The sequence below is a fragment of the Periplaneta americana genome, chromosome 12 (assembly GCF_040183065.1).
Source record: "Periplaneta americana isolate PAMFEO1 chromosome 12, P.americana_PAMFEO1_priV1, whole genome shotgun sequence".
NCBI classification, from domain to species: Eukaryota; Metazoa; Arthropoda; class Insecta; order Blattodea; family Blattidae; genus Periplaneta; species Periplaneta americana.
In genome coordinates this window covers 105,450,580-105,522,668 of record NC_091128.1, presented here as the reverse complement: position 1 = coordinate 105,522,668, position 72,089 = coordinate 105,450,580, and the positions used below count along the sequence as shown (strand labels likewise).

At 35.8% G+C, this 72,089-nt stretch overlaps 1 protein-coding gene across 1 annotated transcript; it reads right to left on the bottom strand.

Moving 5' to 3' along the window:
- Positions 1 to 22,799: 22,799 nt before the first annotated feature.
- LOC138710063 (protein pangolin, isoforms A/H/I/S-like) lies at positions 22,800 to 56,455 on the bottom strand. Its single transcript, XM_069840707.1, has 3 exons — positions 55,957 to 56,455; positions 55,491 to 55,569; positions 22,800 to 23,006 (listed from the first exon to the last, which is right to left on the bottom strand). Exons 1-3 carry the CDS (start codon positions 56,104 to 56,106, stop codon positions 22,888 to 22,890), a joined length of 348 nt encoding a protein of 115 aa, XP_069696808.1. The 5' UTR covers positions 56,107 to 56,455; the 3' UTR covers positions 22,800 to 22,887.
- Positions 56,456 to 72,089: the final 15,634 nt, after the last annotated feature.

The following is a 72,089-nucleotide window of genomic DNA, read 5'->3' as shown; positions in this document are numbered from 1 at the left end:
AAATTAAGATTTATTTAACGACGCTCGCAACTGCTGAGGTTATATCAGCGTCGCCGGTGTGCCGGAATTTTGTCCCGCAGGAGTTCTTTTACATGCCACTAAATCTAGTGACATACGCCCGTAGCATTTAAGGACACTTAAATGCCATCGACCTGGGTCGGGATCGAACCCGCAACTCGAGCACAGAAGGCCAGCGCTATACCAATTGCGCCACTCAGGGCAACGATAGAATTGTTAAAAACGTCTAAATAAACTAGACGAAAATCATAAGCGAGATATTATACATAGAAAAGGAATGATAGGGTGTTCCAAAATAAATGTAACACGGAAATAATATATGGGGAGAGCGAAATTAAATAATACATAATACTGTAGGTGGCATAACAGATAAACTACTAAAATCTATACCGGGCGTTTCAGAATACAACAGAATAAATTTATCTGGTTATAGACAGGTGGTAAACAAGCAATTTCAGATAGGGAACCCAGTGTCTCCGACGGAACACATCTGAGTTATCAGATGTCAAAATTAAACAACCGTATTTTCAAAATTTAGCTTTCACAGAATATGTAAAATTGCTGGCAAATAATGAGACAGTACGCCATTGTAGTACTTTTTGTTTCACTCTTATTCATTTTCATTATTGGACCTATTTTAGTACCTACTGAAGTTTGAACGTTCGACTTTATCCTTTAACATAAACCGTCTACAGTGTTTATCGATTATGCCACAGAGACATAGCAATTTTGTACCGCTATGCCACATGCAAGTTCAATCAGTGACGTACCGGCCCAAAAATATTTCACGCCATTACTGCAACTCTGAACCCGCAGACACCTATCTCAAATACTTACCAATGACCCTTCCACAACTCGTTAAATTTCTTATGTTGAATTCTGACACATCCAATATTATTTCTAAATGGAAGTGAATAAAATACACAGAGCCTAGAGAAAAGCAAAGATGGGGAAATAAAATGTTTCACTAGGGCCTCGCAGATGTATAAAAAAATAATTCAGTGACTATTTTAGTGTTAAATTTCAAAACTTCACCTCCGACTAAAGATAATCAAATTTCGGCCACTGGCGCCCTCTAGACATAGCAAGCGGGGCTTGCGCTCCGAGGCTGCGCTCGGGCGTGGGTTCGAAGCCGCTTGAACTGGTTTACCGAGGTTTTCCACAACTGTAAAACGAATGTCTCCTAATCCCATGGCGAGTCCTAATACTCATCTCACCAAAATGTAATTTTTTTAAAGATTTCCAGCACCGCTAGATAATCGCGGTTCATACAGCGTCGTTAAATAACAGATTCGGCAAAGTTCAGACTGGATTAGACTCAGTTGGCTAAAGAAGGTATCTGAATGACACCAATAAATAGCACACTTCCATTTATTTATTTATGTTTTTTTTATGAAGATAAAAGAAACTTTCGAAACGCCATGTACTCCGTATTTTAACAAGTCCAAAACAAATACTTCTGATTATTATGTTAAATTCACCAGACGTCCTCGTTTTGTCTCCGTTTCCCGGACAAAATTCGTCCCAGAAATGTTCTCGGATTTAATAATCCCCCAGATTTCCAGTGTTAATTATTATAATTTTGTGAAAATGATGTTGAACATATCAGTGCCTGGCGTATTCATTCACAAGATAAAATATCTTGTAATGTACTGTAGATTACTTGATCTTCTTCAAAAAGAGAAAAATTTGAAGAAACAGTCATGTAGATCGCCTTGACCTGCAAGAAGATACTGTAATTTATTTGTTGAAATTTGTTGCTTAAAGAAATATGTGACTTCAGAGAAAATATCAAAGTGGAATGAAGAAAATGCTACTCTTTGCTCAAAATGGAGTAACGTTTTAAAATTGTTCTCTGAGAAAATGATTCCCTCTGCACAACTCCAAAAGTTGACTGAACTATTTCTGTGTCTGCCTGGAAGTATACTTCAGTTGAGAGAATTTTTTATTTTATGAACATGATGCGAACATTCCAGAAATCCAAGCTTCTTATCTTACCCAACTTCAACATGACCTGTCATAAATTTTCTGCAAAATTGGAATCAAGAGAAGACCTGTTTAAAAAAACATTCTTCTGAAAAATACCGGTAGTTCAAGGACTGTAGTAGGCAAGTAGAATGAATTGTTTAGTGTGTAAATAGAATGAATATTATAATTTTTAAGGGTATATGTAGGTGAACGACCACAAATATTATCAGAAAATGCAGGCTCTAATTTTCTAAAATTTTATAAGGAAGTGAACTCACAATTGGACGAAAATTACGAGGTACCACAACAAGACTTATTAGAACTTAAATATCTGATAAAAGTATAAAAAAGGTTACTAATAATATTTTTTAGAATTCACTTTTTACTTTAAATTAAATTTTCCAAAATTTGAACATTTTCACACATATTATTTCATAACTCCACAACCATTAGAGATAGAATTCTGAAATTTTGTACATTGATTTAACATGCATTTATGCAAAATGTAGACTGCAATAATGCCCATTTCTTTGAAAATATAAAAATTAGGTAAAGAAACATTAATATTTAATAATATAACATAAACATTACGTAAATTTTAATATATTTTATACAGGACAAATAAAAAATTAACTTATTAAAGTAAACAACTCTACATGTCTAAGAGTAGTTTACTTTTCAGAAATAATTGTTTATTATATGCAGGAAAAATATTAAAACAATATAACAATGTTATGGTTACCAAATGATGTAACTGTAGAATTTTTTTTTCGTACTTTGATAAAACCGGTTTGAAAAATATTATTAGCAACCTTCTTTTATACTTTTATAAAATATTTAAGTTTTAATAAGTCTTGTTGTGGTACCTTGTAATTTTTATCCAATTGTGAATTCATTTTCTTATAAAATTTTAGAAATTTAGAGCCTGCGTTTTCTGATAATATTTGTGGTCGTTCGCGTACATATAATTAAAGTGTGTCAAAACAATGATGAATGGCAAATTAACAGAATTGTTAAAAGTAGTTTTTTTCACGTATCAATATTTGTCCCCGGAAACTAAGAAAAAATCTGGTAATCATATTATGTTAATATTTTAAATATCAACGCATCTGAAGCAACATTGTAAGCTCCTAAACGTTGTGGCAGCGTAAACACGTACTTAAATGCAAGTAGCTATAACAATACAAATTCCGAGACGTAATAGATCTCCGCTGCCATGAGCAGCCAGTAACAAGTAGTATTTTGGCACGCAGCGAGAGAGCTTCAGGCCGCTCCTTATCAGAGCACACTGCTCCACTGTTTGGTAGTAAATACGCGGAATGAGCGCACGACTCGGGACAGTCAAGGTCGCCGCAAGAACAAAAGCCGCTTGTTATCACACCTAGGTTAGAATGGCAATTCACTTTGCTACATTAACAGGTGGTCTGGACGCAATTGATGCGTCCGGCTTTCAGTAAATCGTCCACATGTGCTTCGTGACTGCCAACTCTTTACAGAACCGTACCGATCAAGTATATAATTTCATAGGAAGTATGTAAAATTTATTATTGATACAATGTCTAACATTCTACAATGACAGAAAAATACCTCTTTACATTTGATCGCGTATTTAGTGCATTAATTTCTTCCAAGTACTTTTAACGATGTTGTATTAACTGCGCAGTAATCTAGTATCTATTTATTTATTTATTCATTCTGGTGTAGTTAAGGCCATTAGGCCTTCTCTTCCACAACACCAGAAATACAAATACAAGTGTCCGTGGCATTGTAAGGACGAGAAGAGCCAGGAATTCGGCATGTCCACCGCTATGGAGTAACTGTTAGTATATCTTGAATAATTTCAAGGGAAAAATTGTTTCGGGACCCTTCGCTTAACGCAAGAATGCTCTATCGACTGAGCTAACCCAGGAACCATACACGACATCGTCACAATTCTTCCCTTTATATCCACACAACTCAAAATGGGCTGACAAGACGCCAGAACCCAAATTTGAGTGCACACAATTCTGTGTGACATAAATTGTGGCTTTCTATTAACGTATCTACAGTAACGAATATATTATGCAAATCTAGCTTTCAGGTAGAAGCTCCCTGTGAAGCAGGCTTGAATAATTTCAAGGGAAAAATTTTTTCGGGGCCGGGTATCGATCCCGGGACCCTTCGCTTAGCGCACGAATGCTCTATCGACTGGGTTACCCCGAACCATATACGACATCGTCACCGGGATCGATACCCGGCCCCGAAACAATTTTTCTCTTGAAATTATTCAAGCCTGCTTCACAGGGAGCTTCTACCTGAAAGCTAGATTTGCATGTTAGTATATCTGATCGTGAAACAAGCGAGCCTGGGTTTAAATCCTGGTTGCGAGGTTTTTTCCGAGGTTTTCCCTTATCTACAGAAGCAGAATAGCTGAGTTACTTTCGGCGTTGGACCTCGAACTCATTTCACCATCATAACTACAATTTCCCTCGTGGGAAGCTCGTGGGATCGGGGTTGAGGGACAGAGGTGATGCCTACGTGGGATTCTGTAGGCTGTAGGGAAGTTCGGGGGCTACCCGTAAGGGAATTTGTAGTGCGGGAGCCTTAGGGCATGCACATCATTCCATTCCGGGTAGTACAATGGGCCCACCCAAGCGGCCTACGTATGAGGACAGTCCTCAGCCATTGCCCCTCCCCTCAAGGAGGACTGATAGATAGAGAGGAATTTGTTTTGGGCAGGAACGGGAAACTGTTGCTTTTCAGAGCGATGCGCCGTTAATTCCCCGTCATCCCCAACCAGCAACTTCTTTGGAGCGAATTGAAATAAACACATCAGCGTTATATTCTAATACTGCATTTCAGTGATGTGGTAGTATTACATCCCGGTTAGTTTTCGCAAGGAATGGAAAGATGAAATACTTTGTGTATATACATTGTACATCTACCTTTGACTTAACATATATTTGAATAACAAGATGCATTTCATGAAAGGTTTCTTGGATTTAAGTACTATGCCCTTTTTTTAGCGACTGTAATTCAACCCGGCAGAAGGTCCGGAATCCCTAAGTTAGAACTAATACAAGTACAAAATAATATATTAATTGGGTGTTGCGGTAAGATAAGATTTGATTTATACAGACCTTTATCAGACAAGGTTTTCCATGAACTGCGTTCATTGGCATGGCGTTTACTTTGTACATTTGACTTCACCTATCCATGCGAGCAGTAACAAAAGCGTGTCGCATGCTAACAGAACATTGGGCTTTGAGAAAACGTATGTTGTCAACTGGTGATGAGGAAGAAACTAATACCAGAAATCTTCAGTACGCCATTAAAATCAATTGTAATTTATTTACAAATACAACAGAAAAATCTTATTTCTTTATTTTTAACAATAACTCAAACGCTATTAGTTTTTGTGAGATGAAAGTTGTGCAATAATAATTTAGTTAATGTTAGATACCGGTACTAGATAATAGTTCGTATTATGTTCTCAATGTATATTTCATAGTTCAGTAATTTACGTTACATAATGGAAATAAAATGGCACATGTAATATCTGTAATACCGATATAAAGCAAGCCCACCACTGGCATAAGATAACAGATACGCATACAAGTGAATCAATGTTTACTCCGGTTGTGGTCAAGGTCTACGGAGTTGTATAGAATTAACAAACTTTCCCTCCGCTGTGAGTTTGTCGTCCCTGATCATGAAATTTCCTTACATTCGCCTTACATTAGCGATTAGCTAGGGAAAAATCCAATGAGACAATTAATCCAAGCGAGATTCGAACTCACGCCCGAGCGCAGCTCAGAGCACAAGGGGTCAGGTTCACCACGCCTATGACCGTCTACGTAATTCCTGTAGAGCTCTTCCACCATATTACCATCATCGTCGTAGCAGTCGTCTTTCGAGACACATACCAACACAGAATTACAAGTAATGAGACGGACTGTTTCTTGTCTGAATAAAATGTTAGACTTCTTCCTGGCGCACAATATTAAACATGATGTTTCACTCTTTTACTGTGAATTATATAAAAGATCATGAATATCGTCACAGTGATTTCGAGAAAATCGCAAATTGTAGCAGTTAGGGTACGTACTGTGATACAACATATACTCTATTTTGTATTCCTGTTTTCCTAAGGGCTTTCAATATACTAATATTATTTTTAAAGCAAAAGTCATGCTTCATGTGTATACCTTTCGGATAAAATGGCACGTAAATATTTAAATATAATGTTCAACAATTGGAAATAAAAAGCGATACATAAACACAGACAAAATGACTCGTAGATATTGAACAGCTTAGGAGAAAAAGATAGTACACAAACGAGTTATACAACATTCCAATATTTGTATTTCGTATAATGAGAATGTAAAACTATTATCTTGAAAAATGAACGCTTATGAACCCTGAACTTCTATTCTAACATAATACTGTATTCTACATGTCACGTTCCATACGAAGTTCATGTACGTTTTACTAAATCATGTCCCTCTTAATTGGATTTTTAGTCCGACTAAAAATAGTCAAAAACATAATTGTTATGATTAAATATCCAGTACTAGTAATATTCTACAGCATTCACAAGGATTAGAACGTACAGAAAATTTATTGAATACTTAAATTCGAAAATTCCAGATATGAATATCCCTTACGAAGTTTCACACAATTCGGACACCTAGTTAGCTAAGACGCTTGTTATAGGACCACCACGAGCTACCAAATAAGGAAACTAACCGAGAAACAAGACGAAATAGTGGCAGTCTCAAGTCAAACTGCTTGACACAAAATAAAATTTCTATATTGGGCATACAGCATCAGTTAACCGTTACTTCAGTTTATCCACCAGCCTGTCGTCGCCGTCAATGAAAGCAAAAGTAGATTTGACAACACTGTATAAACAAACAAAAAAAACTACCTGTCTTTACTACAGAATGTCTTTCCTCTTTTCGTCTCCAACTGCACAATTCCACCTGACTATAGATGGTTCACTGCTGAAGGTTACCAAGGCTGAAGCAGGGGCCAAAATAAATGAGATGGAAGAGAAAAAAAGATAGAGACGGTAGGGAGGTAACCATGAAGATTGTAGAATAGGCATGACGGAGGACTGGCAGGACAACAAACCCTCTTTTCAACTTGAAGCCTTCCCCTGCCCACCCCTCCTTGAACCTCATCCATCGTGCTGTCTGTCTATCGAGGCTTGCTTCCTCACCAAATACCACGCCGGACCCCAGCTTGCCTGCTGAGGGAAGTCGAAGTGTAGGAGGAGTGAGATGACAACCATGTAACACCCGCATTCTTCTCAAGCGAGTAAGTCATCGTCCTGTTTCCTTGGACACGGAACACATGCAACTAATATGAATCGCATGTTTTTGTTTCCGAAACTTCGGTACGAGCCTGCATTCGTTTCATATAATACGCCATGTCAAATGTTTACGCCTTTTATATTTGGTATGGTAGGTAAATGACTTAGCAACCCTTATAGCTGTTAACACATTTTTCATCCGTCTTTTTTATTTATTTCATAATTCATGTATGTGTGTCTACACGATGCTAAAATTGTCACAACGAATTTGTAAATTACATTCATGATATTATATAGCCTACGTATTATAGACTATGTTAGAGACCACACAGATTTATAGCGGTGAAATAGAACGTAAGTGAACAGGAAGAACGTTGGTATAATGTATGACGCTAAATACTGGAATGTGACGTAGGCCTATTTGAGAACGAAGATCGCTCAAAATGGAACATTGGATAAATCAATTAAAGAACGAATTACTGAAGACAAAAGCGTTTGCTTCATAGTGAATAGTACACTGTGAGACTGAATAACATTGAACATATAATTCAATAATGAACATTTTGACATGACGTAACGTATGCCAAGACAAAAAAAAAAGTCGAGGGGAAAAACCGTACAGAAATGGATTTCTGGAGAAGAACAGCGGGAAAATCAGGAATGAAATAAATCAGAAACCTATAAAGACTATCATACAATATAAGCGATATAAGAAGTAGGCGCGTGTATTTAAGAACTGACTATTAAAACGAATTTTTAATTTAAATATCCACCATGAAGAGGAAACGAGGGAGACCTGGTGAGAAGGAATAAGACGTGTCAAATGATCTACCCAAAAAAAAAAAAGTACACATTATTCATCGGAAGGCGTACTACGTTATATAACCCATCATACTTAAGTTACTTTGTACTGAATTTAACATATGGAATCAGGGCCTTGCAGGAACGGTTTAATCCATGAACTCCCCATTAGAAGTTAGGAAAAAAAATCGCAATTAATAAATAATGAATACAAATAATTTTCCATTCTTTATATTATGTCCGGTTTCGCAAGCCAGCTATAACGGTTCGCTCTAACCACACGTTACCTCCGTAGTAGTGGTTGGATAAACAACTCTGCTGACGCATGTGCATGTGAGGCCAGCAGTTACTAGCTGGTAAGCCTTGGCCCTCCATGGATTTTCACGCAACTGATTTGTTTTTTACTTTTATGTTAATTAAAAACAAGATTAATATTAATATGCTTTCTGAAAACGTTAATCTCCGCAATTTCATATGTTATGAACGGATCTGTGTGAGACTCACTTCAATTCAACTTTCTTAGTTTCGAGTTACGGCATGGTTATAGCCAATCCTATGTCCCATCAATTTTGTTGAAAAACTGAGCTAGTATAGCCTATACAATTTGTTGACAAAGACTGCAAAGTTAGTGTAATAGTAGTTTAACAACTTATAATACCATTCAAGTGTTTATGTTTATAAACAACGTTCGATAACTTACGGAGATACGGAGATCTTAACGACTATTCTGTTAACAACACTATCTAGCATTGTTCTGCTATCAAAAGGTACATTCTATTGACAAGAACAATATTTGTAAATACTACGTTATGTAGTATCCTCCGCGTGAATGAAAGTGGTTACATATGGTGACTTCATTCTATCGTAAGAAAGGTATCTTACATGTCAAAAAATGTAACACTGTCTATTTACAATGTGAAACACTGTCAGTATGATCTGTTATGGAAACGTTTTGTCAATGGACGTGTGCTAAACGAGTCACCTTTTCTGAAAATACATGTACGACTACGAGATACTGAGTAATTTCAAATATGAGTGAGAGATGCTAATAAATTTAAAAAGTTCTACAACTGATTTCGCAGAGGGGATCATTGATTGCATTGAAGCAACTAGTATAGACCTTCCATCAATCTTTCGAGGAGATTTCACCTTCATTCGCTGATAAAGGTCGTCCCTGACGGATAATGCTCTTCTGATGCCAGTTCCAGACTCCGCACCTTTGGAATATCCTCTGAGCAATAAAAACATTGGTGTCTTGCACCAAAAAAATACACGCCAGCGTATAATTCGCTATTATTCAACAAATATATTGTTTCTGCAACTTCTATACTTCAAGCGCAAATTACTAACAAAACCAAGTTTTAAACTGACTGAAACCCTAAAATATTTCAGTTCCATCAAACAATATGACCAGGGTTAAGAACGAAATCATTAGTAAGCAATACAATTTATTGCTGGAAGGACAACATTTATTGCACAGAGCAGTCCGAGATATTTATACTAGGGAGGTAAGGGAGTCATAAAACATTCTTTGGCATAAGATATCCCTTAAGAGGAGAAGAAAGTATCCTTTTTAAAAGAAAAATTTATTGTATGAAGAAAATATTTAAATGAGGTGTTATATTGTTATATTGATTGTAATCTTTTCTTTCCTGGATTGGTCAATGTTTGTGGGAATTGCAAACTTCCCAACGTCTGCTTTCCAGTTCAGAGCTTCAAGTTCAAATTCCAGCGAGATCAAGTGAAAGAAAAGTCAATGCAGGCTGACTTCTCTTGGTACACTTCATTTTATATGCCATAATTTCATAATTTTTTTTATTTATTATCACTTCATTATAACAGTCTACTAATACTAATTAGACAGCGTACAGTTATGACGGCCAGCCCTGTATTGTATAATTCGTAAAAACGACAAATTGTTCGACCTAGCACTCATTCCAATCTGTAATAATTAAGAGTTTCATACTATACTAGCTTTCAATAAATAAAAGTACAATATTCATAAAGGTATATAGCCCTGCATATACAGGAATATAGTAAAATTGTTAATCCGTGGCGAGAAAGCCCATAAAGGACAAGATAGACCAGCGAGCTGCTGGCTTCACGTTCACATGCCTCAGCAGAGATGAAAGGAGGTATCGCATGGCCAACACGATTATCCCTCCAGATGTTATAGCTAGTTTCCTTAACCGGATTTCGCTGTCTATCGCTTCCCAAATTAATTACAATGCTTGGTGGGTACCGGTCCCATACACTGGCAAAATTTCAAACCATAATTCCTTCTTCAAGAGAACCTGCACTAACGCGCATTCCGTAATGCAGGTCGAAGGTATCTTGTGATTACAAGTTGCATAGATCGTGGAGGAAGACAAAGAAATTGTTTTTAATCTTCATACTATATGTGTGAATAGGATAGCATCTTTCATGTAGAGATTCAATATTTTTTGCAATGATAATCTTCTTTATACTCGACCATGTCGAAATGTAGTAATTATACACCTGGTAGCAGTCCTTTAACGCATGTCATTAAAGTACACCTACTCATTAAAGTACAGGTGTTCAGCCAATGACAACTCAGCTTACAGGTGTTCAGCCAATGACAAGTCAGCTTTGTATCGTTATAAAACCGCAAGTATCGATTATTCTCGGATATGCAATCGAAAGAGAATTAGCGAAAAGTCACGGAGGCTGGAAATCCAATACTGTCGCAGAAGGTTATGTTCTGTTACTATAATAATTAGCGTTAATTGTAAATAATATTCAAATAAATCCAATTTGTCATCTCGTTTTTCAATGTCGAATTCAATAATCAAGGTTATATCAAGTTTAACGGGATTACATCAAGGTCAATGACATTATTGTTCCTCGGAAAAAATCAATACTTTCGCGTCTGCGACATCTCACAATACACAACCTAGAACAAGGTCACTTCCGATCTTGTCAGATACAAATAAAATGTATACATCTGAATAATTTCAAGTTAGAAATATGGTCGAGCATAAAAAGTCGTATGAAACTCGCCTATAATGGTAATTAAGAAGCTCGTATGAAAATTATGAAACTCGCTTGCGCTCGTTTTATAAACATCATACTCGCTTCTTAATTACTATCATTATAGGCTCGTTGCATAATGTACTATTAAAAACTTGCATACTGTTACTATTAAGATTAATAAAATCAACACTACTGTTGTCCACCGTTGTGGAATAACGCTTAGCATGTTTGACCTTGAAACGAGCGGGTCCGGGTTCCAAACCTGGTTGGGACAAATTATCTGATTGAGATTTTTTCTGGGGTTTTCCCTCAAGCCATTAACAGCTGGGTAACTTTCCGCGCTGGATCCTGGATTCATGTCCCTGGCAGTATCACCTTCATTTCATTCAGACGCTAGATAACCATCGCAGTTGATAAAGCACCGTAAAATAAACCAATAAAAATACTACTCTAAAAATTTCGTATATGGCTGCCTACATGAACTGCGAACAAAGAAAAAAATCGAATAAAGAAACCGGACATAGAGAAATCATGATCCCCGAACCTGTATATCGTACATACTTTTTTATGTTTATTTCTCGTTCCGGAAATGAAATGTAAAATATGTGTCCACTATTCATTAGCCAAACCCTTCACTTAGCACTCTCCCTCTCATGCACGTACGAGTCAATAAAGACGTTGCGCTTGCCTGCGTTTACTACTAGCCTTGCAAACAGCATGACCATGTTCCGGGGCTTGAACTGAGGCTGCTTCAATTGCTATTTCTTTCGCTGAACATCACTGACAAGCATCATTAAACTCTATAATACAGATTGGCGAAGTTAGTTACGCTCGTCGTTCAAAAAGTGAAATAAATCCGACTTTTTACTTAAATAATACTTTATATAAAATTCTTTGCTCCAAACTAAATCATATCTGCAGTGTACAATATTTTAAACTGCACAGTGAAATAACGTAATACAGTTCAAAATATTTAAATACTATTATAGTCACAATCATGCCATGGTATGAAAGAAAAATTTCACAACCTCGAGCGGAAATCGAACCTGCGAATGAATTTTTCTTTCATACCATGGCATGATTGTGACTATAATAGTATTTAAATTCATTAGTATGTCACATCAACGGACGTATATACGTCACCAAACATCGTAAAATGAAGAGCAAAATATTTATTGCCTCTATTTCATAAAATGCAGGTCTACGTTCACAGCAGTAACTAGATTTTGATAATGCACAACTAAGATAGTTTATTATTATTATTATTATTATTATTATTATTATTATTATTATTATTATTATTATTACCTATATAACATCTGTGAGCAGTATGGACGAAGATAAATGCAAACAAGACAAAGACCATGGTTATCGGAAGAAAAATAAAAAAAGGTAAACCTGCGAAATCGGAATGAGGCAGAAGTGGACAGCTTCAAATGCTTGGTCTACTATAAGCAGTAACATGAGCTACTGCCAGGAAGTAAAAAGGAGTATAGCAATGGCAAAGGAAGGTTTTAATAAAAAAAGGAGCATCTTCTGCGGACCTCTGGAAAAAGAACTAAGGAAGAGACTAGCGAAGCACTTTGTGTGGAGTGTGACATTGTATGGGGACAGAAACATGAACATTACAACGAAGTGGAGAGAAACGACTGGAAGCATTTGGAATGTGGATATGGAGAAGTATGGCATATGCGAAACGGATATAGTTATAGAATAAGAAATAAAGCTGTCCTAGAAAGAGTGAGTGTAGAAAGAATGATGTTGAAACTGATCAGGAAAAGAAAAATAAATTAGCTGGATCACTGACTAAGAAGAAAATGTGTACTGGAGAATGCACTGGAAGAAATGGAGAACGAGAAAAAAGTTCGAGACAGAAGATATCAGACGATAGACAATATAGCCTACATGGATCTATGCGGAGACTAAGAGGAAGACAGAAATTGGAAATATTTGAGAATACCGAGTTTGCCCTTGGACAGAAAACTATGAATGATTTATTGTTGTTATTATTATTATTATTATTATTATTATTATTATTATTATTATTATTATTACTTATGGCTTTTAAGGAACTCGAAGGTTCATTGTCGCTCTCACATAAGCCCGCCATCGGTCCCTATCCTGAGTAAGATTAATCCAGTCTCTACAATCATATCCCACTCCTTCAAATCCATTTTAATATTATCCTCCCATTTACGTCATGGCCTTCCCAGAGGTCTTCTTCCCTCCGGCCTCCCAACTAACACTCTATATGCATTTCTGGATCCTCCCTTACGTGCTACATGCCCTGTCCATCTCAAACATCTGGATTTAGTGCTCCTAATTATGCCAGGTGAAGAATACAATGCGTGCAGTTATTATTATTATTATTATTATTATTATTATTATTATTATTATTACTATTATTATTAATCTTTCCGTATCACTGGGGCTTTAACACCTAAATATAATACCTTAATTCTTTGCCAATGTTACTCATTCATAAACATTGCGCCTTGTAGCTATTTGCTCTAAGGCCGCGGTTTAAGACAAATCTCCACTTTGTTATTGTAAATCAAATTGGGATTCGCTGGATTTGTGTATAGAAACGTTACTACTCAAGCAGCCACAGCGGAAGACAAGTATGACGCTAGTACTATAGTCGTCTTACATACGTACGTATGTATGTAGTCTACGTACGAGGGAGAATCAAAAAGTAACCTTAATAATTGTTGTATTAATTGAATATATACAATAAGACTACAAACACTTCATCACGTTTCAACATAGTATAACAGGAATACTTGCATTGAACGTAGTAGGGACTATGTTGAAAAGTGACGAAGTGTTTGTAGTCTTATTGTACATATTAAATTAATAAAACAATTATTAAGGTTACTTTTTGACTCTCCCTCATATGTGTGGACAGTAAATGCATGCAAGTGTAATTAGGAAAGATATCTTTGTAAATTAGCTCTGGCTTTGTGAAATGTATAAGATCTCCCCATTTCGAAACTAATAAATTATTTCTAGTTTGTATATCAATGTGCCTCAACGAGCCGTAGCAGTCGACGAAATAAAGGACGGAACTCGGTGATATAATGGGCTGCTCCGTGATGAAATATTAAATTACTGAAGGATCATTCTAATTCAAGCAATCGTGGTGCGTGAGGGTTTCGAGAATAAAACGTTCTGCACACGGTTTCATTTTTCCATGAACGTCTCTGCCGTGACACTTGACTGGAGACTAAACCCCACTGTCCTTTCAGTCTAGAAACCTTCCCAAACAATCACAAGAATAAAAAAATAAATATAAAGCCACAGAGACAGAGCTGAATGAGAGGGTGGAAAATTAATACCGTTCTGTGGCAGTTGAAATAAATACTACACTTCCTCGCCAAACAATCTATGTCACTCGGAGTTGAAGGCAGTCTCTAAATACAGGGTTCCTCCCTTATACTGAATAAATAAATCGTCTGCAAAAATGTCACAAGTGCGTTCTTAAGTCTACAGATCACAATTAAGAGATATTGATCTGGAAATTGTGAACGTTCCTTATGGTAATACTCGCTCGATGATTCACTACATAAGGAAAATTATTGGCTTCTCTCAGTCTGTAAGTAGAAATGGTAGTTTTTTTCGCATTAGCGGAAATTGTGAAATACCTCCGAAATACGCGTACTATAGCCCCCGGTTTTATTTGCCGGTGGTCCTTTCTGTTTAAATATGGACACGACAAACACGATACCAGTACAAGAGCGAAGTGGCATGTTACATTTTCGTAGAAGGCAGACACTATCAAAGAGTCGATTTTGAGAATGCACGGCAAGTTCAGTCTCGCCAACTGCGCAACAAAGTTCATTACAGTCGAACTTCTAATTCCAAATCGTGAATAATTCGAACTTTTCGTGCGGTCTCTTGACACTGCTATACAACGCAATGTTAAAATCGTCTATAATTCGATTTGTTTGGATAATTCGAAAGTTCCAAAATTATTAAAATCAGCTAGCGCTATAGCTCGAGTAGATTGTCACCATGTATTCAAATGAAGAGGAGCCAGAACATTCCGAGAAACCACTGCCTAAAATCGCCCAGGCCAAGGATGACATCCAGGAATTAAGCTGCTACGTTGAACAACAAAATTTGAGTGAAACAACTTTCCAATTGCTCAATACACTCGAAGAATTTTGCAGGAATCGAAGATTAAATTCTAAAAAAACCAAACTAAAGTATCAAGCTTTTTAAAAAAGTTCTGAATGTCCTGTAATTAGGCAATGTTGTACAAAATCTTGAATAAATAGTTTTGTTCTTATTATATTGGATTGATTTTTATACAAGAGATTCCGGTATGATTCCTATGGAGGATTCATCAATTTGGTTGATTGGTTTGACCGTTGGTATATTTCAATCAAAAATGCCTCTGGCGGAGAAAGAAGAAAATAATTGAAACTTCTCTAATTCGAAATCTTGAATAATTATTTTTTTAAATAGTCCCTTGAACTTCGAATTAACGAAGTTCGACAGTATTTTGCAATGTTATTAGCTATTTCTTAAATCACTTATTTTATTTTTCTCGCTCTTTACCCTCCTGCTTAACAGTAAACAGAAGTTGACATACTATGGTTTGAAAAACTACGTCCCACAGAATGCAAATTCTATTATTCCACGAATTGCAAGAATGTTCCATCATAATTCTTGAAACAAGTAAACATACCAGATACCAATGCAAAATTATCAGACAAAAAAAAATACACAGATTTGAAATAAAACAACAAATGTCCTCCTCTACTAATGTCTGAGTAACCATTCTATTTGTTAACTAAGGCAAGCAAAATGCGTCATCCTTGCACTATTTAACTACAAATCCGTATTTACCATGAGCTCTGTGTTGTGATACCGCTGAATAGTTTTATTTATTATTATTATTATTATTATTATTATTATTATTATTATTATTATTATTATTATTATTATTATTGAGTATACCTCAACAAGTAAAAATCATATTTAGGGGCTATACAAAAACAGATATACAGAACAGAACAGATAGTTCCCTCTCTACCAATAGAAATACACTAATAGCACGACGAAAATACAATTTTCATGTTTGGTCTACTGGCCTAGATGATAAAGAAAGGTAACGGATTACAGAAAAACAGTTATCAAGCACGCGTGTTCCATCGGTTTAGCAAAAGAACTACTGTACTAGCCTATCCCTTAGCTGATGAAAAGCGAAGGACCAGGGAGAGCAGTGCCAAGTTCGTATGTTCAAACAGTCTAGCAAGAAGGCTACTCGAGCGCAGGTTTTAAGCCCATTTACCAAGTTTTGTGATTCACGGTTTGTACTGCACCAAATCCCTCTTTTCAGTACTTATCCCTGAACTATTTTCTACGAGAGGTTTCCTTGAGAATTTATGTTAATTGAGCAGTAACAGTAGCATTGAAGTCCGTGAAATTACTGGAGCACATTTCATTATCAATATAGGAACATTCCAATCTAGTTACAAGACTACTGACCTAGCTGATGAGGAAAAGCGAAGGATCAGGGAGAGCATAGTTTAATTTGTGCGCTCCAATTGCCAAGCAAACAGGTTACTGAAGTGCAGGTGTTAAGTCCCTTTTTTGGAAGTTCAGAAAGAACACTTCATAAAAATTACAATAACCAAGTGTTTACAGTACTTCGATTTCTTCTACTACCTATTCTTATTTCATCACTTTTATATTGTCGTCACATCATTATCACATCCAACTCTTAACAGCCCCCTATATTTTAAAGACATGTTAAATAAGTACGAACACAAAACGACCTATTCTTGTTTCCCTTAGAGATCCACGCTGCAGAGCCGCAGCTCATATTCATTATCTTCAACCACGGACGTGATATAACGACCTAAATAACCGTAATCATTGGCCGAATAGCTTATCTGTAGACTAACCAGGGAAAGATAAGAAAATTATCGTAATATCATATAAAGGCAACGCTGCAATTAGGTGATGACGTCGAAAGTTACGAAAATGTTAATTAAAATCAACGTAACGTACGGTACAACACAAATACGAAAACCACGACTCTAGAAAACTTATGGAAAGAGAATAATAATGCATAAAATAATAATTACACAAGAATAAAGTCGGATTATCGCACGTAAGGACTATTGCAAATTAATTATACTAAAACCTAGTAAATCCATAATGAAAAATGGTACATGCATACACACATATTGTTCGTCCGAGTGTTTATGTCACACAGTAGTCGAAACGGGAGAAATTACGTGACAGTTACTTACTTAACGGGGCCCTTTTCTTTAAATTATTTTGAACAGTTGTATAATATTACATAGACTTCCAATTCCGTCCAGCAAATATTTGTCAGGAAAGAGCCTTACAGGCCAGCCACTAGCCTTTAGGCTATGTGTACACAGGCGACAAATTGTTGAACGACATTTTTGTCGTTACGGTGTGTTCAATAGTCTTGAATGAGCGTGTGTATACACAGGCAACGACGCGACAAAACTGTGTCTGAACTGTTTGAAAGAGTTGTGGAGGGTCTAAAACAGTGCGACGACTTGTGTGACTGACTAGGATGCGCGTAATGTGATCAGATGGAACCGTGTACACCGGCAACATTTCTGTCGACAGGCCTACGATCTCTGCTTACTTCTCTATAGTTTTTTCTTTGACATGGATATGCATTTTTCAATATTTTTCAACAGGTGTAATTTAAAATCCCGCGGCACATTAATATAATCTAAACCAGTGATTACAAATCAGGGGGATTTTTTTAGGGTTTTGAGGGGAAATGACGACAAGATACAAATAAATCCCATAAATGTGTCATCACTATCATCACTGAGAAAATCGGCATATTCAAAATCTTCAGACAAAATAAAAATAGTAAAAGTTCTTTCAGTTCATAAAACGTTGACAGTACGCGACCACGAGATAACCACCTATTTCTGAATAAATAAGCTGCTGAGTGTATTTAGAATCCATTGCAGAGCGAAGATAAGAAAATAATCTTGTCTTTAGTGGGCTTATTGTTATGTAATTAACCATTACTGTAATACTGTAAAGTCAGGAACTAGTGACTTCGAAAGAACTGATTTCTTATGGAGAAAACAATGTGTAAATATTATTTCAAAGTTAATTTGCTTTCCTAAAGGCTAATTCACACGGGGATAGTTTACAGGAGTCAAGTGCTTGGAGCAAGTCGACTTTCCTTCAACTTTCCACATGTGATATGGTCGAGACAGTCAAGTTGTGGCTTGGCGGTCAAGCAGAATTTGAGTTGACGACCAGTCAACTTTTGTGTCCACTTTCCCGTCACGTGACCAACTTGACTCCACCACTTCCCGCGTGTGAATGCGAACTTGTAGCAACTTGGCAAGTAGAAAGTTTGTAGTTTTAGGCCTATTGTCGAAGTAAATTAATAATTATTAATAATGAGCGCCCCTAAGTGGAATTCCAACGATATCAAAGTTTTTGGAAGTGTATGAGAAGTATGAACTTGTATGGAATATATGTGACAAAGAATACATAAATAAAAACAAGCGGGAATTATTATTGCAGAAACTAGTCAGTGAACTCATGGAACAAGGTTTCGAAAACAAAGACGTAGAAGTGGTTCGAAAAAGTTAAAAACCCTTAAAACAGGACTCATTCTGAGATGCTTCCTGTATTCTGCAGGACCTTCTTCAGCTAATTCATTCAACAAGGTGTTAGATGCACCGTGCATAATTATTCTACGAATCCATTTCTTAACCCATGTTCTCTTTTCCTTTTTTTTTTTCAAGAATATTTTGTAATTCATACAATAACAAGGCGCCAATTAGCTGCACACATGCTTGAATATGTGCTGATGGCATCTTCAGTTTCACGAAACTAAAAATGCCAGTTCACTATTGATTTTTATTAACTATAACAGAATACAAGAATTCAAACACCACTAAGAATACAACACATTCAGCGCGCGCTTTTATACAGGGACATCATTTTATTTTTACTAACATTTTTAATATTAACCTGGCTATACCTTTGGATCAACGCCGTTTCCTACCCCCTTCCACAATTGGAGTTCGATGATACTGGCGTAATATACAAACAAATCACTTTACTACGTATAGGAGGGAAGAAAAGTAGTTCATCCATTTACGTAAACTAGGAAATATCGCGCTTTTGAGTTTGATCATTTTCATTAGGTTTTTGTTTAATCAAAATACAGTATAGTATTAACAATAAGTGTTTTTACTCATGAACTGAGCTGTCCATGTGGACGTATTCATTATGTAGTGTATATTAAGTCTACAGCACATTAGCGTACAATATAGAGAATGAAGTTAAATTGAAAAATAATCATAATATGGATATTTAAACACATTTTTGAAAATGGTGGCCGTTCATTTCGATACAGGCTTCAGTTCTAATGTGCATATTATCGCACTACAGACTATTGTACCTAATCCCAATTACCAGTTTTGTCCTTCGTAACTAGTAACTCATGTTGAAATAATTCTGTACCTAGTCTATAAAAGAGTACTTTACGTACTGTAAATTCAATCTTCACTTCTGCCCGATCCGAAAAGATAAAATTACTCAGACATACTATCTACTGTCCGTCCAAGTGGTTATGTCGTAGGGTCGTAGAGAGGGAGGAAATCACGTGAGTTAATTACTTAACGAGGCCCTTTTATTTAAGTTGTTTTAAACAGTTGTATAATATAACGTAGACGTCCAATTCCTAACAGAAATTAATGTTCTCACAAAAGAGCTAAGACGACAGCCCAGCCACTAGCTGGCGAATAAAAACAGGTGGGCGAAACCGGGATATAACGTAGGCAATTAGACGACAGTACCTGTGCGAAAATGATTCAATATTGAAAGCTCTTTCGTCACTGGAAAACGCGAACATATTTTTGGAACGTACTGTTTACTATGATCGTAAGGCTACTATGACTGTATATGTGGTCTTGGATCTGTGTGCAGGACGGTTGAACTTCATTAGTAGAAGGGGTGGGAGTGAAGTACATTCAAAAACTCGGGTACAATAAAAATTGAAGTAAAAATAAAATGATGTCCCTGTACAAGCATGGTTTCAAGTTTAATGTCTCCGTGTGATCACAAATATAACATCAAGTTTAGAGGCTGCAAGCACTTGACTCCTGTAAACTATCCCCGTGTGACTCGGGTTTTAGGCTAAAAATTCTTTCACTTTTACTTTTCCGAACTTTAGATATAAGAAACCGACACTTCAATCTAGCCCTATTGTAATTTAGTGGCCTTATATTACGAATATCGCTAATTCCTAAGCGTCACACATCCTTTCCATTCTCCCGATCACTTCTGTAATGAAATTTAAATGCCCCGCGGCCTCCGCAACTTCATCCTACTCGCTCAGTACCTAAACTTATCACAAATTAATATCGCTCACGAGCACACGCATTCATACACACATGCATACACACACGCACCTCATGGCCGTGTACTCGTGCTCTGGGTATCGATGTTAGCCATGACTTACTTGTGTAATTCTTGGAGAGGAAGAGTCACGTCAGACATATTTATTCCACGGTTGTCTAACTGGAGGTCCGTAAGTCGCGGGCGTCTTCTAAAAGATACCGTAAGTTTTCTACCAGATTTGCTTGCTAACATTCTTGTTTGTAATTTTGAAAAAAAGAAAAAAGAAAAAAAAAAGACATGAAGACTGGTAATCGGCAATCAGCAACAGCCGTAAAAGTACCGAAGTTACATTCATTTTCATTCATAGTGTTCTGCCCAAGGGCAGATCTTTCACTGCAAACCCAGCATTCCTCAGTCTTTCCTATTTTCTGCCTTCCTCTTCGTTTCCTCATATGATTCATATATCTTAATGTATTCTATCATCTGATATCTTCTTCTGCCCCGAACTCTTCTCCCGTTCACCATTCCTTCCAGTGCATCCTTCAGAAGGCAGTTTCTTCTTAACCAGTGACCCAGCCAATTCATTTTCCTCTTTCTGATTAGTTTCAGCATCATTCTTTCTTCATCCACTCTTTCCAACACAGCTTCGTTTCTTATTCTGTCTGTCCACTTCACACGTTCCATTCTTCTCCATATCCACATTTCAAATGCTTCTAGTCGCTTCTCTTCACTTTGCCGTAATGTCCATGTTTCTGCACCATACAATGCTATACTGCACACAAAGTATTTCACTAGTCTCTTTCTTAATTCTTTCTCCAGAGGTCCGCAGAAGATACTCTTTTTCTATTAAAAACTTCCTTTGCAATTGATATTCTCCTTGTGACTCCTTGGCAGCAGCTCAGGTTACTCCTTAGAGTACACCCCAAGTATTTGAAGCTGTCCACTTGCTCTACTGCCTCATTTAGAATTCACAAGTTTACCTTCTTTACTTTTCTTCCTATGACAATGGTCTTCGTCTTTTATTAAACAACTTAAATATGCCTGGCGTTTCTAAATATCACAATATGCCTCTCTAAAAAGCATACGCCTGTGATTTACGCACAGATTTAAAGGCAGAATATTTTGTAATTTATTTGAAGCCTTTGAAGTTCTAAGATTTTTACCTCAAGAAGTTTTCAACACGATGCATATTCTATAAATAATTTATTAAGTTCTCTAACAAACGTCTCTGAAGAAATACGTAGGCTATTCATTTGATACTAATTTGTATAAGAAATATTTCAGAAAAAATATCATCTTCAGCGTTTTCGAGAAAATTATCAATTTTTTCTTCTTCAAAATAATATACCAAAGTTTTTCTTCGATGACATTTGAAAGGCACACGCGAAAAAGGAACTTATCAACATTTTCTATATTTTACAGAAGCGCTTTTTAATCAGTATAATTAGCCCATTCTTCGCCTGTACAGAAAGATTTCAAATGTGTTTTATGTGTTACAAAGAGCTCCCTTTTCATAGTTTGCCTTGAACAAAAGAAAGTACTCATGATAATGTCCAGATGGGTCCAGTATCTCAATATCTAGGAAAAATGCAATGAGCCACTTTTTCCCGTTTGCCCTTCTATAGTATTTCATGTACAGTAGTGGCAAAAAAAAAAACCGGACCGACCCTTGTAGCTGATTTCATAGCCTTGTTCACTCCAGAGCACCATAGACTGATAACTAAGACTCGTGGTTCGAATCCTGACTGGGAAGGAAACTTTTTTTTTTTTGTTCCTTATTAAAATTTATTCCCAATACTTTTCGATTGCTGGTAAAATTCATTTTCTGGGAATAATAAGTTAATTAAGTAGTAAAATATCGATATCGCTGCAATCGAAAATATTGGGAATAAATTTGAATAAGGAAAAAAAATTCCTTCCCTGGCAGGATTCGAACCACGGAAGTCTTAGTTACCAATCTCCAATCTATCATGCTCTGGAGTGAACAAGGCTCCACATTACTCTCGGGTTCGTAATGAATAAGAACAAAAATATTTCGACCAGTTTCGAATAAAAGTTCTCTAAACAGGCAAGCAGATAAATTGATCGTCGACATCCACTTAAGGTGCAGTACGAGATGAAAAAAAGCTTTCAATTATGACACTACTGAACAGTCAGTTTCCAGCTTTATACTAGTCTTCAGGGACAAGATCATGAACAAGTAGTAAAGTGTGAGATTAAACGAAAGTATCTCGAGAAATTTTGCACAGTATGTTATGATGATCATCACTAGGAAAGCTACTTAAATACAGTAGCCTTAAGTCTACCGGTACGCTAAAAAAATTTCTGTATGTGTTTTTTTTAATTTGAGAAAGTGATTTATTCCAGTGTACAATCATGAAATATATAAAACTGGAAAGCTTAAATAGAAAAATGATTCCTGCCACTTAAGAAAATTATATACTACTCACCATTGAGACGGGGATGGGCCCAGCTGTGCCGTTGGGGTACGGGTACGGTGAAACCAGGTAGCCCATGTTGAAGGATGACGTGTGAGGCGTCGGGTCCACTTTCCCTGGGGGAAAAAACGAAAAAGTAGGAAATAAGTTCAAAACTAACAACAAATAACATAAATTAAGCAGTGTCTATTTAATACTATACTGTATTTCGTTTTATGTTTGTTCAAAGTACTGAATTACGTTAGAAACTAATAAAATAACTATTTATGTAAAAGTAATTTATAAAATATATAGCACAATTAGAAAACATGTAAAATATAGTCTACTATATAAAGTAAGCCTACTTGACGTTCATAAAACAATAACACACCCAGTTCTGATCGATAGTCGCAAAATGAAAAAAGAAAACCGGATCCAAGGAAATAAAATTTCGAACATCTGTGGCAGAAGGTTACACCTTCAAGACTACCGGAGTAATCTTTTTCGGAGAGAACAAAGTGACATATAAATGATAAAAAAATAATTACTGTGTAATTATATCGTATGATTAGAATAAAAGAACGTAGGCTAAATTCCTAACCTGAAGCCTCATTACACGTCAGAAGAAAAACGAAAAATAGAAGATAAATAAAAAGACAATTCTACTCCTAACAGTTATGGAATTAGTCGATTGGTTCAACCGGTGATGCTTTTTATATTTATTGTTATTATTATTATTATTATTATTACTTTTTTTAATTAAGAAGAAGAGCACCAGAATGCCATGGCAATGTATAAGAAAAAGATAATTTGACAGCTGAATTTTCAAAAATTGAAACATCTATTGCCAACTATCCAAAAATCTTACTTGTTCATATACAATTAAAACGTGTGTTTCTTCGTTAGGAAACACATTAGAAATATCAAACTGCAGGCATTTCGAAACTACTTCATGGATATGAACCATTAATACGGAGAAAAACTATTAACAATAGCAGAGTTAAAAATTAATCATACATACTAAGTATATTGACAGTGATTATTATTATTATTATTATTATTATTATTATTATTATTATTATTATTATTATTATTATTAGCAATACTACTATTACTATTATTTTTTCATAGAAAACCTTATTTTTGTTACAGTTGACAGCGAAGAGGTTACCAAAAGATTGTGTACGTACAAGCAGTGTTTCAACATAATACGAGTATATTAAGTACAGCTGGAGTAAAGCTACTGTGTTACGTTCGTTGAGGTAATTAAACGATCATCCCAATGTTTGGGCGGATGTTGCTGGTAAAACCAACTAGACGCCACCTTGTACTGAGGAAACTTCCCACGTACTAAACAGTTGCACGTCAACTCTCGACAAGATAGCAGCGCAAAGTCTTTATGATGGTTTGTGAACATATCCCCAATAAAACGTACATGTTTATAGTTGTTCTTTTGCACCTCTTGAACTAGTACCTTATTTGCTTGCACGTCTTTTAACTCAAAACTAATTTGTACGGCATACTGTTTTCAATCTTCATCATGAATGTAAGTAGATTTTCACAACTTTGTATTTTCTAATCTTTGGTTTAAAGTTAAACGAAATGTGAGGAAATGTAAGACCATTACGGCCCCTTACATCAAGACATAAAGACTCCTAAATCAAAGAGGTTCAATCGTAAATCATTCTGGAAAGGACTCCTCATTCACGGGGACAGAGTTCGACAAAGCTATGTAAAAACAAGTTTTCCGAGTAGGCCTACCTATATTTCTGCGTCCATAAACATTCTCATTTCATCATTGCTCTATTTCGCCATACCATCGTCTTATCGACTCTGAATTGCTTCTGCATCTACAGTGACATATTTACCAGTTTCCTAAGTCAAACCTCAAGTCTGTCATGTGACTATCTGAAAATGAGGTGTGTCCTTGAATGTTTCAAATGCACAAGAATAAATATGTAGGCCTACATGCATTTACAACTTTTTTCTAGGCTGAAACACTTCTTTGCCTAGGGTTTTATTTTAAGGCTCTGACTGAAAATATTCTGAACGTTTACTTCTTATTTAGGGTAGTAAGCCTATGTACAGAAGGAAATAAAATTCAAGATAAAAACAATAAAATCGCAAGGTATCATCAACAGATAGAAATGTCGTTATAAAACTAATAAGAAACAACGAAATACGAGGTTGAATCAAAAAGTAACTTTAATATATAAATAAAAAATGAGACTCACATAGTAGATCGTAGTAGGCCTATTACACATATACAGGATGTTTCCGAGGGGGTGTTACAAACTTTCAGGGATGATGGTGAAGGGCACATGTACCAATTTGAGATAAGGAACCATGGTCCGGAAATGACCGAGTCGAAAGTTATAAGCAAAAATAGTTGTGTGGGAATGAAATTGTTATTTTGTCACCACGTGCCCTCCTTCCCTTAACCTTTGGAACAGTCTTGGAAAGATGGCATGGGCCGGATGTCTCCTACGTGGGTACTTGTCCCGAGACAATCTGTGAGCGTGTCTACTGTTCCCATTGGCTCATCCGTATTGAAAATCAGGTCTGCTTATTCCGCTCTCGTGTACTCCTCCATTTCACTAGGATTGACCGACTGGACACTGCAACTTCTACATATACACTGCTGTTTGCAGACGTGCATATCAGGACTGACCATGTTCGTTACACATTACGCTATCTGCATTGCTTTAGTGTAGTTTTCTGTCCCCATCCCTCAGACAGTGCACTGAATGGAATACTGTAAGTAGACAACGTAAACAACGTCAGATGAATACAGTATGTGTAAGATGTACATATAAATACACATAAATAAGGTGTACAGAGGAATAAAATTATTTAATTTCCACAGAACTATTTTTGCTTGTAACTTTCGATTCTGTCATTTCCGGACCAGGGTTCCTTATCTCAAATTGATACATGTGCCCTTCGCCATCATTCCTGAAAGTTAGTATCACCATTCGGAAACATCCTGTATACTGTATAACATTTGTATAACAGGAACACGTGTATTGAACGTAGTGGGGATTATGTTGAAAAGTGATTGTTATAGTCTTATTGTACATATTCAATTAATAAAACGGTCAGCACGTCTGGCCGAGAAACCAGGTGGCCCGGGTTCGAATGCCGGTCGGGGAAAGTTACCTGGTTGAGGTTTTTTCCGGGGTTTTCTCTCAATCCAATAGGAGCAAATGCTGGATAACTTTCGGTACTGGACCCCGGACTCATTTCACCGGCATTATCACTTCATTTCATTCAGACGTTAAATAACCTAGATGTTGATACAGCGTCGTAAAATAACCCAAAAAATTAATAAAACAATTACAGTATTAAGGTTACTTTTTGACTCTCCCTCGTATAAAACAATAATCTAAAAATATCGAAAAAGAACTCGAATAAAATAATAAAATCCATTAAATGTTTCAAAACAATGCGTCCGTTCGAAATGTTGCACTCGTGTTCGCACTTAACTCAAGTGGCAAAAAGGATCTTCTCCGCACTCTACGCAGCGAATTTGGAGCCGTAACCGTACTTCACGCTGTTTTCGGATTAATGTCCGCACTCTACTCTAACTGCTTCTTCCTCAGAGTTCTTGTCTGAAGCTACTTTAGCGTTCGATTTTTGCTATCATCGTATTAAGGTTGGATTTGCGGTTGTTGTATATTGTTTTATTTAATGTAAGAGTACGAAAATATGAAATGTGCAATCCCTATCTTATAATATGTTCGCTGCGTTTTTTATTCGAGTGTGTGGAACATGTAAATCTTGATGATGACACCGCACCTAGTTTTCAGGTTGGGTCTTTAGATCCGTCCAATCCTCAATGAAGATTTTTTACCACTACTAGATATTCACAATTAGCGTGACCCTTTGATCATGTTGTCAGCACTTCGCAAGACCTCTTAGAGCAACACAGAACACAAGACAAGGAATATACACAATTCCCTGCCAGGAATCGGAATCGGGTCAACACTGAATTTGTTGCCAGAATCACTACTAGTCAGTATACTTAGCCTATTTTTATTACTACTACTACTACTACTACTACTACTACTACTACTACTACTACTACTACTACTACTACTACTACTACTACTACTACTACTATTATTATTATTATTATTATTATTATTATGCGAAATTCATCTACAAGCATTTCACTACGGTACTGAATAACGACAAAATTGAAGGGGCGGGGGATCACAACGCTATGGCTTCTCGTTATTAAACTACTTTACACTATCTCGGCCAAAATTTAACGGATAATATTCTGATTCTCATTATTATAAATTGTACGGATTAGGCCTTCTGGTTTCTTCCGTTTCACAAAGTTTTGTTCAATCTTAAAATAAAATTGTTCTCTCCAGGGTTTTCTAAGACTATCAACATTTAGTTTTCTAATAGGTAAACGTAACTTAACCCTAATCTATCTTAACAGTAGCACATTATTACTATTATTATTATTATTATTATTATTATTATTATTATTATTATTATTATTACTGTTTAGTCAATTGTCCGAAGACAGGTATGAACCTCACAAGTGATGCCAAGAAAGCACCACTAGGCCAGGAGATAATGGGGTAGGGTGGCCAATTTCTTTCCCCCTCCATTGCATACATAGGTGACTAAAGTCGCGTCGCTGTTATTTCCGGCGTGACTCCTCCTTGCTTACGCCTTAGGAAGTGAAGACTCTGTAAAGTCTAAGTAGGTAGTATCGTTCGCCACTTTTGTTCTTTCGTTGCCGAGCTACCAGACGAGGAATCTATTTGCCGCAACGTTAAACATTATCATGTCGTAGCTCCTATGATACTAAATCAAACGCACTGTAATTGAGCAAATAACTGTGCGGCAAATAACGTCCTCGTGCGCTTTCTGCGAACGCCAACGAAAGAGCCAAAATGACAGGCGATTATATTATTTATCGAGCCTTAGGAAGTGCATAACGTCATCAGTAGCGAATGATAAGACGCACACGTTTAAATGAAGCCGATCTGCAACATGAGTAGCTGCCAGAAATAAGAGCGACGGGACTATAGTAACATATTACAGTAATCAGTCTTCAGATGCATACAAACAATTACTCTTCTTCTGATACCTATCGTGAAGTGAGATGTACTGCCAGATAATAGATGTACTGTGTACATATCAGCCAGAACCTCAATCAGAGGATTTATTATTATTATTATTATTATTATTATTATTATCATCATCATCATCTTCACCGCCACCACCGTCTCATAATTAATTTCGTTGTATGGCAAAATTTTAACAGTTATTATTGGTTGCAACTAATCACAAAAATACAAAAACAATTTCTGCATGTAGACCTACATACAAATTATTCTGAGTCTACAATGAATAAAGATATTCGGTTGAAAGATAATTACATACAAAATAGCATACATTTCATCGAATAAATTTTCAGTAAGGAGTACGAAAATCAAGTCGTACATTATACCTGGGTACATGCTATGGATTAACTAAAATCAATCAACCAACCATATTGTAATAAAACTAAACGTTTACATAATATATGCAACATAAAAGTATCTTAAAATGAAACTAAATATTGCATGCGTATAATGTTCACTCAGAAAATAATAAGGTCGCTCGTTGGAAGTCTGTGTGCGTCTTTGTGCAAATGCGCAGAACTTAAAATATACAATAACCCCTTCAGAAAACGAACATGATCTTATCGAGCATTTTCAGCGGCTGGCATGCAAGCCGCTAATAAGTGCCAACATATGCGACAGAACAAGGAAGGGAAGACGTTGTACACGTGACACGTCTGATAAAAACTATGGCATGCTAAAAATCTTATTGTCATAAATACAACATTTCAACAGGAAATATTAGGATTTTTAAAAGACATCTCTCACCAAATAAAACGCTGTTTGCGTATTGCCTCATTTCTATAATATTTTACATTTGTCCGAGATCGTGCGTATTTGCTTGGTTTCCGCACAAAACCAATCCGCGGAAAGTCTAAACTTCCACATTCAGTATTCCCAACCTAACACAACATAACAATTTCTCTCTTCTTACCGCTTAAGTGACATATTGATTTTACTGCTTTAGGCTATTAACATATTATTTTTAGAGACGTCCAATATAGTAACAATTATAAATTGGAAACTTACCACTGCAATTTCACCTAAATTGCACTGTTAATTATTGTTTTTAAATATTTTCAAAAATTAAGTAAACTCTACAACTCCATTAAAGTTACTGCATTCGTGATGCAAGTAAGATTAAGGAAGCAGTGAAAAAATCAACAAGATTCCAGACTCATCATAGACTGGGGGAAAAAAAAGACAGACGTATATCACGGCCTGCTGGAGTATAGTAAACACAGAAAACATTTTAAAGCAACAATGTTGAAGATAGATATTTTTGTTTTGCAAATTTGCCGTCATTGAACAGAAACCAAGATGGAGATTTCATTGCAACTAATTAGAAATTCCTCTTTCAGGTATGTAATAAACGATCTTCATACAAAATAATGTACGATACACGAGCGGTATGTTTTCTTTCAATTCTCGGAAATTAAAAAAGCTCAACTACGTCTCGCTTTTTCAAACTTTTCCTCGAACATGAAAACTTCAACATACCGCTCTTGTAACGCATATTACTATTTTATACCAAGAGCAGAAAATTAACAGTTCTTCTGTCCATCATTGCTGGATTCAAATCTACCAATATTTGAAAATGAGTTGAAATTGTTTTTCTTTGAGGATCTCATATCTTGTCGCTCACGTCCTTTGCCCATATAAAGTTTTCTCTAACTCACAAGTAACGGACACAGTAGGATTCCAGAAACGAGAAGTCAGTATCACAGGGACCAACAGAGCAACCCACGACAAATCAACAAAACACAGACTTTAATGCTCTAGAGCAGGGCCGCCCAAACTAAGGCCCGCCATGATCATTTCAGTGGCCCGCCATGATCTGAATACTAATTCGTTAATTTTAAACAACTTTATAAAGTTAAATTTCTTGCCGCATAATATGTTTTGAGCATGACTCGAAAGTTTCAAGGCTATAACCGTTACTTCCTGGAAAATGAAGACTATCATAAAAAAAGAAAAAAGAGACGATGTTTAGATTGATGGATTAATAATAATTTAATATTAATCCATCAATCTAAACATCGTCTCTTTTTTCACTCAGTTATTATTAGTATTATTATTTACTAATTTTATTACAATCTTTATGTGAGCTTTTTTCTTAAGTATTTTGTCTACAAAGTATGTGTATCTGTGTAACGGAACTGTCCCCGAACACGAGCTTTGCTCTTTCGGGGTATTTTAATGTAACGTTTTTATGTATATGTTATTATTAAATAAATAAATAAATAAAATAAATAAAAAATTCTTTTCATTGAGTAGGCTATATACAAGAAACTTACCGAATACGACCATGTGACTGGAGGTTGGGATTTAGCAGACGTTACAAGGTCACCCCATCCCAAGGCAGGCCGGTCAATCACCAAAGGGTAGATCATTCATCCCTTACATTCCGTTATCCACCAACTCTACAACTTCTATTGTCATTCTTCGTCAGTGCTCCACTGTTCGTGCGGTAGTGTGGTGTCAGGTTTACTTAAGTACAAAATGTTTTCGAAACGACGCAAAGTTGATAATGAGTGTAGAAAGTAGGCCTATAATGAATCTTGGTTCGGTAATTATTTTATGAAAGAGCATGGAAACAAAGTGAGCACCACAGAACAGAGACCGGATATCGATAATTTATTATCTTCAAAACATCAGTTCCACACTTATTAGACGAGTAATTATGCATGCCCTTTTATTTAAGTATTTTTCAAAATTAAGTAATCCAAATTTTATAAAATTAATTAATGAAATTATAGTCTGTTTTGTTGTAATATGAACAAAAAATTACACGTGCGTTTTTTAAATATTAAGTACACTGTAATGTGGCCCGAGGTCAATCACTAGAGTAATTATTGGCCCCTCATGGTAGAAACTTTTGGCGCCCCTACTCTAGATCTCTACAATACTCGAATACAAGACCATGGCTTCCAACTGCTTAAAAATACGTCTTAAACTACAGCGAGGGCCACAGCTTGGAAATGAGTTAATACTCTTCCGAAATGTAAATATAAGAATCCTTCAAATACCTTCGAACAGAAGATACTGCTAACCACATCGTAATGCATTGGGGATCGAGATCTATTTCCAAAGAGCCTTTTACTCGCAATACCACCAGTCTGCCCTTTCCACAGACAACGCAGTCCCTATACAAATAGATGTTTACCACGAAGTGTAGATTTCAACCCATTACATAAAGGGCCCACCCACCGGAGTTTTATTGGTGTGGCAACGAGGCTATTAAATATTAGTAAGCAAGTCGCACATTATCAACGCACAAGCTTTTAGAAGTCGGTAAAAGTAGAAACAAAGACTCGTTATCAGCAGCAAGATAAATAAAAGACTTGCACGAAATTTACAGTCTGTTACACCGCACTCACTTTATATCAACTGAGCGAATCGGGAAGCAGAGGCATTGGCAATGGATAATTAAAACCTCGCAGTAAATATAATTTTTGTAATGCATAAAAAATCCAGTGTTATTATTAACCGGCCGTGGTGTACGCAATGAAATTATATATTTAAAATGACGCTTTTTAACTACGGAGGCTATCCAGATATAACACGATAATGGAACTGTGGTTGAAACTTACAAGAGGTAACTGAAATTATATTGAGGATTACGTAAGAGAGTTTCCTAAAAGGCTAATTTGGCCGTCTCTTCAGTGTTGCCAACTAAAACTAGATATCACCAAAAGAAGATAAAATTACAAAGTGTCATGTACTATAATAATAATAATAATAATAATAATAATAATAATAATAATAATAATAATAATAATAATAACAACGATGTCGTGCTTATTTGCTACATCTTATCTTTATGTTGGGGAGGTGTTTTCTAAAAGGTTCAACAATTGTGAAAGAGTATATTTTCCTTCTGTACCTCTCGCACATTTTTAGTAGTTAGTGATTAGTGTATGATCTAATATTAAAATGTATTTTGCCTGACAACATCAAATTCATTGCTTTGATTAAACAGTTTACGATTCACGAGAGCTAACCTAAAAATGTATTTTGTTTGATCACGTGAAATGATTAATACGAATTCCGAAAACGAATGCCACTTTGAAATGTATTCTTAAGAATATTTACTCAGTTATCGTAATAAAAGTCTAAACACGAAAGAAATTAATTAAAACGTGAAATGATATTTCAATCGATTACCCAAGGGCATGTATCACACGAAATATGTTATATTTATTTACACTTAACATACCTGACTCTAATCCTGAAATTGTAATAACACAAAGCAACACATACAATAACTATTATGTATTAATATTAATACTGATATTAATTAATTATTAGTACTGTATGTCCAAATTTCACTAGCTTCCAGTAATGGGCTCAGAAATCTAGAACAATTTGAATTTTCAGAATTTACACTACTGACAACTTGTGTCACTGCTGCCAACGTAACAGTTATAAGATCACTACCAGATGTAGTATTTCTCAGTACCGAAATTCGAAACGAAGTTGGCAAAAGGCAATTCAACCTGCAAACTAGAAAATCACCATAATTCACTAGCTTATGTAGTAATGGGGGGAAAATGGTTAGGTTTCACCCTTAGGGTATTAAGTAAGCTAACCCGCACTACATCTAAGAACACATCTGCCCTACAGTCGTTATGTTCATCACAAATCACGCACAACTATCCACGAATTTATTTGATGAAAAGTCGTAAGCTCATTGACAGAGCTACGGCCGAGTCTAGCATTCATAATCTTGAACCTGATCGGAATTTCAGGTCTTCAGTTCGAATTACCATAGTAAGTCTAAATAAATATCCATTATCAATCTGGTGTGACAAGAGATGACAAAAACCAACAATTCACGATGAAATTGAGTCAACTACTGGATAATAATAATAATAATAATAATAATAATAATAATAATAATAATAATAATAATAATAATTTATTATTTATTTATTCTGATGGAGAACAAGATGGGAATCTTAACCTCTCCGCCACCCTGTGGGGCCTCCATGGCCTGTGATGTCCCCATCACAAAGTATAATACGAAGACAGGCCTAAAACGTAAAGTAAACCAAGACCGGAGATGTCTCACGCCATGTAGCCTAGTGACAGTGACATCAAATGATAAAGATACTGATAGCGATGACAATAATCATAGGTTACTTTTCCATTTGGGTCACTTCCGACTTCTTTGGGTCGTAGTTTATTGCAAGTTATGGTAGCCTGTTGTCCTGCATTCTTGATAAGTTTCCGTGCCCATTGTAATCTGTACTGCTGGACTTCGGTGCATGATAAAATTTCTCCTCAGTCGCAACATAGTCAAACGGCTAAATATCGGCTTTCCATGCCACAGACCTGAATCCCAATGAAATTTGTGGTGTACATATAAGTTAGGGCAGGTTTTCTAGACATATCTCTGTGTCTCTTATTCTCCAATTATTATTACCCATTAAGTGAGATGAATACATGGGCAAAGTCGTATTGGAATAGTGCCCACGGATCTGATAATGGACGGCAGACGCAACAAATTATCCAATCAAAAGAGATGTTATTTCAATGTAAAATTTTCATTCTTATTACTAGTTCACATGAACCACAATACTGCAAAAGGGATTTGTAGAAGTACGTACAGTACACTGTGACAATAGAAATCATTTTCCTATTTCTTCATCATTTTCTAATAGTCTATAACAATTTGTAACTATTCTCAGAAATATCGTTTAGTATGTTTCAAGTTCTTGAACATCTCATTTTTTTTCATCACTCTCATGATTTTATTATTATTATTATTATTATTATTATTATTATTATTATTATTATTATTATTCTGTCTTGGTGAGCTTAATAGGAATGGTGATAGTAATGGAATGGTAGTGTACCGTCTACCCTGTTGGTAATTTTTTTTGTAATGGCAGTTGCAGTGGCGATATTAATTTGAGGAGGTACAACTGTATAGGTTAAAATATGACATTTTCAACTCATTTTTTCTTTATAGAATACACTTCCGTCTTTCTTGTGATAAAATAATTTTTTATTTACCAGTATCTCTAACAGTATTCGAGATTTATGTAACTGAATATCGCATGTCAATTCATCTGTCCCTTTAAAAGCATTGTCGCTCGTTTCCCGAAACTTAAAGTTTTATATTTGTTTTCCTTTCCTTGATAACTCAAAAACGTTCTGAGATGTTTTAATGGAACTTTGCATGCTTGTGTATTTCGACATTTCAATGAAAAATTACAATCTTCACCATAACCGAGCTCATGCGTTCCGCATGGTACTCGCGGTTCAAATCCCCGGACCGACCAACATGACTGTGGTTACTTAAGAAAATTTCATATCATCAGTTACTTAAGAAAATTTCATATCATCATTCATCTACATCATCTCATTCCATAGGCATTTTCAGGTCATGACGCATGTCTTCGTCCACTTGCAGGAGGGGCGTCCTCTCCGAAATTGTCTCTGAGTTCCAGGCCTTTCGCAAAATCTCTGCCAGGATTCATTCCTTAAGAGCACTTCCAAGGGCGCTTCGACACCTTAGAAGGGCTGTCGGAATGGATCCTGTGCTGCTTCGTCACCTTAGCGGTATGAACTTAAGCGGGGGTGGAGGGTAGGGGATCTATTGGGTGAGCGGGTGAGGGGTCCAACGCGGTCGGTGGGCTGGTACACCTCATTCTCATCCATCCCATATTTCGGGGTGCACAATACGCCACTGTCGAGCCGACGTGCTGAAGGGTTCTCCCTAACCCGCCCTACGCACTCAATACTACTACTACTACTAATCTTTTTTTTATTTTTAAGTTGGTTATTTCACGACGCTGTATCAACTACGATGTTATTTAGCGTCGATGAGATTGGTGATAGCGAGATGGTATTTGGCGAGATGAGGCCGAGGATTCGCCATAGATTACCTGGCATTCACATTACAGTTGGGGAAAACCTCGGAAAAAACCCAACCAGGTAATCAGCCCAAGCGAGGATCAAACCCGCGCCCGAGCGCAACTTCAGACCTGCAGGCAAGCGCACTAGCCTACTAATCTTCACCATAGCATTTATTACCTAGGGTATTTATTTTAAGAAATAATATGTATAATAAAATGTTAAAATAGTGCATTGTATAAACGTTTAAGAAAAAAGTATGCCTAATTTTTTCCAATAAATAAGTAAAACATAGCCTACTTTACTTTATGTTTTTCATGTAGTAATTACAGGTATGCTAAGTAAGAATCATTTTAAAATGCATAGATTGGTAGAAAATTCAAGAAAATGGATGACGTTTGCTCTATTTTCATCCAACGTTTTGAACATTAATTACTATTGATTAGATATAGTTCTCTGAATATATTAAAAATGCTGCATAAAGGAGAAGGAATGTACTGCAAATATGTCAAATTTAATTTCTTCGAAACTGAAATGCACTGAGGTATAAAAGGTTAAATTATACTTAATTTATACAAAATTGAGAAGCTGATTTTCCCCTTTCTTATTTGAGTGAAGATACATATTATTTAAAACAAGAAGAACTGTTTAGATGTTTTAATTATTTCTACCAGGCCAATGTTAAAATATGCTATAGTAAAATATATTTATGAAAATAAGATGTGGTTATTTAAAAGTGTAGAAATATGCGTTTATATGCACAATAAAATCACCTAAAATACTAGAAAATGTGTGATAATCAGTATATCTATCAATCTTTGAAAAACATACGCAAATACACGAACTTCACAATCCTTGTCATCAAATGTTCGTGGCTAAAACCAACCAAGGGACAATAAAAATCACTGGTGTAACTTCCTTTGGTAGGATAATAAAACTATATATCTTATATGGTAGCTTAACGGCATACATGTAAAAGAATCCTAGCCAGTCACAATAATTACCAGCCGACTGTTTCTCTCTCCACCTACTGATTCCTTTGCTTTGAGGGCGGATGTGTCAGAGGGCAAAGGTCTCGATTACAAAGATATCTGTCGGACGTCTCGTGAGACTGCAGAGTCCGTGTGATAGACAAAGCAGAACACGTCTACAAAAAGAGGGATGAAAGAGACCTTCGAAGGTCGTAGCATTTAAAGGATAGAAAAGAATTAAAAAAAAAAAAAATTATTTAGCTATGTTCCACACAATCGTTTTGTCCACAACTAGTTTCATTACGATTTGCCTGGGTTCAAACCCGGTGTCATTTCGTGAAAAGATATGATATGGACCAAAGAATGGACTATGTAAGAAAATAATATTATATTAGTACATTGTGTCGCATCATAGTCTTCAATATTGCCAATATTATGGCTTACAACCAATTTGTCGCGTCCTCTTGTTAGCAATTCGAAGGAATTTCTATAACTTGGACTTCGGGAAAGGGAATGCGTAGGACGTTCGAGCAAGCCGTGCTCCCTGCTGGTTCAGTGACTTGATGATTTGCTTGTGCCTTAAGTCTCTTGCAGCCCAAGGGCAAATACTGCCAGAAATTACTTTCTCGTTAAAATGTATGGAGTGCGGAGGAAGAGGAAGGAAATATTCACTTGATGTACGAAAGAGATCTGCTTGTTCTTCACAGGTTCTCTTCGGACTATGTGAGATAAGATGGTATCCATAATGGTGAAAAAGACATGATTCAACAAAATATAGCCAACTGCAATATAGCAACCTGTAGCCTCCTAAATTTCTAAAGTTGCTGGTGTAGTTAAGGAGCTGTTGGGTAAGTATTATAAAGTAAGGAAAAAATTTATCTAGGCTGTAGGTTAAGTGCCATACTGAAGGTAAGGGAAATGTTTTATCTATTTCGTTTTTGAGCTACCAAGGCTATTATTTTTTTAACGATAAAGGACAGACGACACTTCATATTCCTAAGAAAACTTCCACTATAGTCGTACAAGCGATCCATCCGCCTTGTCCACCACAAATCTTAGAAGAACTGCAGGACATTTAACTTCCTGTCGTCTCAAATTGTCTGTTGAATGAATGAAGGCATACCATTAAGTGGAAAATAGACAAACAGTAACCATTAATAATAATAATAATAATAATAATAATAATAATAATAATAATAATAATAATAATAATAATAATAATAATAATCTAAAAATCCCAACCAGATAATCAGACCAAGCGGGATTTCAACCCACGTCCGAGTGCAGTCTCTAAGCACGAGTCCAACTCGCTATCCTTAGCTACCGCTTCTCTAAAGATAGTAGTAGTGGTAGCAACAGCACTGTGTCTCATTTTTTATAACCGACCGCCTATCTGTGCCATTTGCTGGTTTGTGTTTCCGAACGAGACTTGTTAGTCCCTGGAAATTTGTGCGACACCTAACGTTAGCCAAGGCATTTAGTCACTGTTTGCAGTCATTGATTCGTTATTGTTCAAATCAGCATGTTTTATGTAGAACTGGTTAAGTATAAAAGTTATAAAAAGTTCCTTCCACGGTCATCCGATGCAACATAAAAAACAGAGTTAAGAAAATGCAACGAATAGGGTCGCTATGCATACAGAGACAATCGATAACGTTGGCCGGTTGCAAATGATAGACCTGTGGTAGTAGTAAATGAGGTATGAAGAACTCTCCACTAGCGTAATGAAATTTAGAGCAATAACAGTAGTAGTAGTAGTAGTAGTAGTAGTAGTAGTAGTAGTAGTAGTAGTAGTAGTTAATGTTGTTTTATTTAACGACGTTCGCAACTGCCGAGGTTATATCAGCGTCGCCGGTGTGCCGGAATTTTGTCCCGCAGGAGTTCTTTTACATACCAGGAGTTCTTTTACTGACATGAGCCTGTCGCATTTAAGCACACTTACATGCCATCGACCTGGCCCGTGATCGAACCTGCAACCTCGGGCATAGAAGGCCAACGCTATAGTAGTAGTAGTAGTAGTAGTAGTAGTAGTAGTAGTAGTAGTAGTAGTAGTAGTAAAATGATAAAGTTATCCACATACTAGCCATACGAGTACATGGAAAGCAGTAAGGTATAGTGACTGAGAAATAAGGTTGTGACTGATACTTCGTAAGCAAACTCGCATGTGTGGAGGCTCGGAGTTATCTTGTCCAATAACAAATCATGATCCCCTTACGTCATGAATTGCAAACCTGAGAGAAAAGAAATCTGATATCATTCTCCCCTATAGCACTGTGAACATATTTTACTATACACTAACTGACTGACCCACGCTGCTATTCAAGACCTGGTTATAACGAGAATTCCGTCGAAAAAAACTAAGATCGATTTGATTCTAAGAATGTTCGCTTGAATCGTTTGTGTACAATATTATAGGGTTTCCAAAGATGCCGCTTCCTGTGTACAATTTTTGCATTCCCTTTATAACTGGATTACACTACAACTAAATTGAATTGTGTAATATGTCTACGTCAATATTATAATACCAACAACAAATGACAAAATATACAGTACATATTCAGTATATGCGTCATTCATATGGAAGGGAATCTGGATTACTTCATATTATGGACTCCAAAATTCAGAGCTATTCACAATCTTCCAAGAATATATTCGCTAAAATCTAAAATAAAATGATCCCATAATTACGATTAGAGCGAAGAAAGCATGTAACAGTAAAAATTACTGTAGAAACTCAAGACACGTTTAACATTTAACCGCTCATAGTGCAACCATAAGAATGGAGAGGAAGGAACCAAGCATGGTAGGCAGTCTGCATGCAAGAAACTGTCAAACTCGCCAGAATTTACGACCCAACCGAGTAATAGAATGACCCTACAGTTAAGTCACTACAACCACCACCACAACAACAACGCTAGAGATAGGATACTGAAGAAGACTGTTTGGGAAAGCCAAGCAACAAGCTATGCCTGTACAGGCTGGCAGTAATATAGGACATTCCAAAACGTGTCGGGCTGCTGGCAGCTGAGAAGTGGGGAGAGGGGATTACTTCAAGGGTGGGTGGAATGACTGTAAAATGGTCAAGGCGAGGAACAAGGGGAGGAGAGTTCTCGAAGATATCTGGAACTAACAAGGATGTCCAACATTCTTCCATTTGGCAAACTGACGATTATTAACGGTGGACTAGAGCAGTAAACATAATTCAGACACGCACGAATTTCCATAATCCGTACAATTCCTACGCTCTCACACACTTCAAGATGATGTATTACTTAACTTATTCATGGCTTTTAAGGAACCCGAAGGTTCATTGCCGCCCTCACATAAGCCCGCCATCGGTCCCTATCCTGTGCAAGATTAATCCAGTCTCTATCATCATATCCCACCTCCCTCAAATCTATTTTAGTATTATTCTCCCATCTACGTATCGGCCTCCCCAAAGGTCTTTTTCCTTCCGGCCTCCCAACTAACACTCTATATTCATTTCTGGATTCGCTCATACGTCCTACATCCCTGTCCATCTTAAACATCTGGATTTAATGTTCCTACTTATGTCAGGTGAAGAATACAATGCGTGAAGTTCTGCGATGTGCCATTCTCCTGTAACTTTATCCCTCTTAGCCCCAAATATGTTCCTAAGAACCTTATTCTCAAACACTCTTAATCTCTGTTCTTTTCTAAAAAAAAAAGTGAGAGTCCAAGTTTCACAACCATACAGAACTTTTATACATTCTAACTTTCAGGTTTTTTGACAGCACAGATTAGATGACAAAAGCTTTTCAACCGAATAATAACAGGTATTTTCCATATTTATTCTGCGTTTAGTTTCCTCCCGAGTATCATTTATATTTGTTACTGTTGCTCCAAGATATATGAATTTTTCCACCTCTTCGAAGCATAAATTTCCAAATTTTATATTTCCATTTCGTACAATATTCTGTTCACGAGACATAATCATACACATTGTCTTTTCGGGATTTACTTCCAAACCTATCGTTTAAAATCCGTGTTTTCCCTAATCATATGTGGATTTTCTCCTAACATATTCACGTCTTCCGCATAGACAACTGATGTAATCCGTTCAATTCCAAACCCTCTCTGTTATCCTGAACTTTCCTAGTGGCATATTCTAGAGCGAAGTTAAAAAGTGAAGGTGATGATAGTGCATCTCCTTGCTTTAATCCGCAGTGAATTGGAAAAGCATCCAACAGAGATTGGCCTATACGGACAAGATGATGTATACTGTAGTAAAATAATAGCCACTCTGAAGTGCCAGTGATAAACAGTTTTCATGCATGAAAATAAAGTACGTAACACCACCACTCGCAATTCAGACTTTGTGTCAATAAATAATTTAATTTGTTTATAGCATATTGTCACTTGTTTGTGGCATACTATCACTTATAAATCTGTCCTAACCGACAAATTCCCAGCCAGTTTTACCAGCAACAATCAAAACAGCCTGTAGTCAACTAAACTTAGTAGGTATTATTAAACAAGTCAGTAATGTTTTAAGCTGGCTATCATGTATACAGGATGAACTTAAATAGTGTCATTAATTTCAGGGGCTATTCTTTGAGATATTTCAAATGAAAAGTTTAATACAATTTTGCTCGTTTTTGCTTCCCTTCTGAGATAAAAATGGTTTCATATGAAACATTTCAAAGCGTGTTTTGGGAAATCCATTGATCTAATTCTCAATATGCTCAGTCAATTTAAGAGAGCAGTGTATTATAATAACTGAAGGAATTTTAGTTTTGTCCTTTAAATTTGCAGAAATTTGATCTGAACAAATGTAGCATTTTTTTATTTATTTTCAAGAACGAATAGTTACATTTGTTCGCATCAAATTTCTGTACATTTAAACGACAAAACTAAAATTCTTTCAATGATTTATTATCATAATACACTGTTTTCTTAAATTGACTGAGCATATTGGGAATTAGGCTAAATCAATGGCTTTCCCAAAACACGAAATGAAATGTAAAATAATTTTTATCTCGAAAAGGAAGCAAAAACGAACAAAATTGTATTAAATTTTTTGTTTCAAATATCTCAAAGAATAACCCCTTGAAATTAATGACATTACTTACAGTTCACCCTGCTTATCTGATGGAAGTTGAATGAGTTATTCTAATGGATTTTATAGACATGATTTTTATGCTGATTACTTTTCAACTGTAAACGAAAAACTCAATTTTATTTGTTGGAGAATGATAAATTAATAGCGAATCGTTTCTGAAAACATGTTCGTTACAGATTATGGACAAAACGGAACACAAATCGGAACATCATCTACAATAAAATAATTTTGTGATGATAACAGAAATATTATTATTATTATTATTATTATTATTATTATTATTATTATTATTATTTTGGCAGAATACGGCAGTTGATTTACAATCAATTATTCCTATAAAATACATTTAACGGTCTTGATTTTATGCAATAAGTTCATACTACATGGTAATCACTAATATTACTTACAGTCTATCTGCACTTTAAAATGCACTCTTTCTACTTCATACATTCTTGGAATTTTGTGTAGCATCGCTCACATCACAGTTGCATTTCTATTAAAAATCTGACAATCATTTTCATAAAAAGTTTTATTGTGGTTAATTTATATGGCAGTCCTTAACGTAACTTAAAATTATTATTATCAAGGCACTTCATTCATTCACACTGTTTCAAAGCCTTTTGTACTGTTACTTTGGGCCGTATTCATAGACATTCCGGTAGATGATCAGCGAACTAACGTTTTTCTTATTCATAAACCAGTGTTGGCGATATGATATGATATGATATGATATGATATGATATGATATGATATGATATGATATGATATGATATGATATGATATGATATGATATGATATGATATGATATGATATGAATCCTGTACAAGTAACCAGTCGATAGTCGGGGCTAGTTTAGCATGCTTGTAGCGCGGGCTAGCAAAATGTCTATGAATAACACCCTTTATTTTTCGTCTATGGACTGGGCTTAAAGGCTGTTTGAACTTCACTATATTTTCCTTGCCCGTTCAGTTTTATAATATGATAATGCACTTTTTCCTGCTTTTATTCCTAGGAATTGATTATTCGAGTATGCCGGATTTCCTTTTCGTTCAAAGATGTTATAATATACAAACACAAACACAATATATTCATAATTTTGGCTTTCATTTTGCAATCATCTACTGTTCGTAGAAACCTCACTTTTGCTGCTTGCAGTTTATTTGCTTTCTTTTTATTTTGTTTGTAAAAAAAATTCGTTTTATACAGTTTGAAAAGTCCTCTGATTGAGGTTCTGGTTGATACGTACAGACCTATAAACAAACTTCAAGTGACACAAATTTTGTTTCTGGGTCTGTACATCTAAATTATTATCAGGCACTACATCTCACTTGACGATGTGTCAGAGGAAGAACAATAATTGTTTGTTTGTATATATTTGAAGTCTGATTAGTGTAATAAGTAGCTAGTCGGCGATATATGCAATGGAGGAGGAACTGGCCACCCTACTCCATTATCTCCTGGCTTAGTTGTCTTATAAATTGCCTTCTTGGTATCACTTGTGAGATTCAGGCCTGTCTTCGGACAGTTGACTAAACAACAACATGATTTGAAACTTAATTATTTATTTAATTTTAATGTCACTATTATATGTCACAGTCCAAATAATATGCGAAACTTTCCGCAGTATTGAATTATAGTAACCATTTTCTAGTGAACCTATTCTAAATAATCTAAGCAATAATTAAAGACATGGCACTGACGGATCGTCACTTTCTGTAAATTACTGTTTACAAAATAATGCCATTTTTCAAAACGCTAGGAAATTGCCTGTCCATTTGACGTTTACCGTGCGAAATTTGACGAACATAAGTGAAACTTGCCCTCCCGCAGACCTCAAATCACAAATGTAGGAGTTAAATTTAGACTTTTATTCCATTGGTAATTGATTCTGAACTGTGATGGCCTTCTTCAGTTAACTCTTCTCACGGTCTGAACCACGTAGAACATACTTTTCGGCTGATATCTTTATTCAAAACCCGTCTGACTAGCAAAGCAATGAATGGAAACTCATCACCACCTGCAAATCCTGCCGAAAAAAAAATTAGGTAAACAGCTCTCTTGAAAATCACCGGTGAGTATGAAGACGACTTGTAGAGGTACGGATGTCAGCTGCGTCTTGTTTATTTTGAACAGTTGTTTTAATCAATCGTTTCACTGCACAACACGAAGTAAAAATATGAATTTGAAACGCATCACGTAGCTAAGGTAATTCTGATCTACGCCTCTCAAAATGGGAACATCATCGGTTGAATTAGATCTGTACAAATCTCTAATCCTTGTCGAATACTCTCGGGGTTGCCAATCCCAAACATGTTAAATGATTGAAATATTACAGTCCGTACCGAAACAAATCCAATGAAAAGACGTTATAATGTATTTGCGATTGCTGAGAATTGAGGCCTTCTTTTAAAATTCGACAAGTACAAGAAGTTTATAAAAGATAACAGACTATTTAAATTTAATTAGTAAGAACACAATCGGAAAACATCAACATTAAAAACAAAAAGTAAATGCATTATACGGAAAGTGTCCAACCGTATTAAAAATAATAATGTATATAGTACGCCAGCAAAAGAGCTAGTTCACATTGTCCATACTTACATTACAACCTATCAGACGAAGACATACTATAAACAAAAAGATTTGAAAATTCTACGGGTCTCATTTTATTTTTACTAATATTTCTAATATTAACCTGACTTTGGATTAACGGGTGAGAACCGGAAACACCGTTTGTTATCCCCTTCCACGACTAGAGTTCGATGATAATAATAATTTCTGGCGCTACAGCCCACGAAGGACCAAGACCGACCAGCAGGCTGCTGGGCTCACGGCCACATGCCAAAGCAGAGGTGGACGATCATCCAACCAGATTGGAGGTATCGTGTGGTTAGCACGATGATCCCCCCAGCCGTTATAGCTGGTTTGCGTAACCGGATTTCGCTACCTATCGTAGCTTCCCAAGTGCATCACGATGCTGGGTGAGCAGCGGTCCCATACACTGGCCGAAATTTCATGAGAAAATTTATTCTCCCATGAGGACTCGAACCAGCGCGGATTCCATAAATCGAGTCCCAGGCAGGATGCCTTAGATCACGACGCCATGATGCGGGACAGAGTTCGATGATACTGGTGTAAAATACAAACAAATCACTTTACTAGGTATAGAAGGGAAGAAAAGTAGTTCATCCATTTGCGTAAACTAGGAAATATCACGATTTTGAGATTGATAATTTCCATTAGGTTTTTGTTTAATTAAAATACAGTACTGCATTAACAATTAAGTGTTTTTACTCAACTGAGCTATCCATGCGGACGAATTCATTATGTAGTGTATATTATACTGTCTACAGTACATTAGAGTACAATATAGAGAATGAAGTTAAATTGAGAAATAATCATAATATGGATATTTAAAGACATTTTTGAAAATGGTGGTCGTTCATTTCAATACAAGCTTCAGTTTTTTTGTGCATACAGTATTAACGCACTATAGACTATTGTACCTAATTCCAATTACCAGTTTCATCCTTCGTACTAGTAACTCCTGTTGAAATAATTCTGTACCTACTCTATAAAAGAGTACCTTACGTACTGTAAATTCAGTCTTCACTTCTGCCCGATCCGAAAAGATAAAATTACTCAGACATGTTATCTACTGTCCGTCCAAGTGGTTTTGTCGCAGGGTCGTAGAAAGGGCGAAAATCATGTGACAGTTAATTACTTAACGAGGTCCTTTTATTAAGTTATTTTAAACAGTTATATAATATTACGTAGACGTCCAATTCCTAGCAGAAATTAATGTTTTCAGAAAAGAGATAAGACAGCCCAGCCACTAGTCTTTGCAGAGGGGCGAGCAGAAGCGGGTGGAGGAAACTGGAATGCACGTAGGCAAACGGACGACAGTACCTGTGCGAAAATATGATTCAATATTGAAAGCTCTTTCGTCACTGGAAAACGCGAACATGTTTCTGGAATGTACTATACTCACTTAGTACAGTTTACTATGACCGTAAGGAGACTTTGACTGCATACGCAGTCTTCGTTCTGTGTGGAGAACAATTGGAAGTTTATTAGTAGAGGAAGTGGGAGTGAAGTACATTCAAAAACTCAGATACAATAAAAATTGAAGTAAAAATAAAACGATGTCCCTGTACAATAGGTATGGGCAGCAGAAATTAATATGATACTGCAAAGGAAAATAGATCACAAACAGTTCACAGTATACTCTATGTTAATATATTTAAATTGAGGTAATGAGACCTGAATGCAAACTCAGAATGCGATAGGCTTACCTTAAAAGATGTACGGAGTGTATCACGTTCTTTTAGTATACTTTCGAAATAAATTATCAGTTCTTCTCTAGTCAAGTAGACTACAAATTGATAGCCGAGGCACATAACTGCTTAAATGACATACCGTATAATAAGTAATAATAATAATAATAATAATAATAATAATAATAATAATAATAATAATAATAATACAATATTTACTGATGGAAATGTGAGGTTCATCATTACATGTAAAGATTGACAAATATATGCCTATATCATATTTATTATTATTATTATTATTATTATTATTATTATTATTATTATTATTATTATTACAGTAGGACCCCGACAACTGGGTTGGTGGGAATCAGAAGATGTCAATGAGGTTAAAAAAACTGTTGTCCTGATATATTATTATTATTATTATTATTATTATTATTATTATTATTATTATTATTATTATTATTATTGAAGCTGCAGCAACTTTATGAAGACTGAACAAAATTACGAAGTTAAGCACACAATAAACGTCGTAACTATTTCTAAACGAATGTCAGAGAACCGACACTTCCAAAGAAAGTGGTTGGTTTCTGACGCCGAGCAATACAGAAACATGTCACTGGCCTTTACCGATTGATCTTGATTTAAATTACATCCATTTGCTAAATTTACAGCTCAAACTGGCAATATAAAAATCTCTAGTACGGAAACGAGCATCGAAATTGGACGAAATCTAGACTGTAATGCAGGAAAAGAACAAGCTATAATTATTCTCATTTGTGCTACCATAATTTGTCCTATATCGTGACTCAAATTGTTATATTTCCGGCTTAGAATCTAGCGGATCAGGGTTCGACTACTAGCACGGAAAGTAGAAATTTGTCTCCTTATAGGGGCTGAGCATAACACTTTGTCTTGTGTCTGTTATGTGCTGCCTTAAGTGATGGGATTTCGCGATTCTGATCAATGACAAAGACGTGGCGCGCCTTCTGAATGTCTATGCTGGTTAAAATGTTCGTCACAATAGTAGCAACAAAATGAACCAAAAAGCCCAATCCTAAAAAAGATGATTATTAATAATTTATATTAATATTTATTTTGTCTTCCGTACGGCTTAGGCTCACTTGTAAATCACATTACATTTCAGTCATGGGCTGATTCCGGGCGGAAAACATGTGATATTTTCTCCCTCCCAAAAGAGAAAATCCTGTATTGTCTATAACAAGGAGTGATAACTGATATTGAGATCACATGGTCATGCAATCTGGTGCATAATTTCAAATAAAAGTGAACGAATCAATGAGATCAATCTGTAAACAAAAAAGCATGAAACATACGTAGTGTTATCAATCAAATTTTATTAATCCTACTTCTAAGAATTAAATATAAAGAAAAGAAAAAATATTACATTGTATAACGGAAAAAAAACAATATGGTGGGTGTTTTAACATATCGAGATGTTTTCCTCATATGACTGCAAGCTTTTACGACAAAAGCTGTAGTTTAATAATGTCGTTAATGACAGTGTTAACTCGTTCATTGACCGTATCATTTTTCCTTCTCACTCGACTTGATACAGCACTAACTTATTGTTGCGTTCGTGGTTCATAAGCTGGCCACAGTCGTAATAAATAATAATACATGCATTACATGTTTATTTAGTCTCTATGGAAACTTAAAATTGATAACAATAATGAAAATGCGGCAGGAGTAGCTATTACAACTAGCTAAAAATCGGTAAAAATTTCAAAATAAGAATGTAATTATGATCTAAAAATTGTATAAACTTATGAACCAAAAATGACACAGAAATTCAGAATAATGTCCCAGCAAATACTATATCCTAAAAGACTCCATTTGTCATAAAACACGTCAAAACTACAGCAGCTGTGTTTCTGATTTACCACTAAAAAAACATAGGCCTATTCAGATGGCAAAGGGAGTTTTAGCCTGTTTATTCTCTAAATGTTCACGTCATTCACAATGGAGGCAGAATTTAGTTTTACCATACGAAAAAATTATATTCCATAATTTAAAAAAAAAGTTCCTCCCGCAATAATGGTCATCACTTATCACACTGCATAGCAGAAAATTGTGAACAGTTGACTTATCAACACTAAAATCGATCTGAAACTTCAACATCTACAATAATAATAATAATAATAATAATAATAATAATAATAATAATAATAATAATAATAACAATAATAATAATAATAATAATAATTACCCCGCAATAATAATTATTGCGGGATATTTATCGAACCACTATAAAAAAGAAACGCAAATTACACTGTTGGGGCAATCTTGGAAGATTTTAGAGTGTAGGCTAAATGTGACAAGCGAAGGCTAAGTAAGCATGTGTGCTATCTACATAAACAAAACATTAGAAATATCGCGAAACTTAAAGTTTTTTAGAAAATGGATAGTAATCTTTAGTGTGATCCAATGCAATATAATTCACACTATTAAAGTTGCCTTGAAAAGATTCTGTAGTTTAGTAAATATTACTAAAACTAAGTATTTTTAAAATAAACATGCGATAAGAATCAATCACTCACTGGAACGTTCACAGACAATCCAAAACCGAGTGACACAGTTTGTTACTTTCGTACGTCTAAATGAGTTTCAATGATAAAATCAAACGGACTTAGCATTTATCTTCCAACTTCCTATTCTAGACATAACTGCCCGCTATAGGTAAATAAAGACAAAGACCAACATTAAGAGTCTCATTTAAGGGAATGATGAATGTGATGGGGTTGCACGTATGCGTGAGGAAATTCCAAATGGTGTAGTTTTATCTGTAAAATGCATCTAACGGGAAAGGGACTTGGGATTCTCCAGAGCCTCACCCCTGTTCCGCTAATTGGTGTCATACAAACTACACAGCATAAATGGAAGAAGGGAAGAGTTTAAAAATTGCCCGGATTTAGTGTGAATTCTCGTAAACGAAAAGCTTTCTGCAATAGCTCCTGCAGATCCACCCATCTCCAAAATGTTGGGAAGATGCAGTCTTTTCTACCATATTTGTTTGGGCTAATTAATAAAACTACCGCCGTCGAAAAATGCGTTTCTGACCAAGTGGTTGTAACACTCTTTTATTCACCGTCATTGTGGATTTGAAAATGCTGCAAATAAATTTTGGAGCAGGTTTTCACGTAGTAATTAAAATTTACCTTACATTTTCATTCAACTGCTGTTTTACTGTCCTGCCAAGTTAGCATTATTGTAATTGAAGGTATTATTGTGACCTAACAGACATCACCCACGTACTCCGCATTACGTATGTAACTCCATAAAATACCCATCACGTACCATAATTTCTAATACTTAGGTAGACATTTTCAAGCTACAGAATAACGCGCAGGCCTATTAGTTATTTAATTAAAAGATGTTATAGGATGATGGAGAGCCATTTTTCTGTAACAATTACTCCCTCTGTTCCAAAATATTTATTTTTATTTTATTTATTTATTTAACCTGGTAGAGATAAGGCCATCAGGCCTTCTCTTCCCCTCTACCAGGGGATTACAACTACAATATTAAGAATACAATTATAATTACAATTAATATTAAATTTACAAATACAATAAAAATCGAAGTACTAAAAGATTAACTGATTAATAAAAGCTAGACAGTTTATTGTAAACGTTAAGAAGAGAGAAGCATTTCTTTTATTAAGTAAAAATTAAACCTACTCTACGCAGTAAGAAAATGCTTAATAAGCTTGCTTTTGAACACTACTAAATTCTGACAGTCTCTGATGTCACTGGGTAGGGTATTCCACAAGTGCGAGAGCGAGATTGTGTATGATGATGAATTCGATGATGTCTTATGTGTTGGTATGGCTAGTATGCGGCTATTTTGCGTGCGTGTGAAGAGATTATGATATAATGACAGGTAACTGAAACGGGAGACAAGGTAGGTAGGTGTATAAGTGTGAAGGATTTGGAAAAGGAGAACAAGAGAATGAAAATTTTTACCTTCGTTAAGCCGTAGCCAGTTTAGAGTTTGGAAGGATGGTATAGTAACAAACAAAACAAGTTTGATTATTGCAATGTGTGCACGAAATGTTTCACAGTGTGGTATTCTGTTCAGTAGTGAAGGGACTATCAGACAGTGCAGTTGTGAATGTTTCTAATCTTCTGTAGTGCATCAAACTATAATATTTAAATAGTTCATTATGATCAGAAATCAAATGGGCACCTGCTGTGGTGTTCCTGTTGCAAAAAATGCAACACCAACCCAGTCAATTTTGAATAGAACATCTAAGGCACAATAGTCATACAAAAAAGGATTACAATTTATTGCAATTTTTATGTTAATTTGCCTCTCTCAAAAAAAAGTTTGTTTTTTCTTTTATTAATTTGACATCACACAGAATGAAATGTACCTAATGTTTACGTTTTTCTTATGTTAATTTATTAAACAAATAAGTATCTAGAAGATGTATTAAAGTTACATTATATTACTGAGAACTTCAACAAATCTATACCATAATTTAGAACAGAATTAATTACATCTTTCTATAGTCTACCATATTTTGGAACAGAGGGAATATCATATATGACTCAGCTTACCGCCATGCAACGAAACATTCGAAATACGCAAGGATAAGCCCTGATTTAGTAAACTGAGGGCGTAGGCATTCAAATTCCTTCACTCCTTACGTCGCTAAACCGAATTGAGCAAATTATTGTAGATGAAATTTCTGAGTAACAAATTCCGGATAATGGGAGAAGAGATAAAAAATGACACTATCTAAATTATTGAAAAGCCTAATAATTTTGTTATTAATGGTACTATATAAAGACTTAAGATAATATTTTCCATTGATGCAATTTTTTGTATTTTTATAATGTAGGCCTATTTATTTTTAAATCATACATACGTATTTGCTGCATTATTTATAATATAATGGTATTTTGAAGATTAACCTCACTCCCTGAAAATAAAACCGGATCATCTGCAAACAATATAGTACCTATTTTAAATTATATGCCTACCTCCTGTTTAGCCTACAATCTATTGAAATTTGTCATTCTGTAATGACCTCGTCTAGACAAATAGATATTTAACTATGTACAGAACAAAGAGTAGGACAATTTATATGTAACATCTCTTGTTATTTTCCTAAGCTTTCCCCGTATTTCAGGACCTTTATTCGAATAGAAGTCGATGTAAAACAGTTTCTGGTTAAATCTACTTAGTCTTGTGTGTTCTTTTTCTTCATATTGTTCATAAGTTACAACATTTTCGTGGAACAGTCAATTGAGCTATCGATTCTCAACAAGGGTGCGGTGGTCACCTAGAGGTCCGAAAAGCAGTTAATAGGGGGCTGCGAAAAAATATAATAATAATAATAATAATAATAATAATAATAATAATAATTAATAAATAATAATAATAATAATAATAATAATAATAAACGTTGTTCTATGAAAACTTAAACATCCGAATATTTTATGATAAATAAAAACAATTACATTGCTTTCTTTTTTAATTAATACCAAATTTCACATTAGTACGTTCTACATTTTACTATACACCTTAGCCAGGGGACCGAACTAAATTAATGTTAGAAAAAAGGGGGGGGCATCTTCATCAAAAAGGTTGAGGAATACTGAATTGAATCGCACTTTTTAGAAAGGAACTAAGTCAAAACATGCTACTTGTCTGGAGAGCAAAAGAAACTTATTTTATGAATAAATACCAGTTTACCAGCGCCGTATACAAATATCAACTTGATGTTAAAGATATAGGGAGAGGTTTGACTAAGTGTTTTTCTCCGCCAATTAGTGCGCATTGAAAGTATTAATCATTTCATCAGTTAAAATAAAAATCGAATATTTTGACTTAGTTCCTTTCTAAAAAGTGCGATTCAATTAGGCTTTATCAGTTCCGAACAAACCCTACGCACTTTTTAGCAGGTTTACCCGTTTAGAAAACAAAATGCCACAAAGAATTTGAGTGTTGAACTGATCTCACCTGAAGAAAAAATACATGTAAGTACACAGTCGTCAAATTGTCAAATGCCCGCTTGTTTTGTTGTTAACAAAGTAATGCACACGACAAATCTCTAATTCTTGGACGCTGGGTCACTTATTGGATATAAGAATGAGGGTATCCCGTGTGTATCCCCGAGTTCTTCAGGAAGTGTTCATTAAATGAATTCTCAACCCTACTACCAAACACAATGAAGGTTCATGGACAGTTTCTTTACATCTGACAGAGACGCACGATGACATGATGGAAATGGATGTGTATAAAACTTTATAAAAAAAAACACCAAGACAAGTGGACAACAAAAAAAGAAATAGGAAATTATTATTCAAATTTACAGGTAGGTGCGAACTCGCATAATATTAAAGCAGTTTCAATAACGACATATTTACAAGCCACTTTAAGACTACGTAACATATTAAAAAATCAGAAACTGGGATTAAAATAATTCATCAAATACAAATCGTGCAAATGACGCAAGCTAAATGAGTTTACTTTACCTGACAGCACCGCATACCATACAAGATACAATGTTTCACTCAATAAAGAAATGAAGATGGTTCACAACATTTGCGACTGTTCCAATTTGGAATACAATGCCCACGACACGGTTATGCGCAATAACGTTTTACAACTAGCACTGAGATAATTAAGGCAAGTGAACACACGAAATTAATCACAATTTTTAAGTCGCATTAACAATTAAATATCTATGTTTTTTGACACCTACATCGCGTGAAAATTCATGTACAGTTGTGGCAAAAAAAACCGGACCGACCCTTGTAGCTGATACAAAAGAATCCTGTGCTGTGTATTGTGTCAAACTGTGGTAATTTCAATATGGATAGTGAAGCCAGCGGTATGTACTGCTATTTAATATAAAAATACGCAGTTATCTTTGCCGAATAGAGGTATAAATGTAATATTGATGCCAGATGAAAATAAAACTCTCAAAGTTTCTTCGTCTGTAAATTTGAGGCACTGAAAGAAACAAAAGACGGTAAGAATCGAACAAATGCAATAAATTTCATTGTTACAATTAATTATACAAGATGGATGTGTCTTGTGACTAGCAAAATTTGAATCTGTGACTCTGAAATCAGTTACAAGGGTCGGTCCGGTTTTTTTCGCCACTACTGTACAGTATGATTCAGACATTCAAATTTGCTAGTAACAAATACACTGTAGTAAAACGAACAAAAACAAACTCGTAACGCATCTGTTGAGGCTACAGCCAGGGTTGCCACCTGTCCATAATTCTACGTAACTCAATATTTCAACAATGACGAACATGGCAAAGCAAAATACCGTTAGGCTATATTATCTTTTTACACAGTATTTTTAGAAACGTGTACTATCCTGTTGGTTAATTTCATAATAGCTTACATAAAGAATATCTGTCAATAAATGCAAGTAGTAGTGCTATCAACACTGCAGACAAATATTTTATCTTTTTTTTTTTTCGTACATTAATATTAATATCCCATCAGCAGCAAAGAAATTCACAAAATTTAAAACACATATAAAATTTTATAAACCTAATTAATTCTGTAAAACTAGTTTATGAATAGGAAAAACTAAGGCTATAGAAAAATGAATCCTTAAACAATATTCCTAAACACTACAGGCCTAAATACAAAAAAAAAATTTAAAACAATAATGTACCATCACAATCAATTAACAGCTGTCGATTCCTTTCGAAGTTAAAGCGAATGCATGTAAACAAAATGATACCGACGACAGAATCAGAATAAAATTATACGTCTAAAAATGTATTCAATTTTCAATTTGTCGCAGTAGTACTATAGCAGCTATAATAGTTATGACAGTACTACTGACGATGATGATATAATAATAATAATAATAATAATAATAATAATAATAATAATAATAATAATAAACCCTAATTCATTCATTTATTGCAAACAATTTTTTGTCATGAAAATAGATGGATCAATAGCAATTCAGCATGGTAACCGTTTGTGCGTACTATTATACGGAAACAATAATTCTCAATCCTAAAACCTGAACAAAGTTAGGAAAGGAAGTGGGTGTGAAAGCAAAATAAGAAATAGAAGGTAAGTAATCAACAAAAATTTTCTTTCACGAGGGCACTCGCTGGAAGGGACAGACTGTCCACAAAAGTAAAGAGGCACTCAATCATAAACCATGTCTGGTTTATCTCAAACCTGCTTTTATTATTCTCTCCCTCTCTCGAGAGTTATTTATTGCCGGGCATCAGCCTAAGCTGCAACCTTCAATAATTACAGTTGTCATGGCCCAGCACGCCAAAGCCCCTTGTTACCTTGACTTCCCCAATCCCTTGTTTGCTTGCTAAACGACCCGGTAAGAAAAACGAAAGCATGTCTTACAGGTTTAACAATTCAGTACCCTCCAAATTAAAAATTTCAAAATTGAATATTTACAGTATTCATAAACAGTAAACAAGAATGACGTTAAGTCGATTTATAAAAATAAACATTCTTTCTAGGTTATATTCTACATTTTGATATATTAGTTACAATGACTAGGGCCTAAACTGAAAAATATTAAAATAACAAAACATGATGAGAACCGCCAAAATAAGGAAGGAGGGGGGAGAGGACAACTCATTTGGAAATCGTTTCATGTCCCTTCGTATGTAACTACAAAACCTAATTATGTGCATTCACGAATAATGTATTTTTATTTCTGTTGTCGCGTCAGGTTGAACACATAACAAAACTGCTATTTTTCAATGTAAACTGTTCGTCCATAGAGTACCAAATTCTCCTTTGATAGTACTATATACATTATTATTATTATTATTATTATTATTATTATTATTATTACTACTACTATTAGTAGCCTATATTCCTCAAGTCATAACGCTAAACGACCAATACTGAAAGAGCAACATTATTATTATCGTTATTATTACAACGATCATGTTCTAAATATACTACGTTCAAAACACTCCATAAGTATTTTGCTAATAAATAGGTCTTAACTGGTTTGCATATTGTATTTTTGATCTTCTTTCTTAAATTATTTCATATCAATTATCATTACTAACTCACTTCTAATTCTGACTTAACATAGGTCTAGTCTCATTAGTTATTGTATTATTGTTACTAATCTGTGACTACTTATTTGCATTTCATCACTGGCTTTATTACTTTAATATAATCTAAGTTTTCTTCATACTGTAAATACTTTTGTTTTTGTTTACCGAGATTTACATGTAATATTTTGCTTGATATCATTTGTTGAGTAGTATTGGATTGTAACTGCTTAAGTTTAAATTACCATTATTATATGTATTACTACTGTTATTTTTTCTCTACTCTGTAATTACATTGTTGAGTGGAATAAATAAATAAATAAATAAATAAATAAGCACATGTCATTCTATCTACTATTGGGTTAAATTTCTAGCTCTCTAAAGAAGTACTATTAGGTCTACTATAATAATAATAATAATAATAATAATAATAATAATAATAATAATAATAATAATAATAATAATATTGACAGCAGTTGTGCGCAATGATTTATGCACATAATTTCAACGTTTCTTACACATTTACTGTTATAACAACACATTACATTACTATTAACCTTTGCTCGCTTCCCATTTGTAGCGTTATAAACTTCGTTCTCATTCTTGTTTCGAAAAACAAATCCATTATGCCCTTCCGCCACAAAACCTAGGCCGAAGTTCATAAAGGATAGCATCGACCGGTAGCTGCATGTGAAGTTTGTCGGCCAGCACGGGTCCGTTCCGCGGGTGCTAGGAAGCCACGAGCGCCCGCCCGGCACTACAAATTCCACCCACAACAAAACAAATGTTTTTAACATGTCCGTATTACATGGCCGTGCCGAGTTTTAACAGGGCAACGTCGCCAAGTCTCCTGGCTTGTTATACATAGTCAGGACTTGCTTTCACCACGATTACAGCGCGCTGCTTTCCGAAGTCTCTCTCTCTCTCCCCCTTTGCTTTGTTAAGTCTCGTTGGAGGACCTAGCAGAGAGAGCTTTAGCAGCTCGGCTCTCAACAGGCCCTGTTAGCGACCTTCAAAAACCCTCCTTCTTCTCTCCTAACCCACCATCTCCTCCGCCAGTATCCAGCCAACTCGAGCCTGCCTGCTTGCCGTCCAGCCACACAAGACTGGTTCGTTCTAACTACATTACATACACACATGCACAGTAGCAAATGTCAGTGCAATTCCACGGCTGTCTCTTTCATACTCATTAAATCGTCTATGCTGTACAGTGAGACAACACCGCATACAATAACAATGTGCACTCACCAAAAACAGGGCTGTGATCTGATCGCGACGCATTCTTGCTGGAGGTATAGCTCTGCCCGGGTAATGATCCGCTCTTTTCCTGAAAAACACAAATGAGGAACACATCTCACACATGTGCACCATAAGGACGTTTTCTTTTCAGTCTTGCTCAAAACTGGTGTGGGGGGGAGGGGATCGTAACGGGGAACAGTCATTTCACTCATCTCTTTTCGCGTTTTCTCTTTCACCTTCAATTTTCTTAACACGCGTGTCCTCCCCTTCCCCTCCCCGTCACACACGTAATAATCACAAACACAAACATGCTTAATGACCTGCTGACACACGACACCAATACACACAACCACGTCACCATGACGTAAAACTGGCTTGTGCCAGTCTGTCTGCCTGCCTGCACAACACCCACAGCATATGACACTACCACACTATGGACAACGATTCACGTGAGAGACAAGACACCTCTACATACCTCAGACTCTGTAAGGTCTATCAAGCTACTTTTCTCTTCGGTTAAGTTTTCAGACGACCTCTTCTCATCTTCGCCTTCATCTTTGAATACTTTAACCTCGTCCGTACTGCCTAGATCATCGCCTCCGCCCCCGCTGCTTACATGCGGCATTTTAAAAAAAATCACTTTTGTTTAAAAAACACTGATCTTCCCCTACCCCGTGTATGTATGGGGCAGCAGTAGGGGGGAAGGGAATAAGAAAAGGTAGTTTTCCGCAATCACTTTGTAAGTATATCTGCTGTGGATACAGCACTGTCACCCGGACCGTCGCAAGCGGCCATCCCACTAGGTACTTGACTGACTGGAGACTCGTTTTGCCGGCGCGCTTTGCAGTCTGGGCCGCCGTCGGTCGAGGCTCTGCTGCCGACCAATCAGCGCGCCGCTTTGATGTTGACGGGAGTTAAGGTTTTCCCCCGCGCACTACCCCGCCGCAACGATAGTCCGTGCCCGCTCTTCCAACACCCGCCAACAGAGCGCGGCCCGCCTGGAAAGCGGTAATGGCAGCCCGAATGTTAAAGTCGAAGTATGCCGGGCTTACACGAACTTCGCCTTTCATGAACTAGCAAGTTCGGCGCGTGGCCGCCGTAAGGAAAAGCGCTGCTTGCGAGCCAAGGCTCGTTGAGAGAAAGAGAGAAACGACACGCTGAAAGAAAACACTCTCGGGAAGCAAACAAAAGTGCTAACCAATAATTAAAAACAAATCAACTGTGAAACTCCTAACAGAGATGTCCCTCCCTAAAACAATGTTTGCTCGTACAGGACTTGATAATTTCATGGAACAAAGGAGCTGCGATTACAGTACTCCCTCCCACCTTATCAATTACGAATTTCACAAACGGTATTCTTTTCGTTCCTGAAAAATATGTGTTGGCTATATTATTTTATCACTATGACATGCATACATCTCTAATCACCTAAGTACATTAACTTAGCACCTGTGACCTAAACTGAACAATTACTATAATATACACAAATTATAAAATAAAACAATTAGTTGTAGATCGTGGCAGCTGAATGGGAGATGTGAATATAATATAAAGCCATTTGGAGGGAATGATAATGATGAAAATAGTTATCACAAATTTTCTTTACCTGAGTTCAGAAATTGAGACAGTAGTTCTCAAAATAAAAGTGTACAAGGCAAATCGGTTTTTTCCCCCATTAATAATAAACACACATTTACACATTGAAACAATGGAATAAAACACTGAAACGCAGCACTACAGATGCAGAGTTGTTTAATTAAGAGCTGTGCCCTGATTGTAACAGCACGTTATGTTGTGCCTAAACATTTATATTTTAAGGGAAAAAATGCATTGTAAAATGAATCGACTTATTTAAGAAAATAAATTCTCAGGAAATTTTAGAAAACACTGTTTATTTTATATTAACAAAAACATTAATATTTGAGGGGAAAAATTCGCTCCGGTGCCGGGGATCGAAACCAGGTCCTTGGGTCTACGTACCAAGCGCTCTGACCACTGAGCTACGCCGAATTCAATCCACAGTACCGGACCGAATCCTCTTCCTTCAATGTTTCCCTTTGTGGCCTGACTCCAAGTTAGGCATATATGTTGACGTATATGTCCAGTGTCAATTGCCATTATACTGAGAGCGCACTCAGCTGAGTGACATGTTTGGCCGGGATTCCGCAGTTACGTGCACAATAATCTGTATACACATATGCTAGCAGGGCTAGTATAATGGCAGTTGACATTGGACATTAACGTCAACATTATGCTTAACTTGGAGTAAGGCCACAAAGGGAAACATTGAAGGAATTCGGTCCGGTGCTGTGGATTGAATTCGGCGTAGCTCAGTGGTCAGAGCGCTTGGTACGTAGAACCCAAGGACCCGGGTTCGATCCTCGGCGCCGGAGCGAATTTTTCTCCTCAAATATTAATTGTCAATATCACAGATATTATTCTGTAGGACAAATTAATAAAAATAAATCTATAAAAAAACATTAGGTTTATCGCCTAACTTTCCAAGATAAACTTGTAATGCTCTAAAACAAAAACAACGGCACTTTTTAAAAAGCACATTAGGTGTTAAATAAATTTAAACGACACTATTATATCAAATTTTTAGTTTCCTAGGTTTTATTGTATCACACTGTCCACAAGAAGATACAGATATTAAAGTGTGATACCTTGAAATAAACTGTAAAATAATACGAAGAATACTGAAACATAGAACTTTAAAGGCTATATAAAGGCATTTTACAAAATGATAACAGTGCCAAAATTGATTTGTGAAACTGAAAATTCGTACTGAAACGAGCACGTAAAAAATCGAAGTAGCTTTTCCCTTCTGGGGCAGAGCAATGTATTATCAATTTATCAATAGAAGAGGAATAGAAGAAACCATTCAAATCAGTATAGCAGCATAGTTAACCCATTTATAGAGTCAGTGAGTGTTAAAGATAATGAAATTGAAAGGAAAGAAGAAATAAAAAGAAAGAAAGAGATAGAAATAAGGCTGAGATGAATAGCAAAGAAAGGCCAGAACCTGAGACAGCTAAGAATATGGATATTGTAGTGTCAGGAGTATATTAGATGCGATTAAAAAATGAGGGGATGTGATCAAAAAGTGCAAGGAAAGTGGAGCTGGAAAAATATCGAGAAATAAAGGGGAGAGAGGAAATGTATAATCAGAGGTGTAGAGATAAAATATAAGTATTTATAGGAATTGATAATAGAGAGAAAGTATTAGGTGTAAGTGCAGGAGTGAGAAAATGAAACTGAGCACAAATAGGAAAGCGTGAATAATAATAGCGAAAAAGTGTTAAGAGAAGTGAACAAGTGACAGCATAAAATTAATACTAATATTTGAACATTAGAACAGTAAATGGATATAAGAGAAAGATAAGAGGAAATGTCAAAGAACAAATAGGATAAATAATACAATATGATAATTTATAGAAAAAAAAAGTGAAATTGAGATTTTAGTGAATATTAGAGAGAGAAAAAGGGGGTTGAAAGTAGTAGATATATTAGGATTAATGAACAAATAGAGAATAGGAAATGAAATACAGGATAAATATTGAAAGGGAGATTAGACTGAATAATAAAAAGTACATAGTGTAAGTTGGAGCATTTGTGCAGATGTGTAATGCTAATAATGTGCTATTGTTATGATATGTTAATGGTGGCATCGGATACGAGAAATATGTGAGGTACACCATTACATGTAAAGAAGTGCTGTGACGAAATATGTATCATAGCATATCAATTTATCATATAGCTATGTGCATGTATTATGGTTAAAGTCTTCCAACTTATCCCAACTGCAGAATGATCTCACTATTACTATCGGGGTTTTTCTAAGAAACTTTCTTGTAGGGAATTAGGGAATTGTAATAATTATATATAATATTATTGTTGTAACTGTAGCTGACATCCATCCTATAAGTTTTTTCTCCAATTCTTTTAATATTCAGAATTCGTTTATTATTATGCAATTAATTATTTACTTTTCTATTTATAGATATATTATAGCTTATAAGAGAACACATGCGATTTTTAAAACTTGAAAATCTTCATCCAAAATTTATGACTTTTAAATAAATATTTTATTTATATAAATTATGATTAGAACTGAATTTAACCGCTAAAGTAATATTAGCAGGGGGGAAAGGATCTGGCCACCCTACCCCATTATCTTCTGACTTAGTTGCCTCATAAGTGGTGCCTTATTGGTATCGCTTGTGAGATTCAGGCCTGTCTTCGGACAGTTGACTAAACAAAAAAAGTAATATTAGCGGCTTTTATTTGTTCTACGGAGGTGATAATGAGCAAATAATATAAAAATGAACCAATGAAAACTGGTAACGGAAATATCGCAGCGAACAACAGTTGTTACAAAATTATAGGCAATCCTAACAAAGGTACACACGTGAGATTCATGTATGATTCCGTCTTGACTAATTTCGTCTTCCATATTTGACAGTAACAAGACTCTGAAGATAGAGGCGGCACCGGATATGAGGCTGCGTGAACATTTATTACCATTTTTAAAATGGGCAATGCGAGGCGAGTGCAAGGTTACCGGGTGCCTAACTGCTGTCTGCGCTGGGCCACAGCGTGCTAATCACACGTTCCATTCCTCCACCAGTATCCGGGGCAGTGTCCATGGCAAAGCGGATTAAGGCACTCAGATAATCTTCAGTGATGTTCATATCGCTTTATATAATTTGTTTTAACTTGAATGAAAGATTTTTATAAATTACGAGACATTTAAAAATTCTTTCAAGCAACGACTTCAGAATAACATTCCTGTTGAATGACGACAACAATTCAGAATGTGCGATTCCGTTATTTCATTTAATACGCGGCAGCACACCTTACTTAGAATATAAAATTTATGTGTTGTGATTTTTCCCATTTTGAAAAAGAAAATTTAAAAGAAAATATTATGTAGGCATTAGAAAATAACATATTATGAGTTTATTATTTATTTATTTATTTATTTATTACAGTTCTTAAAGGTAGGCTACATACTCGTATTTAGAGGTGGAAAAATTCAAATATCTTAGAGCAACAGTAACAAATATAAATGACCCTCGAGAGGAAATTAAACGCAGAATAAATATGGGAAATGCCTGTTATTAATCGGTTGAGAGACTTTTGTCAACTAAGCTGCTGTCAAAAAATCTGAAAGTTAGAATTTATAAAACAGGTTTAGCAGTGGAAGAAAGCTATGACAAGATAGAAAGAATGCGTAATCCTAACGGGCGACTGGAACGCAGTTGTAGGAGAAGGTCCAGAGGAAGAACAGTTGGAAAATACGGATTGGAAAGAAGAAATGACAGAGGAGAATCTTTGGTAAATTTCTGAAAAAGTAATGCAATGATTGTTGGATATACATTGTGTGGTCAGCGTGAGGAAAAACCATTGCTTGAGAGAATTCTGACAAGGAACTTATTCCTCTCTGTAGAACTGACAAAAAATTGCTGTCAGAATCGAATAGGTTGAATTGAATTCATCACCAAAATTCGTTACCCCTACGTGAGGCCTTCGCAGTTTTTTGTACTCATTACAGTGTGGAAGAAAAAATGCTTTAAAATAAATGTAAAAGTTCTACTCATCGTAAGTCCGCAAAACAGCTGGTTTTGAGATAAACAGCCTATTTAGTGATGGCTGATTACACGAGAAGTGATTGTATTAGCTCTCATGATTCGCATCATTTACTCTTTTATCAGTCACATTCAGTGTTTATTGAAAGAAGTTACTTCATGAAACATAAAGAGTGACAAAGGGGTTGCTGAACTATGAAAGTGCCGAGTGAAAATTATAAACAAGAGTTTCACATTATAATAAGCGTGTGTTATCAGCAGGGAAAGGATTTATATGTAAATACATATTTACTTATAAAGCTAATATAATTTATATTTTGCATTATCTTTATGTTTCACAATGTGTAGGGTTGAAAAATCCTACTTTTATTTTCCATATTTTTCCATATTTTAGAGTTTAGTACATATTTTCGTTAATTTCCATATATTTTCCATATTTCATATAAAACAGTCCATATTATATTAGGTTTAACAATAAAACAAAACAAAATTCCATTAACTTTTAAAAATACATTTCAACAATAGAGATTTAAACACATGTTCAGTAATCCCTTTAACATCAGAGTTATTTGAAAATTAGCAGTCCTATCAACAATGGGAAAGTAAGTTACAAAACTGTATTAATTTAATTTAAAATTTTTAACAGACTTCAGTTGTGCAGCTCAACAGTTAAATGCCAGTCAGAGTACACATAGGTTCAGTTTTGTAAATCATACTATAAAGACGGTAAATATGCCAAAAGTACGTCATTCAGTCAATTTAAAATCAAAACTAACAAGTTACATTTCAGAATTTAAAGAAGATGGTTTATCAACTGACAATAAAATATTATTTTGTAATTTGTGTCAGTGTGCAGTATCATCTACACAAAAGTTCCTGGTGCAACAACACATTACAACTAGTAAACATCAGGCCAACAAACAACTAAATTCCAAGCAGCCAACAAACAACTAAATTCCAACTAAATTCCAACAACCAACAACATCGAATGTAAGATCTGAGTTTAACATCGACCTGTGCCGTTCTCTCATCTCTGCTGATATTCCTCTCTACAAACTAAAGAATAAGGTCTTCAGGGAATTCCTTGAAAAATATACTCAACATACAATCCCGGATGAGTCAACACTTAGGAAGACGTATGCTCCATCCATCTACGATGAGACAATACAGAAGATAAGAGATGAAATTAAAGGTAGTTCAATTTGGGTTTCCATTGATGAGACTCCCGACAAAGAAGGTAGACTTGTTGGTAATGTAGTTATCGGTTTGTTAAGTGAACAATATTCTGAACGAATTCTTTTACATTGTGATGTTCTAGAAAAGTGCAATAACAAAACTATAGTTAAACTGTTCAACGAAGCTATGGGTATCCTGTGGCCAAAGGGTATTATGTACGATAATGTGTTATTCTTTATTAGCGATGCTGCCCCTTATATGGTCAAAGCTGGACAAGCATTATCTGTTGTATATCCTAAATTGACTCATTTTACTTGTGTGGCGCATGCATTTCATCGTGTGGCAGAAGTGGTCAGAGACAATTTCCCTAAAGTAGATTTGTTGATTTCATCAGTGAAAAAAGTATTTCTCAAAGCTCCCAGTAGAGTTAACGTGTTGAAAGAAATGTACCCTGAAATTCCATTGCCACCAAAGCCAATTTTAACTAGATGGGGTACATGGCTAGAAGCAGTTGAATATTATGCCGAACATATAGACTCTATTAACAATGTTCTCCTTGCATTGGACTCTGAAGATGCAGTCTCAATTGATACTGCGAAAACAGTTACCTGTGACATAAGTGTGAAGAATGACTTAGCTCACATTCAGCATACATTTTCATGCATCATAAAAACGCTCAAAAGTCTCCAAAATAGGCACCTTTCACTATCTGAAAGTTTTGAAATTATAAATAGTACTGTGGAACAACTGAATCGTGGTAGAGGTAAAGTTGCAGATGCAGTAAGAGCTAAGGTGGACACTGTACTTTCAAAAAACCCTGGATATGAAGAACTACAAAAGGTTGTTGCTGTGATGAGTGGTGAATCAACAGTGAAGATTAACTTGGACTTATCCCCAGCAGACATTGTGAAATTGAATTATGTACCAGTTACTTCTTGTGACGTCGAACGCTCTTTTAGTCAGTATAAATCTATCCTCAGAGACAATAGAAGAAGATTCACTTTTCAGCACTTGAAAGAAATGTTTGTAACCTATTGTTATGGTAACAGACAATAAAAATTGTGTTTTGTTGAAACTACATTGGAAGATAAGGTACGTCCATTATATTTTTTGTTTAGTTTGATTAAAATGTACCAATATTTAACGTACATAGTCATTTTTTTATAATTTTAAGTCCATATTTAATTCCATATTTTGGTAAAAATCCATATTTAATTCCATATTTTGGTAAAAATAACTACATATATATTTACATATTTCATATATTTTTAGTCCATATAAATCCGTTCCCTGGTTATCAGTTATAATTACAATACACAGTTTCCAGACATTCACTTGTCTTCTGCGCTATTTGCGATAGATACTAGAAATTTTTTTCAGTTATTCTTTTCACTACAATAGTTATAATAAACATTATTATTTACACAATTTACTTTTAATATGCATTGCTATGGATGAGAAACGTAACGTAGGTAAAAGTGTGTCCTTTAGACGCCGTAGTCCACCGCTGTGGATGGAGTAACGATAGCATGCCTGACCGTGGAACGAACGGGCCCGAGTTAAAATCCTGGTTGGGACAAGTTACCTGATTGGGGTTTTTTCCGAGGTTTTCCCTCAAACCATTAAGAGCAAATGCTGGGTAACTTTCGGCGCCGGATCCTGGACTCATTTCGCTGGCATTATCACTTTCATTTCATTCAGACGCAATATAACCATAACAGTTGATAAACCGTTGTAAAATAACCAATTAAAAATTAGACGCCATAAAGGTTGCACTGAGAAATGTAGGTAGAGATCCATACTTTCATGATCTCGACACTAGAATATGGTGGTATGGTTAGCATCATGCTACGACCGATTTTTTTATCCTCATAAGAGAACCTAAATTAATTAATTTGACAGTAGTCGAAACATTGTGGAAGTATGACTACGAGAAAAATCTGCTATCACTATGGTGCATGGAGGGCATCGTGGTAGAATAAAGAGATGTCATCAGCACCACGACCCGACCATCTTTTTACCCTCGGGGCAAGACCCGGTATTAAATTTCATATGAAGCTGAGTGGATCTTGGGGCCGTTCTGGGAGTTTGGCAACGAGAAAAGTTCTGTTACTACCAGAAATCGACTTTACAATTTACAGTCAGTTGCTCTACCAACCGAGCTATTTGGACGCCGCGTGTAAAGCATAAGCATAGGCGCTAAACAAAACAAGCTTGTTCTAAAAAGCAGTCAGTGGAAATAATACCTTTAAGAAGAATTTGTACAAAATGTTAAATTCAGAAATTTCTGAGTGCAAAGGGAATTAAATAACCATATTCCGAGAAAATCAGAGACGATGATGATTCGATGATGACGAGAATGACGATGACATCGACAAGAACAAGGATGTTATTTTTATTGCTAACGTAATGAACTACGTAATCATCCAGTAAAAGCTGAGCTACGAGTACATAACTTCTGAAATGTATTTATGCAAAAAAGAAAACAGTCAATAATTACAATAATTTATTTATTCCAAAGAAACTTTTATGAAACGTCTTGTGAAGTCATTTTTGAGTTTTTAAACGACGAACAAACATTCGCCTCATGACACATTAAGTATGAACGACAAAGCGTCTGCACTTAAGACGACGTTGGAAGTTAGAATGACATTAGAGAAACAAGAAGTCTATCCCAAGCGGAAATATGTAATTAGTAATATTAAACTTCTTCTTTGCCTGTTTTTTCTCCTCTATTTTACCGGCTTACATGTCTATGAGGTGTAGGAGAGAAAGAATATTTTCTGTGAATCGATATTAGACATATCCACACATTGCGGGCGTCACTGGATATGTGATTGGTACGATTCAGGACTACCGCAAGTACATCACAGGACAACCAAAAGACAACGGACAACCTCCAAGTCCCATAGACGAAAAATAAATTTCCTTTATTGCCCTTTCTGGAAATCAGATCATGGACCGCTTCGATGGGCAGCACATACGTTACCGCAGAGCCACCGCTGCGGATAATACTAGGGCTAAGTTTCGTTGCTCTAAAATCCTAATAAACAGTTTTGTTACTGTAAAACAATACGCCAATTTAAAATTACGGTCCCGAGGTTCAATCAGCCTCCTACAAAATTGAGTACCGGGTCTTTCCCGGGGGTAAAAGGCGGTCAGAGCGTGGTGCCGACCACACCACCTCATTCTAGTGCCGAGGTCATGGAAAGCATGGGGCTCTACCTCCATGCCCCCCCAAGTGCCTTCATGGCATGTGACGGGGATACCTTTTATATCATGTTCTATTATACAGAGTGAGTCGTAATTATGTACTACAGTGCGTCTAGAGTAGTGTGGACCGCGGCGGCCTTGTACTGGGCGAGATTTGCGCACCTACTGTCAGATTTACATGTAAACAGCGGCAAGTCCACTCTATCTCTAGACGCACTGTATAAAGAATTGCAGAGCATTCTATACACCAAAACAAACATATTTTGTCATATAAACGTATAGGCGATACTGCATTGTTATCAAGATATGGCAACATTGCGTTATTTCAAAGCTAGTCTACCAATTACCCGTGGCTAAAATCGGAACTAACAGTCGGTGTTGTTTTGTGGTTAAAAAGAGATGTATTCATAGTTGGCCATGTCTTGTAGTTATGGTGATATTTTGTTGATTCATGATATTGAGTATTATAACTGAGATTAGTGTTATTTTTACTTTACTGAATTACATAACATAACAGTTGGCACTAATACAGAATGGGAGAACCGTACATAAACAGTGAAATGACCGATACGATCTTGATTTACGATGAAGTAAGAAAGAATTCTGCTGTTGCTACTCGCATTTATGCTGAACGTTTTCCTGCCCGACGACACTCAACTCCAAAGCATTTGTAGCAGTATTGTCAGTTACAATATTCAACATCATGAATCAACAAAACATCACCATAACTACAAGACATGACCAATTATGAATACATCTCTTTTTAACCACAAAACAACACCGACTGTTAGTTCCGATTTTAGCCATGGGTAATTGGTAGACTAGCTTTGAAATAAAGCAATGTTGCAATATCTTGATAACAATGCAGTATCGGCTATACGTTTATATGACAAAATATGTTTCTTTTGATGTATAAAACACTCTGCAATACTTTATAGTACATAATTACTACTCACCCTGTATATTCTTAAATCGTTACATACAGATTTTCTATTCTTAAATAAAAACAAATTATTTTCATAAAATGTATGTAGGAGTTTATTATTTCAAAATAATTAGGCCCTAGCTTCAATTTCATGAATTGATAATTGTCAAATTAATACTATAACAAATTTTGTTCATCTAAAATTAGCATATTCCAATTTATTGCTCTAAAATCAGTAGTCTACAATATATTCTATATTCTGAAAACAGAAAGCTACATTCGATTTTTTTTAAATCCGTAAATCCGATTTCATTATTATAAAATCAGTGCAGTAAATTCAGTTATTTTAAAACAATACATCGAATTTTGTTACTGCAGAACGTATGTAAGTCTTTCATTCCTATATCAGTACATCCAAATTCTGTTACATCTCAAGTTCCCAAATCAATTGCGCTCCGTAAACACACAGTGATATTCCATTGCTATGGGAATCAATAAAGATTAATCATGTGAGACTGCCGGGTAGGACGGATAGCTAGTTCGAATTCTCAGTGTTTCTCATTTTACATCTTCAACAAGTATCTGTGAGGGGTTTGTTTGACTGCACATGTTTATCTTCATAAAGTAAACATGTGAGATATGAAGCTGCACGTTTTCTCACATCAGCTAGACTTAATGACTTCCCTAAAATCTCTTCTAAGTCAACAGAAGAATGTGTACACACGTTTCTGATAAACGTTCTTATTACTGTGAAACGTATTTGTCGTCCATAAAATACAATAACAAATATTTTCCTTCGTCCACTTTTCCGAGTGACCAAATATTGTTTATACGTTTTGCTGTGCAATTTTGTGTTCAGTCCATAAATTGATGGCTTCCGTTAAACGGACGGCTAGGATTGGGCACTCGATTTCAAATTGGTTTAGGTCTAAGAGACCTTTGTTTAAAGAACATTTAACGTAACGTTAATTAAAGTTTTATCGGGATACTTCCATTTCATTCTACTATCACTCCAATTTTTTATTCATCATTAAATAATAAGTGATCAGTGAACGTTAGTGTTGCAAGTGAATAAATAGGATGACAAGTATGGAAGTAAACAGTATTGGGAAAAATTAATAAGGAATTGAGAGAAGTGAGTGTTTAGTTAAATGAGATTACCTATTATTGGAGAAAAATTCGTTCCCGCACCGGAAATCAAACACAGGACCTCTCAGCTATGCGCGCTGAGCGCTCTTTCCATCTGAGCTATGCCGAGACCTGATTCCCGGTGCCGGCCGAACTCTCCTCATTTGTATCATCAATGGCTTACTACCTGAATTTTAGACATATAAGCCATATAATAGGTAACATTAAACGTAATGTTAATTAAGGTTTTATCGGGATACTTCCATTTCATTCTACTATCACTCCAATTTTTTATTCATCATTAAATAATAAGTGATCAGTGAACGTTAGTGTTGCAAGTGAATAAATAGGATGACAAATATGGAAGTAAACAATATTGGGAAAAATTAATAATGAATTGAGAGAAGTGAGTGGTTAGTTAAATGAGATTACCTATTATTGGAGAAAAATTCGTTCCCGCACCGGAAATCAAACACAGGACCTCTCAGCTATGCGCGCTGAGCGCTCTTTCCATCTGAGCTATGCCGAGACCTGATTCCCGGTGCCGGCCGAACTCTCCTCATTTGTATCATCAAAGGCTTACTACCTGAATTTTAGACATATAAGCCATATAATAGGTATCTACACATGTTGACTACATATACTGTTCTCCAACCACGAGAAAGTCTCTGCCGGATAAGACGAAGGGGAGTAATGCTGTGAATGAATGTTGATGTTTAAGATGTCATAAGGTCACACACGTGGTTACTCGTATCTCTATTGGCTCGCTGTCACAGCACAAACAATAACACTGATACAGACATGTTTATACTACCCTAGTTACAAAATTAGATCACTGTTAATCTCCCGGTCTTTTAATCTCTCCATACGGGAAATAACAAATGCAGGAGAGCGAATGGTTTTTAAACTGACGTTATAACGATAATATTATGTATCTACTTCGCTCCAATAGATAACGCAGTCAACACCTGTGGAGTAACAGTCAGCGCGTCTGGCCGCGAAACCAGGTGGCCCGGGTTCGAATCCCGGTCGGGGCAAGTTACCTGGTTGAGGTTTTTTCCGGGGTTTTCCCTCAACCCAATACGAGCAAATGCTGGGTAACTTTCGGTGCTGGACCCCGGACTCATTTCACCGACATTATCACCTTCATATCACTCAGACGCTAAATAATCTAGATGTTGATACAGCGTCGTAAAATAACCCAAGAAAATAAAAAAAATAGATAACGCAATAGTAAGCACATTCCTTTCACGGTTGATCTCCTGGTTGGAGAACAGTAGGTAGTCTTGATTATTCAATGAGGACGGCGAGGCCTCATACACGAATGAATATAGTATATAAATGAGATTAGTAACAATAGTATAGATAAATGAGAAAGGGAGGGAGTAAGTAGAAAAAGAAGGGAGGTGAAACAGAGATGAGAGAAATAGTAGAAAAGTGATCAGGGTCATTTATATGTAATAGCTGGATGCTACACAGAAATGTGTAGGGCCAACACGACCGATGTAAACTTCATTCATAGTGTTCTGCCCAAGGGCAGGTCTTTCACTGCAAAACCAGCATTCTGCAGTCTTTCATATTTTCTACCTTTCTCTTAGTCTCCGCATATGATCCATATATCTTAATGTTGTCTTTCATCTGATATCTTCTTCTACCAGAACTCTTCTCTCGTTCACCATTCCTTCCAGTGCATCCTTCTCGACCAGTGACCCAGCCAAATCCTCTTCCTCTTTCTGATCAGTTTCAGCATCATTCTTTCTTCATCCATTCTTTCCAACATAGCTTCGTTTCTTATTCAGTCTGTCCACTTCACACGCTCCATCCTTCTCCATATCCACATTTCAAATGCTTCTATTCACTTCCTCGTTATGTCCAGGTTTCTGCCCCATACAATGCTACTCCACACAAAGCACTTCACTAGTCTCTTCCTTAGTTCTTTCTCCAGAAGTCCGCAGAACGTGCTTCTTTTTCTATTAAAAGCTTCCTTTACCATTGCTATTCTCCTTTTGACTACCTGGCAGCAGCTCATGTTACTGTTTATAGTACACCCCAAGTATTTGAAGCTGTCCACTTGCTCTACAGTCTACTGCCTCATTTAGAATTCGTAGGTTTCTCTTCTTTACTTTTATTCCTATGACTCTATGGTTTTCGTCTTGTTTGCATTTATCTTCATTCTATGGTGGAATAAATATCATATCATCATTAAATTAGAACTAGAGCAAAGACAACACATTTCTAAATATTTATAGACAGTGATTCAAAGGATTGTACTGAAACTGAAGGAGCTGACAGAGGGGCGAATATAACAATTTTACAATAGGAATTCATGATCTATCTATAAAGTATTCCAGAGTCAGTATAAGCCTGTGAATGCCAGGAATTACATGATTGGCAACATACCAATGAGGTAAAATAATTTGTGCAAAAATTTAAGTAGGCAAAGATTACACAAACATAACAATTAATTTTATATTACGCCAGACGCTGTTGGAACTGGCGACCACAACATTTGCAGGTTAGAGGACTCTGATTAAGGGAATAATATAAAAAATTATAATTACAACTAAATTATACGTAGGCCTACACATTCATAATAGAAGCTATAATACAATAAAACATGTATTTCAAACACATAATTATACATGTATTAGGGTACTATAGGAAGAGCCAAAAATAAATGATCGAGCGTTGTAAGTAGCAGTAAATAGATTCTCTCGCTATGATTATTAATACACAAATTCATAATCTTAATAAAATTAAACCAAAGGAAATTAAATTACTACCAAATAAGTAGCCAATGTTAAGTGCCGTAGTAGGCATGTTATTAAGAATGTTGTTCCAATAATTACGTGTAATCCGTGGAATCCTGTTGCAAAAAAGTAAGGGCACTTACAAAGAAGTGTAGAATAGTGAATCAATCTGTATGAGAATTCTCAGTAACCGGCGCTAAGAAAAACTGGTGTGTAGTGGTATAGCGAAGTTTCATTCCTTGAACGATAATTTCCTTTAAGATGGCCCTTAACCGAAAAACTGAAGCCGATTTTTTATTCTGAGATTCGAACTAAAATATTGGCGAGTCCAAATAAAGTTTATTATGGACACGGAGGGTATTGGGACAAATTTTTCTGAGGGTATTCCTGCCTTTCCTACCATAACCACAACAAATCTTCATAAATCACAATCATCCTCACTGGCGTTGTAAAATGCAAAGGAAAGCTACGGCAACTTATCATCCTTGAGGCATGTGACATATCAGAGCAAGTAATCGTCGGAATGTCAGGACTTGGGTTCGATGCTTGAACCTTCAGATATAGAACGTTGTTTATACCCCAAATTAAGCAAGAAGGTGCGGAAACTCTCTGCCTTCGTTTCACAAATGTTTTTGGAACAAGCTTATGAAATTACACATTACTCTGCAGATCCCTGTGAGAAATGGAAGCGACGAGTGTGTTATCGTTATCTCATTACTAGTTCAAAAGAGAAATGATAATCTTACAAACAGCAGACTACCGCTTTTGCCACTAGGTTACCTATGCACGTTATTGTATCATCATTATACCCCTTCGATGTTGAGGACCTTTGGCCCATTCTGCTCTTACTTTTGTGACAAACCTCAACTAACAAGAGAAGTAGCAGAAATAGGTCTTTTGGTCAGCTTGAAACATAGTCTCCGCTTCATACAACATAAAGATAGGACAAACACTATTGCCGGATTGTAGATTCTGATAAAGGGAAGGCAGATAAGTCTCGGCGTCGATGGAGCTGGGACAGCGAGATTGTATTTGACAAGATGGAGCCGAGGATTCGCCATATACAGTAATTCGGCTGACATCTGAGAAAATCTTCGGAAAAATACCCACCTTGACAATTAGCCTATGCGGAAATCGAATCCCCGCGCTCGAGAGCTCCACATCAGTAAACAAACGCGCCTGTCGCCTGAGTTACATTGTTGACCGCTTAGATCAGTGATGTCAAAGCAAGAGCATTTTTCTGACCTTGACGTCGTGCGCGGGCATCAAGCGCTAGGTAGGGAAGGAGGAAGGGTTGTGTAAATGAATAAGCAACCTGTTCGACTAAGAAAATAGTGATGCACAAACTTCAAACGGAACGTGAAATTTTATGTCGTTATTTTTATGTGGCTTCTTTATGTTTGATATATTCTATATTGTCTGTAAAACAAAAGTAGCCTACTCACACCAATTTCTTAATATTGCAGTTGTATTTTAAACGTTAATAACATAATAAAAAGTTAACAAGGAATATTCACATAAATTCCATCGTAGTACAACTATACTGTACTAAGTGAATGAAACACATTACCGGTATTCATAAAGAAAGTGATATCCCAAAGAAAGAAATTGAGTATGACATGGTAAGTTGGAATTGATATTGATGGTATCTTTAGCCTTATAAAAGTAATCAATAAACGAATCAAAATAACATTACAGTACAAAGTAAAGGTACCTAGGTATATGTTTTAACTGTAACTAATATTACATAACAAAACTCTTATCGCATTATGCTTTTAACCCTGGACTGCTCACCCTTTTTTGGACATCATTACTGCTCACCTGG

What these genes read in the sequence shown, in the direction of transcription:
- LOC138710063 (XM_069840707.1), bottom strand. Translation starts at nt 56,106, where the DNA reads ATGCCGCATGTAAGCAGCGGGGGCGGAGGCGATGATCTAGGCAGTACG. An exon ending in TAGACCTTACAGAGTCTGAG is followed by an intron (nt 55,570 to 55,956) that starts GTATGTAGAGGT and finishes TGTGTTTTTCAG; the next exon opens with GAAAAGAGCGGATCATTACC. An exon ending in AGATCACAGCCCTGTTTTTG is followed by an intron (nt 23,007 to 55,490) that starts GTGAGTGCACAT and finishes TTTTTCCCCCAG; the next exon opens with GGAAAGTGGACCCGACGCCT.